This window comes from Schistocerca cancellata, chromosome 2 (assembly GCF_023864275.1).
Source record: "Schistocerca cancellata isolate TAMUIC-IGC-003103 chromosome 2, iqSchCanc2.1, whole genome shotgun sequence".
NCBI classification, from domain to species: Eukaryota; Metazoa; Arthropoda; class Insecta; order Orthoptera; family Acrididae; genus Schistocerca; species Schistocerca cancellata.
The window spans coordinates 924,881,456-924,953,544 of record NC_064627.1 but is presented as its reverse complement, the minus strand read 5'-3'; the positions used below and the strand labels follow the sequence as shown (position 1 = coordinate 924,953,544).

At 40.9% G+C, this 72,089-nt stretch overlaps 1 protein-coding gene across 1 annotated transcript; it reads left to right on the top strand.

Annotated features, from left to right (window-relative positions):
• Positions 1-16,644: 16,644 nt before the first annotated feature.
• On the top strand, positions 16,645-33,454 carry LOC126162869 (28S ribosomal protein S14, mitochondrial). Its single transcript, XM_049919647.1, has 3 exons — positions 16,645-16,800; positions 23,830-23,964; positions 33,184-33,454. The coding sequence occupies exons 1-3, from the start codon at positions 16,726-16,728 to the stop codon at positions 33,364-33,366; spliced, it is 393 nt and encodes a 130-aa protein (XP_049775604.1). The 5' UTR covers positions 16,645-16,725; the 3' UTR covers positions 33,367-33,454.
• The last annotated feature ends 38,635 nt before the right edge of the window (positions 33,455-72,089 follow it).

Genomic DNA, 72,089 nt, shown 5'->3' with positions numbered 1-72,089 from the left:
GATGCACGCAGGTCATCGTACGGGGAACTGGTGCTTTGTTTGGTTCATCCATTCCTTTCTTTTCCTTATGTTAGCATAAAGACTCCATTTCTCGTCACCAGTAATGACACAGGATATGAAAGGTCGGCGGTGTTAACGAGCCAATTGATGTCGAACAAGCAGAGATGAACATGTGTCACCCGCTGATTTTTGTGCTTTTGGCTTAGAACGTGCGATACCCATACATACGATTTTTGAACCTTCCGCATTACACACAAATGTCGCACGATGGTGAAATGATCACAGTTCATCACATTTCCCAGTTCTCGAGTAAACTGACGTGGATCATTGTGTATTAATGCGTTTAAACGATCTTCACCGAATCCCGAAGGTCTTCCTGAACATGGATAATCACTAATGTCAAAACCATCCTCCTTAAAACGAGAAAATCATGTTCTTGTCGTGCTCTGGCCGACAGCAATATCCCCATACACGGTGCAAATATTTCTGGCTGCCTCCGCTGCTGTCACCCCACAGTTGAACTCATACAGAAGAATATGTCGGAAATGTTCCGATTTCTCTACTTGGCACCCTCTTTTGTAGCATCCACAACTACATTTACTATCTCCAGATGACAAAATGGCAGTATGTAGACTCAAATAGCAACAGTGAACTACAAATAAAAAATGACAATCGCTAAATAAACTCATAGCAACGAAATACCGATGCAAAACAAAAGCGCTACGAACTTATTCACCAACCTAATGGTTCTGTGAATGCAAATGGTTTTTAATTGTTGTTTGTCTTCTGTCATTTGTTTTTCTTTGTCAGCATCAACTACATTTTAAATGTAAGTACAAAACGTGATATTTGAAATGTATCTGCAGTTCTAAGGACAAGAATACACGAAAATACAAGAAGTATAACGACAGTTCCTTGACTGTCGACTTTACATGTACAGTACTACTTTTGGAAATGAAGGACGACCACAGTGTTGACATTTGTTTCAAAGTCCTAGCAACTGAAAACATACTTTCCAATAAAATGAAACGACGTCTGCAGGCAAATCTAGTTTGGTAAACAAAACACTAGAATACTTTTCCCATGAGTTAAAAGAAATGACACAACAGACAAAAAACATTTTCTAAACAAGTTATCATTCCTACAAAACGCTAGGGTTACTGTATGACCCGTTTTTACCAGGGACTACACTTTTTGAGACCATTCCCTGACCCCCACTCAGTTTCGGAATTTTTTGCAAAATCACCCGTTTTTAGTATATAATTTAGAGGTATGTTGGATGAGGATGGACTGTCAGGATGCGCTGTATTAAAACTTGTCCCAGTTTCCCAAGTTATTTATTATTTCCAGCTACAGTGCCCTCATTCCTCTCAGTCTGTGTCACCAGGTCCCGCAATGCCGAGGACACCACTTTGCTGTCTGCGAAACGACTTGGCTCGGAATGGATGCCTCAGCGACCCTTGCAGCACACTGCTGTGTGTCGGCCTTGTATGGCCGTGGGGTTGTGAAGAAGTGAGGCCGCGCCGGCAGTCGACTCAGTGGTCTCCATCCCTGCCACCTCAGTGCCACCCGTTGGGAGATGCAAGGCGACCCACGGCGCGTTTCCTTGCCGGCGTGGCTAAGATCACGGTGACAACAAGTTCCCATGATCCGGCATCCGAATCCGTGGCCCTCGCCTCGGGATGCATCCGGCCTGTGTTGAGAGCCAACAAGACTGCCCGCAGTAGTGATCCATGGCATGGCCCACTGCTGGCTGGCTGCGGACCCCGCATTGGCCTCAGAGAGTCGAACCAGCAACCTGCCATGGACTGTAATGCTGGCAGCCCATCAGCTGCTGTGTGTAGCCAGTGGTGTGACACCCCTCGCTGTCCAGGAGAGCTGTCACTGAACGCCTTATTAGTGAACTGGCGCCTATTTATATGTGGCTGTGTGCCTCTGTTTTGCTAACGCGCTGCTCCGAGTCATGTACTGATAACACCTGGGTTGGGCAAGTGGGCCCCTTCTGCCTGTAACTTGCGACATGCCAACCGCTGAATTTCCTATTTTCAGCAGGTCTACAGACCTGTGGCCTCCATTCTACTTCACAATTGCTGGTAGCGTTGCGTAACTTACTGTCAACAGGCCCATGCCTGGCTATAACTTGTGCACTCCGAAATATTGCACCTAAGCTAACCTTTTCCCATCTTAAATGGTGGTGCCACTACAACAATAAATATATATATTATTTATTTATCAATTCAGTTTTTATTGAATCCTGGTTCTGGTAACAGTTACCCAGGAATTTTATCGCATTTATTTTGTAAATGTATGTTGCAAGGATTTTTTGCTCTCTGGTAGGCCTTTGCTGAACTCTGCTTAAAGTTCACAGCACCATGTGTGACAGTAACATTCAACGGAATTGATGAAAGTGGTACAGTACTATTTTACCATACCTGCTCTCAATGCAGCTGTAGAGAGAATATTTTCTCTGTTAAATATTCAGTGGATGGATGTGCAGAATAAGCTCACTGTCGAGAATATGAAGATGTTGATTGTATTGTACAACATGGAAAATGAACATGTATTCAGTACCATGACAGAATTATCTGTAAAAAAGATTTCCTAAGAAAGGTCCAAATAAATGAAAGATGCGTGAAATAAATCATGTTTCTGGTTTCCACCAGTTTTTGAACATTAAAATATGAAAACCCCAAAAAAATGCTTGTCTTTCATCTTACAAAGTTCGACATCGTGTAGCGAAGAGCAAGAAATCTCACACCATAGCGAAAAAAATTATTTGACCAGCTGCTGTGGACATGGTACCTATTAAGATAGGTGAGTCAGCTGCTAAGCAACAGGTAAGTGTGCATTTTCCAGAAAACACTACTAACCATCGAATACCCAATATGGCTGTCAGTATTAATGATCAGTTGGATGAAAAATTCAGATGTAACAGTGATTTCACTACCTAGTAGGATGAAGCTGCAGACAACCACCATGATGCGCCTCTAATTTGTTACGTAACATGAATATAGACCACAAATGAATGTGAAGAAACGGATGCAAGTCGGAATTTTCTTGTGCCGAGATTTGAAGAATGATGGTGAAAAAGCAACTCATCCTTCCCGTTGATTTCATTGTGGGAATAAGATGCAATAAAAATAACATTTGATGAAAATTTGTTGTATCAGCATTTAAAAAGGAAGTAAATACTCTTATTCACATTTTGCGGAATTTAAGATTATTTACCCCACGCTTCGAGTCAGAAGTCATGTGTGAAAGGAGCTGTGGGTGTTTGTGTTCAGGTCAATGGAGCTGTGGTTGCGAAATGTTTGAAAACCACTGGTCTAAAACATTACCATCCTTGTAATGATGATGAGAAGAGCACATTTGTAGTCTGGAACAATTCTCAATGTGAAGCTGATTAGAATGTCATAAACAAAAATATGAAGAAAAACTAAAGAAGTACAACACAATAAAACTTGATGACAGGTTAATGCTTTGGAATAAATTGGTAGACCTATTAGGAGTTCTTGTCTATAACGTACATCTAGGTTTACACTTTCATAAAGCTCAAAATAAATAAATAAAAATAAAAATAAAAGAATTAAGGGCACCCAAGTGACTTGAAGAGCTTCGCTTTGTCTGATCAGAAGCCTGCTTATCAAGATCCTTTTTATTACAGGAAACCGCCGTGAGCTACAACCTGTGTAAAGAAAGTAAAAGTGTGATTCAGTAGAGTGCACTGTGTCTCCAATAGTGAAATGACCAATGCTGCTTGTGCACAGCATTTAGCCTGACAGCATGTCTCGAATGGTCATTATTTCAAGCTTGGACCCTGTGCACATTGTCAGTTAACGATAAGAAGAGTTGTCAGCTTGAGTAGCCGCCCACAGAATTGATATGTACCATAATATCACCCAAACACTAAACCGCTATTGTGAAATACAAAACATTTAAAATTTGCCTTGTAGTTGTTGACCATGGTTAACAACTCCATCTGATGATAGCTATCTACAAATTACGGCTCACAGGTACTCCGAGGACAAATGCATCACAGCTGCGCACTGAAGTTTTTAAGGCACCTGGTAGGACTGTGTCGACCCAGAAAAAATGCAACTTTCCGTACTTTATCAGCTTGGGTTCTAGTCGTCCACAACGAAAACAAGTACAAACTATCGTAGTACGCTAAGAAAGTGTGCAGGGTAACACCTGGAACTGAGTTCTCTTCATATACAAGAGCCAATTTGACCTGACATCTGATAATCGTTATGGGACTGTGGATCCGGCGAGGTACCCACATGTTTCGCAGGAGTTGGCTGAGTCACGTTTTGGACTAATATCAGGTATGGATGTCGGAGCGTCTCTTCACTAGGGCAGGTAATTTAAAGACTAGGAGGTATTGATACAGAATCCTCCAAACTATTGTCCAGATATCTACTTCTATGTCTATACTCCGCAAGCCATCTTATGATATGTGGAGGAGAGTGTTTTGTGAACCAGTTGTTTTTTTCCCCTTTTCCTTTTCCAGTTGCGAATGGTTCTTGGGAAGAACGATTGCTGATAACCGTTTGTGTGGACTCGAATGTCTCTAATTTCGTCTTCATAGACTTTTCGCGATATATACGTAGGAGCAAGCAATATATTGGTTGGCTCTCCTAGGAACGAACTCTCTCGAAACTTAAACAATAGATCATACCATTATGCGAACTTCCCTGTTGCAACGTCTACCAGTGGAGTTGCTGAGCATTTTTGTGACTCTTTCGTGCTTACTAAATGAACCTGCAGGGAACCGTCTTGTTCTTCTTTGGATCTTCTCTATTTCCTCTGTCAATCCTGTCTGCTACGGATCCCACGCTGGGGAGCAGTATCCTAGTACTGATCGAAGGACGGTTTTCTAAGCTACCTCCTTTGTGGGTCGTCTGCACCTCCTGAGAATTTTTCCAGTGAATCTCAGTCTGGCGTCTGCCTTCCCTGCCATTAATTTTACGTGGTTGTTCCACTTCAGTTGCTCTGTACGCATACTCAGATATTTTGTGGTAGTACCTGCCTTTAGTGATTGTTGTACAGTACGAAAGTACACTCGCCAGCACAACGATGAGTTCTTTGGTTCGCTCTAGAGGTAGACGGTGTAGAAGTATAACATATAATAAAATATTAGTTCACTTTATTACAATAAGCTCTCTAAGACAGAAAAAAACAACGACGCACCATGAAGGAATTATCCAAATGGGATGGAAATGGCAGATGTGATGAATATGTACAGATAAACAAATTTTTACAATTTCAGAAATATTTGATGAGTAATTCAAGACAAACAGCTTCGCAAATTGAGCAAATTAATAACGATTGGTTCGCCTCTGTCCCTTATGCAAGCAGTTATTCGGCTTGGCATTGATTGTTGGATGTCCTCCTGAGAGACATAGTTCCACGTTCTGACCAAAATTGGCAACTTAGATCCTGGTGGGAGGGCCCTGCCCATAATGCTCCAAACGTTCTCATCTGGGGAGAGATGCGGCAACCTTGATGGCCCAGGTAGGGTTTGGCGAGTACGAAGACAAGTAGTAAAAGCTTTCACTGTATGTGGGAGGGCAATATCTTGCTCAGGTGTAAGGCTAGGATGGCTTACCATGGAGGTCAACAAAACGGTGCGTGTAGTATCATCGACATACCGCTGTGCTGTAAAGATGCCAAGATGCCACTCATGACAGCCGAAGGGGTTCCTGTGAAAAGAAATGGCACCCCTAGACCATCAGTCTTGGTTGTCGGGTCATATGGTGGGCGACAGTGGTAGGCGACAGTCAGATCGCTATCCCGCCGTTGTCTGGGGCATCTCCAGGCACGCCTTCGGCCTGGAATATCACTGACTGGAGCAGAATTTTCTTCAGTGATGAGTTCCCTTCGAACTTAGCCCCGATGACCGGCGAAGCTGTAACTGGAGACGCACCAGGCAATGGTGGGATACCAACCTGCAACCTGACTGTCGCTCGCCAAAACTTGCTCGCACGTGGTCAACAGTTTGCTCACTTAGTGCAGGCTGACCCGCTGATCATACTATCGATAATATGTGTAGGTGTGATGCTGAGTCAAATAAGCTTTCGAAGTCAACAAATACTGTATCTACCTTACTGCTGCCTTCAGGGTGTCGTAAGAGAAAACTGTGAGTTGAGTTTCACATTAGTTGTATTTATTTATTGATTTATCTTTTGATAGCTGTTTTAAGCGATATTGGATATGTTAGTATAGTCACACAGTTACATTTGCAGGGACAGGGTAACTTATAATTTGAGCACATACATTATTTTACAACATAAGCAAAACAAAAACTTTAATACTAATGTAATTTACTAGAGTTGGGCACCAAACTTCAATTTCTGCTGCAGTGCTAGAGTATTAATGAAGAATAAAAAAACATTTCATTTTACTTTCTCATTGACGAATTACATGTAGCATATTTCTCTGAATATTGCTTTAATACTTTCTATTTGTTATGGACTAATCTCGAAATATTCCTTAACACTGTACAAACATCTGTTTAAAAGTGCTCCCTTAGTTTCACTTTGAAAACTGGTAGTTCTTTATATTTTTTTAAACTGCTTGGTATCTGTTATATATATCTTGCACCCAGCTTTAGTAGGGTATTTAACAACCAGTTGCAGTTGGTCCGGAGTGGCCGAGCGGTTCTAGGCGCTACAGTCTGGAATCGCGCGACCGCTACGGTCACAGGTTCGAATCCTGCCTCGGGTATGGATGTGTGTGATGTCCTTAGGTTAGTTAGGTTTGAGTAGTTCTACGTTCTAGGGGACTGATGGCCTCAGAAGTTAAGTTTCATAGTGCTCAGAGCCATTTGAACCATTTTGTAATTGGGAACTTTTGATGTGATAGTCACCTTTGGTTCTTGTCTTGTAATTGTTCAGTTCTCTGTTTAGCATTGCTGTACAATTCAGTTTCAAATGTATATGATTGATGTTTCCAGAAACCATGGTGCTAAGATTGCTATCTGTCATTCTATTTGAGAAACCTCACATGTGTGAGCTCAGAGTAAGTTCAGGTTCTGCAATGAATAGTCATCAAATATATCAGATGGTAATTTTATGTATCAGTTTTGCTGCCCTTTTTGCAGTCAGGTTTGATCTGCGCTTTCTTCCAAATACTGGGCAAATTTTATTATTTGAGGGATCTACAGCATATTATGTTTAAAAGAGGGGCTAACTCAGCTTCAAATTCGATATAGAAGCTGATATGGATTTCATTGAGCCCTTGAGCTTTGTACAGCTTTAACTAATTCAATTGTTTCCCAGTTTCGTTGACACTAATATCTATTTCACACACCTTTGCAGTGGTACGAGAATTAATCTGTACAAATATTTCAGGTTTTACTTTACAAAGGAACATTTGAAAATGGAGTTTAGCCTTTTTGCTTTTGTTTCAGTGCGCACTGCATCAACATTGTGTGTCTGGACACTATCTTTGATGCCACTGTCAACATTTACAAATAATTAGTCTTTGGGTTTTGCAAGAGGCCTTTCAGTAAGATTCTGCTCCAGCAGCCATTGAAGGGTTAACATATTGCCCTTTTGACAGCTAAATGCATTTTGTTTCGAATTTCTCTGCTATTTTTTAAACATGTTGTGCATCTGTCTCCATTCCTTTAGAAATTTCTTTCCAGTGAATGTATACCAAGGATGGTATACAGTGTGGTTTGGCAGTAGAAGATAGCAAAACCAAGGCTAAAGTTTAAGAAATCGTTCATGCAGGAGAAGGAGAGCGGTGTGCTGACCACATGCCCCTCCTATCTGCATCCTCATCTGAGGATGACATGGCGGTCGGATGATCCCGATGAGCCACTTGTGGCCTGAAGACGGAGTGCTCATGCAGGAGAAGCGCACTACTGTACAGTCGTTTGACCATTGCACACAGTCCCATATGGATGACATAGTAACAAGCATCCCTTGTGTAGAAAAACAATTGAAAGAGTTGAAAACAAACAAGTTGCCAGGTCCAGATGAAATCCCAATTCTATTTTACAAATGTCTATGTCATTGTTCCCTTACTTAGTTTGCATATATCGCGAATTCTCGACCAGCGAAAGGGCCAAGCGACTGGAAAAAAGCGCAGGTGACTCCTGTATATAAGAAGGGAACAGAACAGATGCCCTGATTTAGGGACCAATATCCTTAACATTAGTTAGCTGCAAAATTCTAGAGCATATTCTGGGTTTCAATATGATAAATTGTGAGTAGGCTGTTTAGGTTTTTCTATTGGTAACGCCATGAAGCGCTCTGTATGAAAATCACTGGCTGTGCTGTGTGCAGTGTGTGGCTGGTTTTCATTGTTGTTTGCTATGGTAGTGTTGGGCAGCTGGATGTGAACAGCACGTAGCGTTGCGCAGTTGGAGGTGAGCCGCCAGCAGTGGTGGATGTGGGGAGAGAGATGGCGGAGTTTTGACAGCGGATGATCTGGACGTGTGTCCATCAGAGACAGTAAATTTGTAAGACTGGATGTCATGAACTGATATACATATATTATGACTTTTGAACACTGATAAGGTAAATACATTGTTTGCTCTCTATCAAAATCTTTCATTTGCTAACTATGCCTGTCAGTAGTTAGTGCCTTCAGTAGTTAGAATCTTTTATTTAGCTGGCAAATATTGGCGCTCACTGTATTGCAGTAGTTCGAGTAATGAAGATTTTTGTGAGGTAAGTGATTCATGAAAGTTATAGGTTATTGTTTTCAGGGCCATTCTTTTGTAGGGATTATTAAAAGTCAGATTGCGTTGCGCTAAAAATATTGTGTGTCAGTTTAGTGATGATCAGAATAAGTAAAGAGAGTAATGTCTGAGTACGTTCAGTTTGGCTCAGCTGTTTGAAAAGCAAATAACGTAAGCGGTTTTCCAGCACAGTAATTAATAAATTTTTCTAAGGGGACGTTTAAAAATTTCATAGAGACTGAAAAGCTCATATCTATGAGCCAGCACAGCTTCAGAATGCATCACTCATGCGAAACCCAGCTTGCTATATTCTCACATGAAATACTGCAAACCATGGATGAAGGGCAACAGGCTGAGTCCATATTTCTAGATTTCCGAAAAGCAGCAGGGTGCCCAGCCACAGACTGTTAACAAAGATACATGCATATGGAATAGGCTCCCAGATATGTTGCAGGCTCGAAGACTTGTTAAGTAATAGAAGCCAATATGTTGTCCTCGATGGCAGGGGTAACATCAGGTGCGCCCCAGGGAAGTGTGACAGGACCATTGCTATTTTCTGTATACATAAATGATGTGGCAGATAGGGTTGGCAGCAATCAGCAGATACGCTGATGATGCTGTGATGTACAGGAAGGTGTCGCTGACAAGTGACTGTAGGTTGATACAAGATGAACTACACAAAATTTCTAGTTGGTGTGATGAATGGCAGCTGACTCTTACTGTATAAAAATGTAAGTTAATGCAGATGAGTAGGAAAAACGAACACATAATCTTCAGATACAGCACTAGTAGTGTCCTGTTTGACACAGTCACATCCTTTAAATGTCTGGGCATAACGTTGCAAAGCGATATGAAATGGAACAAGCATGTGAGTATTGTGGTAGGGAACGCAAATGGTCGACTCAAGTTTGTTGAGAGTATTTTAGGAATGTGTGGTTCATCTGTAAGGGAGATGGCACGTAGGATGCTAGTGCGACCTGTTCTTGAATACTGCTCGAGTATTTGGGATCAGCACCAGATTAGATTGAAAGCAGACATCAAAGCAATTCAGAGGCGAGCTGCTAGATTTGTTACCGGTAGGTGTTAAAGTGGGAATCCCTGGACGGATGAAGATATTCATTTCGAAAAACACTATTGAGAAAGTTTAGAGAAGCTGCATTTGAAGCTGACTGCACAACGATCCTGCTGCCGCCAACAGACATTTTGCGTAGGGACCACGAAGATAAGATATGAAAAATTAGGGCTTGTACAGAGGAATATAAATAGTCGTTTTTCCCTCGCTCTATCTGCAAGTGGAATCGGAAAGGAAATGACTAGTGGTGGTATGGGGTACCCTCTGACGTGCACTGCACAGTGGCTTGTGGAGTATATATGTAGACAAAGATGTGTGGTCGCTCCCATATGGATTATTTTACTAAGTATGTGAGTGTGCTGAAAAATAATGTCTCCGAATATTTTGTTCCGCTCTCATTATCAGTTGAGGTATTATATGTCATGCACATTACTCAGTCGATTTCTTTGCTTCACTGACACAAGCTGCAACACTCTGCCACCAGAGAGCTCTGAATTGTAGCATGTAACGTATATAATGTGGCAGTCTCTAATGTAACTAAGTCAATGCGTGAGAGACCCTCAGAAAAATGAAAGCATAAATTCTAAGGGGTTGTCCGCACATGGAAAACCCTCTCTTTCAGGATGCCAATGCGAGACCATACACGAGTACTTTGACATCTGCAATAATCTGACTCCTTCAGTTCACTGTCATCGATCATCCTCCGTAGAGTCCCAACTTGCCAATCCAATTTTCATCTGTTCCCAAACCTTAAAGACCACCTTCCAAGATTTTGAAAGTGATAAAGCAGTACCAGCAGAAGAGAGGTTGTAGCACTGTTAACAGAGTCAAATATTCTACAATGACAGTATCAACAAACTTTCTTGGGAGAAATGTGTTCGTCGCCTGGTGACTATGTTAAGAAATAAACATGTACACATGAAGAGAAATATGTAGAATATTAATAAAGTTAGTTTTATTATAAAGCTTTCAGAGTTTCACACAAAAAATTTCAAGGCATTACTTTTCAGCATGCCCTCGTACAAATCTATTCAGCGTGTGGTAATCTATCCTTTTAAGCAAGAACCAATTCCAAATTTATGCTCACTCCTAATGCAGAGTTTTGCTCAAACAATCTTGCTTGCAGCTTCAGTTTCTATCTCAGTGGATTTAAGTTTCTTGCCTGCTGCTACAAATTTATCAATTCGTTTTTCCATTAGCCTATCCTTTCGATATACACTTAAATTTTCTCCAAAACTCTCACTGTAATCAATTTTGGATTTTAACCAGACTCTTGTACCTAGTATTACATGTGCACCACTGCTTTTAAGGATAACTCAAAACTCTGGCATCTTATTGCTATTGTTTCAGCAATTAACCACTAGGATTTAAATATTATCACATGTGGGAGGCATTTCTTTGGAACTTCCACTGATGCTTTTGGGTCTCCTGCTACTATCATCATCTGAAATGGATGGAGAGTCGCCTAATTTAAAATAACTTTGCATGCACTCTGCCCACAATCTGTTTTCTTTGATGTGCAGCCCACACTTCACCTATTTAGGAGAACCCTATGGTTCATGGCCTATGGCTCAAGTGTAGGAAGTCACATCCTAGCTTGTCACAGATGCTTTGAAGTCTCTAGTCCAAGCCTTTCATGCGACTCAGAAGAAAGGCACCATGATCAGCTTTGGGGACAATGCTGCAGATTGTGAGCTACATTCAAATTCCATGACCAACACTGAGTTTCGAAATCTTCTCTGTCAGTTATTGCAATTAACAAACTATGGAATCTGTTCCCTGACGAAAGGGATCTTTTGTTCCATTGTGTGCCACAATCTGCAGTTGATTGCACCCAGTTCATCAATGGCTGCCAAAGCAGCATCTTCACCATGTTCAATGAGACCCCCAAGCATTTAAACTGAGTGCATCTGGTGTTCCCTCCCATCAGCCAGCTGTTGTGGCTGAGCAGTTCTAGGGGCTTCAGTCCAGAAGCATGCTGCTGCTATGGTCGCAGGTTCGAATCCTGCCTCAGGCATGGATGTGTGTGATGTCCTTAGGTTAGTTAGGTTTAAGTAGTTCTGAGTTCTAGGGGACTGATGACCTCAGATGTTAAGTCCCATAGTGCTCAGAGCCATTTAAACCATTTTTTGTTCCCTCCCATCCCTTACTGCCACTTCCCTGAGGGGTACCATTGTTCACCAAAAATTTGAACCGCCAGCAATTAATAGAACCTACCCTTCTGCGTTTACCTCTCTGTAACACGGGACACAGCATGTTTCCGAACAGGTGAAATGACTCTCACTGGCTCAGTTTCTGTTTCAGTGGAGCACAGAACCTAGAACTTTTCTGTTAGTAGGGTGAGTGTAAGATCCCAATTTCTCCCTAGTCTCTGTTTGCCCCTACTGTTCACATGCCACTCGCAGTCTAGTCAACAACTAGTGACAGAGGTGCCTTTAGTACCTCTCATACATGACTATTGGTTGCCCTCACTACACAGCCATTCGCAGCAGCTTCCAATCGCTTGACAGTATTTAGGACAATTTCCAGCTGCTTCTGAACATCAACTGTTTCATCCCAAGCCCAAGAGCAACATATATAGGTGAACTGACTTTTGGCTATTCAGTATTTTACAGAACAGTAAACAAATAACTCTAAAATAAGCTTGCTGATTAGCCTTTAATTTATGTGCCTGATAGGCTGCAAGTATTCCTGAAATGTTTTTGAGATTACAGTAACCAAAAAATTGGAAAATAGTGTCTGTTTATGACAAATGCAGACAATATATATTACTGTTAAAAGAGAGATCTAAATGTGATACGATATATTAGTTATAATGCATGCTACGGTACATGTAAATCGCAAATTCCAATTTACTGTGAAATATATTGTGCACAATACTCGTAATTTCCGAAAATTCTCAGTTATATACCTTTTTCCAACAAGATATGTGCTGAAATTTCAGCTTAACAATTCTAGTTTTAATTAGGATACTACTGCGAAAATTGTATAAAGCACTAACACTCTCAAGTGCTCGAAAATTCGAAGAAAAATACTTTTTTTCACACTCCATAATCGTTTGGTGCAGTTAGTTAAGGATCGTTTTTGATTGAGCGTACTGTTGTCAAAAAATTTTTAAAAAGCACAAATTAAGTTTACAACTAACAATATATTATGAGCTTTTTGTGGCACTTGCAAACATTCAGAATTATGCAATACATCATGATACATACAAGTCTGAACACAATCAATGAAAGATTATGTGAAAACGACACAAACAATGAAATATTAGAATCTAGAATTTGACTTACATATCCAGTCAAGAGAAGGCAGTGCAGTTCAACCATTCTCGAGATAATTTATGTTATTTTTGAGAATTTGCCCATTTTCCTCAAGAATCTTGAATGAGACAAATGCTTATCCCTAATGCTTGCAGTGTTACCAAAAGCATAATCTTTAAGTTTTATGTGAAATGCTACCTGCTACTTATAATAGCTTGAGGGTATATGGGAAACTAAGGCTCTTACCTCAATAGTTCTCCTTTGTTTCGATTCTTACATGGTTCTGACAGGTTGCAGTGCTATAAATATAATGTTTCTGTTCTTGATTTTGTAACCAAAGTTTGTATCATAAAATTCATGGTGGGAACTTCAGCTGTCATTTATTTTGCACAGTTCGCTGCTATTTCCGATCAGTAACCATTACCAAGCTTAGCGGGCGTAAATGGCAGGAAAGTTATACCATAATTTAAACAAAAGTAGTTTGCTCTTTTAAGCCCGCCATAATATGTAAAAAATTTCTCTCTTGCTTCTTGACGAAAATTATTGTACACAGTTATTACTGTGAGAATTTTTATGTACTATTGTGCACTTAAAAGGGCAAATTACTTTTGTTTAGATCATGGTATAACTTTCCTATCGTTTATGCCAGATAAGCTTGATAATGGTCATTGATCGAAACTAGTAGCGCATTGTGCAAAATAAATGACATCTGAAGGTTTCACCATAAATTTTAACAATTATTTTTGTCAGATGAATATCCCCATCTGTAGACACACATAAATTTTGTATCATTTTGTTGAACCAGTCATCATTCAGTGACTGTACCAATAAGAAAATTATTGATTTTATGTATAATTTTATTTCAGAACAAGAGCACCTTTACTTCTCTGAAGGCACAAAAGAATTTTCTAATTCTTCTTCATTATAATTTTTACACTAGATGACTAAAGCAAACATTCATTATAGTTGTGCTGATATCAAAACACTTTCAAAATACTTACAACTCCTTAGTAACATGAACCTATTGTTCCTCATATATGTAAATAAACTTGTGTCTAATATACAACAAGCAAAATTATTTCTTTTTTCACGTGATACTACCATTGTAATCATTACATGTATACATAGAGAAACAGAAGATATGGGAAAACAATGTTCTGAAAAGTATCATTGACTGGCTTTCTGCAAATGGTCTCACCCTCAATTAAAAATAAAAATACAAAATATAATCAGTTCTGTGCCGCGAGGGATACTGCACCAACGATAAGTGTAACAGATGGTGAGGAAATAATAAATATGGTGGAACTTCAAAATACTTAGGTGTTCATATAGAAGAGAATTTAAACTGGAAAGGACACATTTTGGAACTCCTAAAACAACTTAGCTCAGCCACATTTGCCCATAGAATCATTGCAGATCTTGTGGAGAGACAAATCAGTAAGTTAATGTATTTACTACGTTTTTACTCAATAATGCCATGTGGAATATTGTTCAGGGGTAACTCAGCTTTCAGAAAGAAAGTCTTCATTGCTCAAAAACGTGCTTTAAGGTTGTCCTTAGCACAAAAGGGGTGCATAGTGTTGCTATAAAAAATTTTGATCACTTACCTAGTGTTATAAAATGTCTGACTGACTGCAAAGTAAAATTTGAAAACAAACTGAATACGTTTCCTCTGGAAAACTCTTTCTATTCTGTAAAAGAATTTCTATTATTGCAATATCTACAAGGTGGTGGAAATGAATTACTAACTCACACCTGTACATATTTAAAAAAAAGCCACTTAAAGGTGTTCAGTGTGTAGCCATGTTTACAAATTATTGTGCAGTGTTAATGTAAAATGACTCAATCCACATGATTAGAATCTATAGTGTGGAATGATCCACAGAACATGAAACTAACTATCTAATCTAATCAAATCTGTACACTAAATTACAAAAATCCTAGAATAAACTACATTACTTCAAATGATGCTATATTACTGCAAATCACAGACGAGTTTATCACAAGCCAGAGTCATGAGAACGCAATGTTGTCAAGATGGTCTACAGCTAATGCACTGCTATACTCAAGGAAATGCGAATTGTGAACATTATGACTTCGATTATTGTAAGATGTGCAACATAAAAGAGACTATTTCCCTAGATGTCCAATGACCGCTGTCTGTAAAGGCAATTTTTGTTACTGATCTATTGTTACATGAATGGTATTTAAAGACAGTGTAAAAATGTGAAGCCACACAAAAATTGCATTGGAATAACAAGTTAGTAAAATGTAATACATTATTTGTAGGAAATATGTAATATTGTTAATTAAAAAGTTTCAGATCACAGGTAAATACTGTCCCAGGATGTGCAAGCAGTTTTCGTCACAATCCTGCTAAGAGTTACACCACAGGATCCAAATTCACTACAGATAAGGACACACACAGAACAATTCCTAGGAAAGCCTGAATACTTTCCAAGAGATCCATGGTCAACGCAAAACATTTTGAAGAAGAGGACCTCGTAATAATTTAAACTTTTAAAGATCTGCAAGAAATTAAGGAGAGGTATCCATGAGCTCGACCAAAATTAAATGAAGATGCGATTCAAATAACTTTTCCGAATCCACCACATTATTTAACTAAATCTACTAAATCTGAATCTGGGAAAGACCCAGATGAGATAAAAATGAAGCAAAAGAAAGGTCTTCAGAGGAGAAATGAAGACTGGTTGTCAGAAAATGCAATCAAAAACTTTACAGATGTGGGTGTAAATGTTCGTAGGACCATAGGAAACAACTTGTGATACTATACTACAACAACCAGTTTATATGTTTACAAAGGTTATCAGTGGGAAAAATCGAAAAATGCGTCTAGGTTTAAGATTGACACTCATAAACTTAGTGTGCTCTTACACATTTCAATTTAAAATAAGTCATGTAAAACTATATCCAAGTAATCTCACATTTTGTTCTCATATATCTGAGTCCAGTTTTTATGTGTTGGTTTTTCTGATTAAGAAATTGTGGTGGTAAACAGCATCATGTAAAGAATATAACAATTTCAAACAATAATATGCAAAATGTTATCTTACCACAAAACTCTGAAAACCTTTGCTTAAAGGAAAGTTGTGTTCACGTTACGCATTTTATCCTGCAATCCCTATTTTTTGTTTATTTAAGTTTCCCGTTGCATAACTGATTCTGGACATACATACATTTATCAAAATAGCTCATGGGAAGTATGTTGTTCAATGTTCATCAAACCGGGATCTCACTATGACTTACTGTTTACACTAAGGAAACTGGTAACAGAATTCCTTTGAATTAAGAGAATATATAATAACATCTAAAAACACTTGATGCGTTTGCATTTAATTCATGATAGCAAGTTGCTATCATATTTTGAAGTTGATGTGGAAAAATTGTTTTTTTTTATCAGAATTATCATCATTTGTTGAAGTTCCATACTTGGTTGTTTGCATGGAAATAGTTATACTAATTCGTTCTTGTGTACGTATGTTAATCGTAGAATAGCGCTTATGTATGTGTATGTGGTACATCCTGCCATATACTTGCCTTCTGCACAATGTTGCGTTTTGATGATGTGATGATGCGCCAGTGCAATTTTCCGTTGACTGTGCAACTTTTCAGTGCCTGTGAAAGACTACAACAACATAGATGAAGTATCTTTGGACATCAGTGAGCGATGTGCGTGAAATATGGCTAATTTGAATAGAGTGGGAACCGCATTATTTCGAATTGCGAACAGTTTTTTTGACAGCTATAAATGTGGGGTAAATACATCAAGTTTAACATTCAGGAAATCATTTACACGTTAGCGAAAGTATTGAGGAGTATGACAATAATCCAGGTTATAATGGAAGTATAAGTAAGAAGTTTTCTCTGTTAGTCCATTGACAGAAAAAATTGGTGGCTAAAGTAAATTGAATCTGAAATGAATTCATTCTTATGTTATTGTGTGATAATGCCTCCTCGACATCTTGTTCATCGGGATACAGCAACATGTATCTATACGATCGCTGTTTGTTTTGGAAAGAGAAACCACCTTTGTTGCCGTAGTATTTTGTTACTCCCAAATGGGCTTCACCTTTTTCACTTAAAGGGCACGCAGACAAACTCGTTGTACCAACGCTATTTAACGCAGGTCATAACACACTATTACCTTTGCAATATCCCCCTACTTGTAACGTGCCGACCTAGGATGCATTTATCCAGTCACACATCCCTTCCTGTTATCCACTACATTTTAACTAAAATTAAGCACTATACAGTAACAAAAACTATTCAATCCGTAAGGAAAAGAAAACTCGTTCTTATTGAAGTTAAAATCGATAAAAAAAGTTTAACTTGTGCTATGTAAATGAAAAGCGCTTCAGAGTAACGTTGAAAAATGATAAAAACTTAACAGTTTTTGAATACACAAATGATTGACTTAAAGAAAGTAAAAATGCTTATTGTGCTTTTGATGCTGTAAATTGTTCACTCAAACCATCTAAATTATAGTTTTCTGCCTCCTATCACCACTAAGATCAAGTTTGTTGAACCAACTTTAGTGTGCCGAGGCCCTTGTCAAAATCATAGTGCCGCTCTCTTGTGTTGCAAAGAAATCTGAACTTTTTGTACATTTCATTGAATGAGAGAACCAGTTTATTTCAAACTTCTTCTTGGCCCTCTGTCTTCACTTTTCATTTACACTTCCTTATTTTCTTCACCCTTAACTAAACTTTGCACCTACAGAAACAGTAGGTAGTGCATTTGTCCCATGTGCCACACCCTCATTTTGCCACTGCACTGCATTACCAAATTGGTGCATCAGGTTGAGTTTATCCCTTCTTTTAGTCAGGTCATGATAAAAAGTTTTTTTTTCCAATTTGATGAATGATGAAGTACAATTACATTATCCAAATGATCTGCCCATCTGATCTTCAATATTCTTCTGTAGCTCCACAGTTCAAAACCTTCGATGCTCTTATTTGTCTGTACTGTTTGCCATCCACATTTAACTTCTTGTATAAGGCAGTGCTTCAGTCATACACTTCCAGAAGAGACTCCGTAAAACTTAAATTTATATTCAGTGTTAACAAGTTTCCCTTTTTCAGACACACATTTCTTGCCAGTCTAAATATGATATCCTCTCTACTTGAACCATTATCAGTTATTTTGTTGCCCACATAGCAAAACTCAGCTACTACTATAAGTCATTTTCTAATGTATTTCCCTCATCATTGCCTGGTTTAATTCAACACTATTTCATTACTCTTGTTTTGCTTTTGTTGATGTTTATCATATAACCTCATGTCACCTGTTCTTCCAGGTCCTTTTCCGACTCTGAAAAAATAAAAATTTCATTGGCAAACCTTAAATTTAACTCTCATTCGAGAAATGCTACTTGGTTTTCTGTACAGGTTGCTCAATATACGTATTGAATAAAATTGAGGAGATGCTACGCCCCTGTCTCATTTCCTCCTCAGGTGATATGTCCCTTTACATAACTGCAGTCTGATTTTTGTAAGAGTAGGGAATAACTTTTCGCTCACTGTAATTTATCCGTACTGCTGTCAGAATTTGAAAGACTGCAGTCGAGTCAGTATTGTTAAAAGAGTTATTCCATGTCAATTCAACCAGGGGCTCCAGCTTGTAGTCTCAGATTTTTCTGAAATTTAGCACACCAATGCTACCATGTGTGGAATGCTTATGCACAAAGTATTAGGTTCCCCTGAGAATTAGTTCCAGATTTATAGTTTGTGAAACAAGGCAGTGTGACCCAGAAAATGCAACACACTTTTGGCAATTAATCATCAAAGCCAACTTCAGGGCTTAATAACTTAGGAGCTATTCCTCACAGTGCAGTGAAATTTTTATCACTTAGTAACATCTACTTAGGGAACACAATGTATCAAAACACTGACAGGCTCCTGAGGGGAAAATAAAAAATGTCAAAATGTGATAAAAAATGCAACTTGTTAAAAGATACATATTGTAGGTTCCCTCTTCTTCTTATTCTTCTTCCTCCTAAGTAGTTCTACAGCCCTTGGTGAGCGTTGGCTTCAACAATCTTCCTCCACATTTCTCAGTTATTTGCTGTTCGTTTCCACCCATCAGATTCCCATATTGTGTCATCAGTCCATCTTCTTCCAGGTCTCCCTTTTTGCCTAGCTGAATGGATCACACCTTTCATCATTTTCTTTCGAATTCTATCCTCTGCCATTCTCTCCATGTGTCCTAGCCATCATATTCGGTGTGATTTCACAAATTTTACTATGACCCTACTTTGTATTTACACTTATAATTCGGCTTTGTAGTGTTTTCACCAGCCTTCTTCCTCCCTTCTTGGACCAAAGATTTTGCGCAGTATTTTCTGCTCAAAAGTTCTTGGTGCATTTTTATCACGTTCTGTCAACATCCATACCTCTGACCTGCATGTGATAACTGGGCAGATTAGGGAGTTATATATTAGCAGTTTTGTTTTTCTTGTAACAAGGATACTTCTGAAAAATTGCATATTTGCAAAGTAAGCTGTTTCCTCCTTGTATTCTTTCCCTTATAGCCTTTCCAATACCGTTATCATTTATGATTAGATCACCCAAATAATTAAAAGAGGACACCCCTTTGAAGCATTTCCCATTGGTGTTTAGGTCTTTAGTGGTTCTTCTGGGTCCGCCGCTCGCGGTAGCGTTCTCGCTTCCCGAGCACGGGGTCACGGGTTCGATTCCCGGCGGGGTCGGGGATTTTCACCTGCCTCGAGATGACTGGGTGTTTGTGTTGTCCTCATCATTTCATCATCATCCAGGAAAGTGGCGAAATTGGACTGAGCAAAGATTGGATAATTGTACGGGCGCTGATAACCACGCAGTTGAGTGCCCCACAAACCAAACATCATCATCATCATCATCATCATCATCATCATCATCATCATCATCATCGTCGTGGTTCTTCTGGTCTCAGATTGTGACATTACCATATATTTTGTTTTGTTTTCATTTACTATGAGGTCAACTTTTAAGGCTTCTGTGTCCATTGCCTGGTATGTTTTTTGCAGTGTATTGATATTTCTTCCCACTATAGCATGCCTCATTTGTTGATTTTATTTACTGCAGTATGCAGAGCTATATTGAATAGGACAGTGGAGAGACTATCACCTTGCTTCACGCCTTTATTAAAGTCAAACCGTTCGCTTTTTCTGTCAAGGACCTTTACTTTTGCTCTTCTCTCTGTCATTGTCATTCTGATTAGTCTTATTAGTTTAGCACTTTTTCCAGTACTCTGTATAATTCTTGTCGGTTTACGCTGTCAAAGGCTTGTTCGAAGTCAGTGAATAGGAAATGCAGAACTATATCATATTCATAGAACTTTTCCATCATTTGCTCTGTCTGGTCGAAAGCCACACTGATGTTCCCCTAGTATGTCTTCTGCATACTTCTGTATCCTTTTGTTTAATATACTTGTAGGGATTTTATAAGCTGTGCTTAGGAGTGTTATATATATTGACATTTTCGCATGCTGTTTTGTCCCGTTTCTTATAAATAGGGATTATTATTCCAGTTTCCCAATTATCTGGCCTAGGTGTGTTTCCCATTTATCTGTTATTAATGAGTGCAGTTCCTTTGTTACAGCCTCGCCACCAGCTTTTATTAATTCAGGAATTATGCTGTCTTCCCCAGGGGCTCGACTGTTTTTTGACTTATGCACAGCCTGGGAGACCTCTTACAGCACTGGCTTTCTTGCCTCATTGGCATCGTTGTCTATTTCCTGTGCAGCTCTCTCTTCATCTTCTAGGCTGGTACTTAATGTGTCTTTGAAAAACGCTGCCCATCTTCCCGCTATCTGTTCTTCCTCCCTTATCATTTTCTCAATTTTACTGGAACGTGCCATTATTTTTGGCTATAATATATTCTTTATTTTGCATACAGCATGATAGAAGTTTCTTATTTCACTATTTTCCTTTAACTCTTCTAGTTCTTGGGATTTCTTCTTAGTCCACTCTCTTTTCTTTCTCTTGCACAGTCTGTTAGCTCTTCTTCTTAATTCTCTATATTGTTCTTCATTATTTCTGGTTTCTCTCTGTAGCACTTTGTTCTTACCCTGTTATTTTTCCTCTATTGCTGACCTGCAATCCCCGTCAAACCATCCCTGGGTTCTCTGTTCCTTCTTATTTCTATTACTTCTTCTGCAGCATCTTTAATGGCTTTTTCAATCCTGCTCCACTTTTCATCTATTCCTACAGCTGTATCTTCGTTGCTCAGCTTTCTACTTAGTGTTACTCGGTATTTTTTTACTTCGTCAATGATTTTCAGTAACTCATTACATTTCATCACCTTTCCTATTGTGTTACCATTTGTTGGTGACAGTTTCTCTCTCAAGACTGATTTTATCACAAAGTGGTCTGAGTCACAGTTCGGTCGTCTACAGCTCTGTACATCCATAAATGATGTGAAGTGGCATGCAGTCCCTAAAATATGGTCAATCTGATTGACTACTCCATTGACTGCAGACTTCCAAATACCCAGATGGATCCTTATATGTGGGAAGCAGGTCCAAATAATAATCGTATTATTTCTTTCGAGTTGGCATAGTAAGTCTCTATTCTCACTGTTTTCTCTATGTATGGAATATTTCCCAGAAACTCCATATGGATGTTCATTCTTCCCTATTTTTGGATTAACATCTCCTATTATTAGCATCAGTTCATATTTAGGTACTGTGCAGCATACTTTCTCCAAGTCTTAATAGAACTGTTCTTTAATTATATCATCCTTTTCCTCTGTTGGTGCATGTGCATCCACTATTGATATATTCCTAAATTTCCCTCTTAGTCTGAGTCTGCACATTCTTTAATTTATGGGTTCAAATTCTAATAGGCTTTTCCTAACTTCTCTAGTTATTATAAATCCTGTTCCAGGTTGGCCTGTTCTTTCTTGTGTCCACTATACACCAATGAGTACTGCAGGTTTATCTATCTGCCCATTCCCTTGCCATTTTATTTCCTTTAGCTCTACAACATATTTGAAGCTTAAAATTTCATTGTCCTCACATTCCATGATGCTGCTGTCAGATCCTTTATCCGTTTCCTTTGCCGGAGTTGGGATGCATGTATTCCACGCAGTTTCCAAGGCTTCTGTTGAATTTCCGTAATAGTCTCTCTCTAAAGATGCCTGCAATAAGGCGGTGTCCCCTGGGAGGGGTTGTTGGTTCCCATCATGCTAAATATCACTCATTCAGGAAGGGGATAATATTTTTTGTAGTAAACCTGCTATGGACTAAAAAACACACACGCGCACGCACACACACAAAGTCTACATCTTTCACATGCACAGGAAAATACAGAAAACTGAAAGAAATTGCTGGAAAAACATGGATTTTCAAAGTATGGTAACACAAAATGGACAAGTGATATCCAAACCAAATTTCATACATTGCATAAGTGACCATTATGTAATATATCTCAGAATTTCATGTTATTGAATGCTATTTGCGTACACCGAAAGTTGACAGAGAAGTATTTGGTGATGTGACCATTGTTGCAGAACACGATTTTGGAAACTCATGGGATTCTTCCTATTCCTTCCCCCCCCCCCCCCCCCCTCCCCCTCCAGTTGTTTGACCAGAAAGCAACAACATACAGGTAAATTAACACAACCTATTGTTAATGCACCTTAACTGCTAAAAACCAGTTACTTGTGCTTAGAGCAGAAGTTTTCCCTTGTTGTAGGTACTGATTCTGTACATTGAGTGGCAAATTGTACTATATTCCTGACACAGTAGTAGGAACTGTAACTGTCGTAAGAATATGTTCAAAACACTTCTGTCAAGCAGGGCCAGTGAAATGATCTAGCTGTTCCTGCTAGTGCCATGAAGTTCACTAATACATCACCATTAGTACTGCACAACACATCCTAAGTACCTTCTGTCATCATAAGTAACAACAATGTGGCAACTTGGTTATATGTTGCTATTTTTGCTTCTGAATCCAGGGTCAGACTCACTGTGAAGACGCATTTTCTGCATGAACCTTTAATTATAACCAAACAGTCTGCTCATTGCACTTTGGAGCAGATAGTTATTCATCTTTCACCATTGGTCTCTTTGCCATTTTGTGTTTCGTTTTCATTTCAGCTTCTTCTAGTTTTCTTCTACCATAACTGAATCTGTCTCATTTTTCAACTCTCTGTGTCTTCATATAAGGCAAACCAAAAGCGGCTGCGGAAATATTTGATTGCTCAGCTGCTGTGGTGGAAAGCTGCTGACATTCTTTGTTACTAACATGTACATTATCAGAATATTCTTCAATTTTTAGTAGTGTCACACACTTGTACAATAACATTTGTCCTGGTTTCGTGTAAGTTCAACTTCTCGAAGGCTACATTTCACTGTCTTCTTATGTACCCAAAATGGGTCAAAACAACTTCTTTGTAGGAAAGAATACATATCCAGAAACACCTTCATATGATGATAACAAAACTCATGTTCCCTGAATCTGTACTTCTCGCACCCGTAGTGTGCGTCCCAGATCCCCGTAGCAGCAAATCTTGGTCTGATTCACCCAGATCATGTACAAAGCAAATGCCACATTTAGTTCCATATGCTGTTTTATGATATTCCGATTATTGTGCTTTACCAACACTGCAACATGTATGAACAAAAGCATCACCAGCATATTGTTTCGTTCCCACACACTTTAAGTTGGTTTACAGGTTTTTAAATTGTATATTAATCTGTTTTGTCAATACAGAAATTCCTATGTTTTAGTTTGGTAATGAAAAAAATGGTGCAGTACATTTCATTAAATTCTGATTCCTTTTCAGCCAAAACGAAATAAATACCAAAATTGCTGGATGATAAGAGATGTAAAAAGAAGGCAGTGTGTAAAGGAACATGCAGTTGAAAGGCTTAGGATAAACTCCTTGCGAAAGAATGATATACTTCCAGTTGAAATTAGGGTGAGTACTGCAACACAATTAAAGTGTCCTTAGTGGTCTGTGCGTCAGATATTCCACCATTGTGTGTCTCTCACTTCGAAACATTCCATCATTATTGTTTCTCAAGGTTCTGTGTTGATAATCTGGTATATCTAAATATTGGAAAACTCTTGATAACCTATTAACTTGTAGGAAGAAAGATATTTTTGAGTTATTAGTTTCATTTCAGTACACTAATTTACATAGTTTCTTACTTGTGTGTCTCCCAAATATTAATATATAATGTTCTAGTTTTCTATCCATTATTGATTATTGTGGGCAAAAATGAACAGTATCACTCTACTGGAAAATGTTCAAAAGAGTTAATGACATTTGAATGATGATGAATAAGCTAACTCTAGAGTGAAAGGCCATCACTTAAAAATATAATACAAGTTTTCTTTATGGGTAGAACGGTTGTGGATATCTTAGAATGGTAACAAAAAAGTAGCTACTAGTTCCACTGCTCTGACCTGTTCAATCATGAATGGCGTTTGCAGCAGTAATGACAGAAAAAGATCAGAGTTGAAATGAAATATCCAAAATCAAGTCAAAGATTTGGGATTTGCTGCTTGTCTAATCAGTTTAGTCTTATCAAGTTTCACTTTTAGGAGATCTTGGACAAAAGACACAGAGAACCAAAAGAGAAAAGATTGTAACCTCCTAACTATAAACATTATATAGTTACCACAATCCAACAGGTTATGTGGAGGAATGTTGTGACTGAATATTTATCAGAGCCAAGCATTCATTTCCTCCTAAGCCTTGGTCAGTGCTAGCTCACTCCAGGCATCTCAACTGTGCTGTTGATATCCCTACTGCAGTTCTCACAGATACTGTATCTGAAAAATATTTTTTCAGCTGAGAAGTACATGCCCACAAAAAGTACCGTGAGATGCCGATTAAAAACATTGTTTCATGAAGCATGCATACCAAATCACAATTCTATCCTATACATGAAAAGCCCTTTACTTAGGTCACAAAATGTGGCTGTTTGGAAGAATGAGAATAAAAAATAGAATATACTTCTTGAAAGAGTTACTGTTCAACAACTGATCAGATCTTGGATCCTCAAGTGCATTCCTACTTTTCAGAGGCAGCTGCACATAAAAAAGAAACATGTGGTACAAACATGACAGGGAGCAATCATAGGTTAAAAATACAAAACATAACTTGAAATCATACAAGAAAGAAGACCAGACAGTTGCTGTAACTGCAGAGGTACAGAATTGTGTGGTACCTCATACCATGCCACCAGTATTTTTAAGTCGAGTACGTCTCTGGTTACTTCACTCATCTTTTGAATTACTTGGATGGGGATGTAGAAGAAAGGGCTACAAATGGTCCCTGAGAATGTAGAATTAAACATCCTGGTTCATACTCCATTAAATTTCGGGCATGCAGCCGCACAAATAAAATTTCTTCTACTGATATTTCGGCCGCGTATCGTCCGATTTCTTCAGCATTTGAATTCTATCCATGCTAGCATTAAATTTACCATGGAAATAGAAAAAGACGGGTGCCTCCCCTTTCTGGATGTTGTCGTTCGCCGTAAAAGTGATGGCACATTAGGACATGCCGTACATCGGAAACCAACGCATACAAATCTATACCTTCATGCCAGTAGCTGCCATCACCCTTCTCAGAGCATGGGTGTCCTTAAGACCTTAGTGCATCGGGCGCACTGTGTATCCGATGAAGACAATTTACAAGGAGAGCTAACGTACCTCAAGAGTATTTTTAAATCGAATGGATATTCTCCGCAACAAATTCGTAGAGCATTCGATGTAAAACCTAAAACGAAGGTATACGATGCGGAAGAAGATAGTAATTTCTTCAGATCTAGGGCGTTTCTGCCTTATGTGGGTGCTCTTTCTTCAAAGATAGGCCGTATTCTAGAGAAACACTGTGTTAAGGTGATCTTCCGGCCCCCCACGAAGATTGCGGCTTTACTCGGCTCTGTAAAGGACGATTTATTGCTTCGTAAGGCGGGTGTGTACCAGATTCCTTGCGGAAATTGTGAGCAGTCATACATAGGTCAAACAACACGCACCGTTCATGAAAGGTGCGTGGAGCACCGAAGATACACACGCCTATTACAACCAGACAAGTCAGCTGTGGCCGAACACTGTATTGATACGGGTCATTCCATGAATTACAGTGATGTGAAGATTTTAACTTCCACCTCTTCTTTTTGGGATTCTGTATTCAAGGAAGCCATAGAAATTCGATTAGCCAACAATTTAATAAACAGAGATAAAGGTTTCAATTTGGACAAAGCATGGAATCCGGCTCTTGGACTAATTAAATTGCAGAGAAGTCGTCACCGTGTCATCGCCGCCGATCAAACATCATAAGCACATCGAACGTCCGTACGCTTTCGCCACAGGCGGCGCAGCATCTGTGACCCGCATGCGCAGTACCGCCGCGGTGGAGCATATAAGGCCGCGCTTGGCACCTTGTCATCAGTCTTGTGACTCGCTCTGAAGATGGCCGGACGATACGCGGCCGAAATATCAGTAGAAGAAATTTTATTTGTGCGGCTGCATGCCCGAAATTTAATGGAGTATTCATTACGCCGCGAGAAGTTGAAAATGCACATCCTGGTTCATGTTCAAAGTATTTTAATGAGTGGGCCCAAGTTATGGAATGAAAAACACTCTATGGACATCACAGAACCACTATCAGCCTGAACTACATCCTTCAGCTACTGCGGCTTAAATGCCTAATTGGGGCCATCAGTGCACTCGCCACTTTGTAGATTTTGAAAAGAGGTGAAATGGAGAGTTGGGCCACACTACATGCCTCCAGTCTGCTACTGTCGAGTTTCTGTTGTGTTTGGCCCATTCAAGACTGCAACTTTATGTGCTGCTGTGAGTAGTAACCTTTTGTGAAGTGCCTGACTCCAGATGGCCTGTGCATGCAGTTTCCTTCACAGTGTTTGCTTGGAAACTGGGTTGAGTTGTACCTGTGTTTATTGAGAGCAGCAGTTCTTGTGAAATTTCAAACCAATTGTCATTGAAAAGGGCTTACACAAGTCTCCTGTTTGTGTCAGTAAGGATTTTTTTACAACCATTGTTCTTACAACGTGTTACATAGCTGCAGGAAGCACCATTTGTTGTTGACATATTAGACTGTTTGCTTTCATACACCAACAGATTGGGCAACCCCATTGTCAATGTGATCATGGGCATGTCCCTGTCTGTGATTTTTGTCACGTCTCCACATTGACCTACCTTACTGTGCCAATTCCGTACAAGTGACTGGGACATACACATCACTTCATTGCCATGACTTACAGTGTGTAGAATCGCATGACTGTCTACCAGTTCTACACCACTCCAAAGTGCTCAATGTGCTCTTTGTAAGGAGGTGATGAATATTTTGTCAAGAGAGTTTATATTGGTTTGGGAGCTCAAAGATGAAATGAAATCATGTCAGAGATTAGGAAGTTGCTGTGTATTGTTGTTCTATTTGCTTACTTTCACGTCGTTCCACCTTCCTCTTGTCTTGTGCTTGGGGTCTGATCAACTCTCAAAATTTTGACATGATTTGGTATGTTTCATCTTAACTCCAAGCTCCAAAACCAATCAGGAGCAGCACAACTGCCCTTAGCTACTCATCAACATTTAAGAGCATCTACTAATACAGCCAAGTAACATCTGTTCATTTCAAGGGTATATTGCTTGCTGCATCCATAGTGTAACATACAGATGGCACACTTTATTATTATTATTATTATTATTTACTGGTTGTAAGCTGACTGCTCTGAGAGGAGGAGGTGGTCCTTGTTTCACCAGCCAATGTGCAATGAGCTGATCGCGGCATCCTCTCCTCAGGGTCCAAGTTGAAGTGTGCAGTTCATAAACTACTCTTGCCTCTTAAGGTTGCTAAATGGCAATCACCTTGTGGGGCTCAGTCTTTCTGGCTGAGTTCACTTTCACTGAATGTAGCATTCCAAAACTGTAGACTGGGAAGTACTGTCATTGTCTTTTGTTGCAGAGTGTACACATTTTAGCAATCATTTGTTACTCACAGTAACAAAATGTTCTGTGATTTGAAGAGCAGGGATCATGATGTAACTAAAAAACACCCGAACCTTGTAGTGTGCTGTGCCCCAATGAGACTGTGGTCACTGAGGTGTAAAATTAAACTGTTCACAATATCTGAGACACCTGCCATCATGAAATTGTTTTAGGATTTATGATATATGTGGTACTCTTTTGGTGTCAAATAATTAATTTTCTCATGGAGCCTTTAGAGAATCACACAGTCTCCCTTCAAGATTTCCAGTGGATTTTGTGGACCAGTAGGTACTATTAAAACTGACCCAACAAAGGCTTCTCAGGTATCTACATCTGCATATATACACCAAAAAAGCCATTATACAGTGCACGGCAGAGGGCATTTGTATCTAAAACAGCAGTTTTCTGTCACATTCTGTTTGCGTATCGTGTAAAAGAAAAAAAAAACTATCTTATACATATACAGGGTGCTCCATTGATTGTGACCGGGCCAAATATCTCACGAAATAAGTGTCAAGCGAAAAAACTACAAAGAACGAAACTTGTCTAGCTTGAAGGGGGAAACCAGATGGTGCTATGGTTGGCCCGCTAGATGGCACTGCCATAGGTCAAACGGATATCAATTGCATTTTTTAAAATAGGAACCCCCATTTTTTATTACATATTCATGTACTACAAAAAGAAATATGAATGTTTTAGTTGGACCACTTTTTTCCCTTTGTGGTGGATGGCACTGTAATAGTCACAAACATATGGCTCAATTGTAGATTGAACAGTTGGTAACAGGTAGGTTTTTTAAATTAAAATACAGAACGTAGGTACGTTTGCACATTTTATTTCGGTTGTTCCAATGTGATACATGTACCTTTGTGAACTTGTCATTTCTGAGAACGCATGCTGTTACAGCATGATTACCTGTAAATACCACATTAGTGCAATAAATGCTCAAAATGATGTCCGTCAACCTCAATGCATTTGGCAATACGTGTAACGACATTCCTCTCAACATGCATTGACAATGTGCGGACGCATGTTGTCAGGTGTTGTCGGTGGATCACGATAGCAAATATCCTTCAACTTTTCCCACAGAAAGAAATCCGGGGATGTCAGATCCGGTGAACGTACAGGCCATGGTATGGTGCATCAACGACCAATCCACTTGTCATGACATATGCTATTCAATACTGCTTCAACCGCATGCGAGCTATGTGCCGGACATCTATCGTGTTGGAGTGACATTGCTATTCTGTCATGCAGTGAAACATCTTGTAGTAACATCGGTAGAACATTACATAGGAAATCAGCATACATTGTACCATTTAGATTGCCATTGATACAATGGGGGTCAATTATCCCTTGTCCCATAATGCCGCACCATACATTAACCCGCCAAGGTCGCTGATGTTCCACTTGTCGCAGCTATCGTGGATTTTCCGTTGCCCAATAGTGCATATTATGCCAGTTTACATTACCACTGTTGGCGAATGACGCTTCATCGCTAAATAGAATGCGTGCAAAAAATCTGTCATAGTCCCATAATTTCTCTTGTGCCCAGTGGCAGAACTGTACACGACGTTCAAAGTCATCGCCATGCAATTCGTGGTGCATAGAAATATGGTACGGGTGCAATCGATGTTGCTGTAGCATTCTCAACACCGACGTTTTTGAGATTACCGATTCTAGCGCAATTTGTGTGCTCCTGATGTGCGGATTAGCCACGACAGCAGCTAAAACACCTACTTAGGCATCATCATTTGTTGCAGGTTGTGGTTGACGTTTCACATGTGGCTGAACACTTCCTGTTCCCTTAAATAACGTAACTATCCGGCAAACGGTCCAGACACTTGGATGATGTCGTCCAGGATACCAAGCAGCATAAGTAGCACACGCTTGTTGGGCATTTGGTCACAATAGCCATACATCGACACGATATTGACCTTTTCCGCAATTGGTAAACGGTCCTTTTTAACACGGGTAATGAATCACGAAGCAAATACCGTCCGCACTGGCGGAATATTACGTGGTACCACGTACTTATACATTTGTGACTATTACAGCGCCATCTATCACAAGGCGCAAAAAGTGGTCCAACTAAAACATTCATATTTCTTTACGTACTACACGAATATGTAATACAAAATTTGGGTTCCTATTTTTAAAAAAAACTGTTGATATGCATTTGACCTATGGCAGCGCCATCTAGCGGGACAACCATAGCGCCATCTGGTTTCCCCCTTCAAGCTAGACGAGTTTCGTTCTTTGTAGTTTTTTCGTTTGATGCTTATTTCGTGAGATATTTGGCCTGGTCACTATCAATGGACCACCCTGTCTATGCAACCTAAAATCTCTTTATCTTCTTCTCATGACCCCTATGCGAGATGTAAAATGATGGAATCAAATTGGTCCTAATCATCATCATTTCATCTCCATCGACGCGCAGGTCGCCGAAGTGGCATCAAATTGAAAGACCTGCACCAGGCGAACGGTCTACCCAACGGGGGGCCTTAGCCACACGACATTTCATTTCATTGGTGACATAATATTCTATTAGAGAAACTCAAATATTATGCAGATGTCTTGCTGGTAACTGGTTTTTATATTAACTAACTAAAAGGATGCACAGTATTGCATTAAGATGCTCAGAAAGTCTACAAAATGAAACAACATCTTAAGAAAGGGGATAATCACTACTGGTGTATGACAGGGATTGATGCTGGATTCGCTCTTGTTCGTTTTGTAAATTTTCCATCATATATCCAAGAAGCAGAAATAGTTTACTTTGCTGATGATGATTCGAGTGTTATAATCAGGCCTAATGGAGGACCTTCAACACTTACAAATATAAATGATATTTTCTAAACAAGTAAACTTTGCAACTTTTGCATTGCAGGTAATAGCAGATTGGAAATGAGAAAATCAAAAGTTGATATTGCTATTTTTGTTCACTATTTCCTTATTGCAGTCGGGTAATGTAGTATGTCTGTATTTCTGGAAAGCATTTGACTGATTACTACACACATTCTTATTATCAAAAGTATGATTGCATGGGAGATGTGAAATTTGTGGCTGGATTGAGAATTTCTTGTTGGGGTGTACAAAGCACATTATCAGGGATTGAAAGTTATTGACTGATGTTGAACTGACTTCAGGTGTGTGCCTCAGGGAACTGTTTTCGGACATCTGCTGTCCGTTTTGTATAGTAGTGTGTGGCGGTTGCATCTGATTTTTATTTATTTCATTTGTTGTTCTCGGTGTCAACTTACTGCATTGCTACACTGGCTGAAAAAAATGGGTTGTGGATTCGGACGCTGACTACTGTAAATCATATAGCCGACAGGTGCACAGTTGTGTTTAACAGTACCTTAATTTTCACTTTGCACAACCCCCAACATTACACTATTGTTTAACCTTCGATAAGCCTCATAATTAGTTTGCAGCAAAACTCCACACACTGCTACGATAGTTTCTTGTTGAACATCTACGAGCAGTGAAACCTAACCACAAAGTTCACAGTTCCTAATCGGGTACGTATGGAAACAGTCATTGTCATTGTTTTTACACACAGCCTCTTGGTGTAACACCTATTTCACTGTTAAGTTGATCATTGTTGTCGTTCTAACAAACACAGGTTCCTCGTCTGAAACTCGGCTGTGGTCTGACTGACTATCTTGTGACCAAAAATCAGGCCGTTATATATCATCACACTAATAGCTGCTGAAACTACACATTGTTTAAAGTTAAATATACAGAAATTACAATTAAAACTTAACTCATTAAATTAACTGAATACATCGAAACATTGGTTCTTTTAACAGTTTCTTCTACTGCAAGAGTTAGGCAAAGTTATTTGTTTAAGCCGTGAAATTAACAAATATAGTTACGCAAACAATACTTTTGACAAAACTGTTAATTACTTTGGAATTAATGAAGGGCTTGTTTTGCTAACGTGTTTTTAAATGGATGCAAATACATACTTTAAGAATACTGTTAGTTCGTCTTCCAAATGTTTGTAATTAGTATAGAATTTGTATTTGTTTATATGTCAAAAATCGAATTTAAGTCACAAAACAATCACCAATTTCACCCTATACTGAAAGATACTAACTAGGAATAATCAGAATAAATTAGAAAATCAATTACATACAGAATGGTGCTTCTCATAATAAAGCCAGAAGATGGAACATTTGAGAAGTTTACCTTATTTAGAGACACAGTATCCCCGGGCAACTTCACGCATGCTATATTTTTACTGTTCTTTCTCACTACATTAGCCGAGGCATCATTGAGGGAAAAACTTTCTCATAGCTCCGCTTCCCTGAGTGCCCCACAAATGCAAAGTACTCACCAGAAAAAATTGCCCAGAGTGTACAAGGGCTCCTTTCTGCACCAGAATGAAAAATATATAAAATTCTGTTTGGAAACTGACCAGGAAACATGGGAGTTTCAGGAAATTCACAAGTAAGTGTAACAGCCATGAAGGCTACAAGGAATGTAACCATCTTGCCGATTGTTGACTGGATCTAGATTGGTGGTAAGGAAGAACAAACTGTGCTCAGTGACACATGGGTAGTTGATGTCACCCACGTGCGGCATACCTCATTTTAGTTATTCTGACAGGACATTGTCAGTTAATTCACAGCTTCATATCCAGGAAAGAGGAACTCCAACTGTTTTGTGCTTGCCAGCATTTAAATCACTATAATCACATTTTAACAGTGTGACTTTGTGCTTTGACAAAAGGGCAAAACCAAATTCAAATGGCAACCTGTCTTCTGTTTCAGGTAACAAATTTTTGTGTGTTTTCCAGACCCCCAGCTTAAGCTTTTAGGCTGGAGATTTTAATGTGTTGCAGAGCAGTTGGTTATCCTTTTTTAGCCCAGTGATCAGCAGTCATCTCCTTGTTATTTCACATCCTCCATTAATTTTCTCTTTTGCTATTGCAGGTGTGTGTGTTAATGTTAGCAAAATATTATGATTTATTTCTAATTGACAATTTAATCATTTAACAAACAAAACCACACTCACGTCATACAATTATACTGTGGGAGTTAAAGACAAAACACTTGACCCCCATATGTTTCAGTGTGGAATAATACTTTTAAGGTAAATTTTGTCAACTTTCTTTTCCAAGGAATAAATTTTCAGAGAGTAAATAACATTCTTTTTTTCCCTGCAGGAAATTGCAGACAAAGAAATTGCAGCATTTCCACGAGACTCTAGTAAAGTTCGGTTGGTGAATCGGTGTGCTGTTACTTCCCGGCCACGTGGTGTCGTACAGAGATGGCGCTTAAGCAGAATTGTCTGGCGACATCTTGCAGACTATAATAAGTTATCTGGAGTACAGAGAGCTATGTGGTGAAGCTTGTCAGTAATTTTTGTATGTAGTGTACTGTTGTTAGTGTGATTAATTATGATAAAAGTTCAATAAATGAGAATGTGTTTTCCCAGATTGGATGTTTGTTCTTTTTTAATATTTATATTGGATTAATGCCATTGTCAGAAATTACAGTAACCTTGTTTGTGATGGACTTAGTCAGTATGAGCTGCAGGAAGTCACAACAATGTGATATATCTAACCTCTGAACTAAATTGCATTGAATACATAGATGCTTTTGCTTTCTTTACTTTATTGACTCTCTGATTTCATCATGTTACTTAATACTGAAGAAATGAGTTTTAAAAAGGCTAGTTTCTTGGAGTAGGAAAGAATATTTTGTAAATGATCAAGAACTGAAACATTGACCATTTGTTTCTCCAGTGATATCCATATAATATATACCCTGGATCATAACACGTCAAAATTTTATCTCAGTCATCTAATGCATATTACATCTTCCTTTGTCTCAAAATTCTTCTGATTCATGTTCAGTCATGTAAAATTAATAAACGTGTTCATAAACTAAGAACATTCAGTTCCAAAGTATTTTTCTTCAAATAACTTGTATCAAAATTTATTAATGTAGGAAATCGAAGACCTGACTTCATTGGCTGGGTATGTGTTTAATGAATCCGAAGTTCCTAAACTGAAGACAGATGAGTGTTACCAGTCCGATGTAGCCATAAACTCTGTGTGTGCTTCAGTCCGTGTTGTACAGTGGTGGAATGTTACATGTCACAAGGGGCAGGGACCTTGGCGTAACAGCCCAGATCCTTAGGAAGGTACAAATCTCAATTTTGTTCAAATATATTTAACAAAACCCCAGTCTAAGTTGTGCTGTGTGCCAATGACATGGATGGCTGGTCTGGTAAAACAGTCAGTGATGAGCAAGCTGTGGGATACCTGCCTATCTCAGTTGCACACTGCCTGACAAAAAAAGTGGAGTACCCTGAAGACGTGGTCAGATGTCAGTGTTACTTCATACATGTCCACACCATTGATGATTGTGTAAATGATTTGCAGTTCTCTGTGACTGGTAGAACGGCTACCTGAGTGCATTTAGTGTTGCTTGTGTTCAGTGTTGTTACCAGGCCTGTTAGGGCATATAAAGGGCATGAAAAGTGTCTTAATTGATCACTGTGGAGAACAGGGAGATGCTGCATGCTCATGTTAGACACTGTTATCAGCAGCTGAAAGAGTTTGTATTCTGCACAAGCATGTTGTAACTCTCTCACATCTGTGAATGAATGCCATCTTAGGACAAGAAATCGACTCCATGCAACATTTTATGTCATCCAATACTATTTGTTAGAGGCTAGCAGCATCCAGGCTAATGAATTATTGTCCCCTGTGTAGGCTGCTTTAACACCATAGCACAAACAGCTATGTTTGGAAGTTGCCATTTGGATTGTTGACATGACCAGGAAGCATGAGCTACTGTATGTTTAGTGATGACTTGCAGTTCTGAACTGTCGTGGATGACCATTGTCAGGTAGTATGGAAGCAACTTTGGGGGAGGTCTCATTCTTCCGATGTTTTGGAGAGCCACAGCAGTGTAACTCCTGGCATGATGTGGAGAACCATCATGTATGGCTTCAAGTCACAGCTGGTAATGATACAGGAATCTCTTGACACCACAACAGTACATCACGGACATCCTGCATTCTCATTAGTGCGATAGTATTGTGGTACTATTTTTCAACTGGGCAGTGCTCGTCCACACATGGCACATCTCAGTCAACTCTGTGTGACATTGAAATACTCCCACTGGCAGCAAGACCCCCAAATCTGTCCCAACAGAGCATGTGTGGAACTAGTTCAGGTGTCAACTCTGTCCCTGTGTCAGAATTCAGGATACTGAGGACCAGTTGCAATAATTGTGAGACAGCTTGTCTCAGGAGAGCATACAAAAGCCTTATGACATCCTTCCCAACATAATCAGTGCGTGCATGCAGGCCATAGGAGGTAAAACATCGTACTGATATGTGGACTCATACTGCCAAGTTCTTTGTTATTTTGACTCAATTATGTAATCACTGAAATAATACATACTCTTCCACACTGTGAAGTTTCATTCACTATTCTCCACCCCTACTTGGTGCTTCACTTTTTATGTAAGACACTGTGTAAAGCTATGTCCACAGCAGACATGTCACACCATTCCATGCACAGTGCAGAATGTTCATAGGTGTGCAGCATGGTTCCATTTTGTGTGCACATATGACTGTAAAAACGGAAGATGAAACTTGATAATTGCAATTGTTGCTTTTATAGTTATCTATCATCAGCTGAAGCTGGAGGAACGTGAAAACTTTGTATGTTCATCTTTTCAGATATGGTTGTGGGACTTGGCTGTTCGATACAGGGTGTCAAATCAAATACCTTTCAGCTGTCTAGTATCCAAACTTATTTTATTTGGCTACCAGTTTCAGTGATTTACTTCTTGGTCTTCAGGCCCCTGACTGACATGTAGGAAGATTTCACTTTGGTTTTGGACAAAACAGGGGCCAGCATTCGAATACTAGTATCTGTAGACTTCTGCATGCTATATCGATCACTCCAACCATCATCTGCTGGCTATTAGATCTAACAGTCGGCAGATGATGGTTGAAGTGATCGGTATAGTATGCAGAACTCTACAGATACCAATATTCGAATGCTGGCCCCTGTTTTGGCCAGAACTGAGGTGAAATTTTCCTACACATCAGTCTAGGGCCTCTGGCATAGTAAATCACCAAAACTGGTAACCAAATAAAATAAGTTTGGAAACAAGATGGCTGAAAGGTGTTTGATTTGACATCCTGTAAATGTAAAAATGGTCATCAGTGCTTGACACATCTGCTGAAAAGTCTAAAGATAAATTTCAGAAATACTCTTTTAATGGCTATACATATCAGTGGGATATCAATGATACGATTCACTGATGACATTGCCATCCTCTATTAAAGTGAGGCAGACGTACTGGACTTGCTGAAAGGAATGAACAATCAGTCTACTGAATACAGTATAAGGACTGGATTAAACTGAAGAAAGATGAAAGTAATGACTTAACAAAAACTGGGGACCCCAAAGTAGATGAAGATAAGGAATTCCGCTGCTTTGGAAGCAAAATAACATGACATACAAAGCAAGGAGGGCATAAAAAGCAGACTAGCACAGCCAGAGAAGGCATTCTAGGTGATAAGAAGTGTATCAGTATCAAACATAAACCTTAATTTGAGAAAGAAATTTTTGAATGATGATTTACATTTGGAGCACATCATTGTATGGAAGTGGATCATAACCTGTAGGGAAACCAGAAAACGAGAATCCATGTTTTTGGGATGTGTGCTATAGAATAATATTCAAAATTAGGTTCACTGATAAGAAAGAAGTCTTCCGCAGGATTGTTGATGTAATGCTAATTGGCCCTACTAATTACAAAAAACCTCATTGTCCTTTTCCGTTAACTCATTGGCTTTCTCTAGGGACAATTTCACTTAGCATATTGCCAGTACTAGCATATTAGTTTTTTCATATAATGGAGCTAGTTGAGTTAGGTGAAAAATCGCTGTTTTAAAACATATTACTTTATTTCAGTTAAGTGGGCACATTCACACTCCAGCACTGCTTCAATGGTAAAGACCCCAAGCAACAAGCATCTGGGCCCCTCACCACTTGTGCTGCTTCTGCCACATTACGACACCCAAAGCAGTCCGTCCAAAAGAACAAAGATTTCTACAACTTTCCCACATTCTGGCATTCTAAAACTATTTTGTATGACTGAATGTCACTGTTCTTGGAAAAATATAACTATTATATTTTAATTGTACGGAAAATTCTTCTAAGACATGTGGTGCATGGATACACTACGTAAGCATACTGACTTCCTGCAGAAATAACCAACATGTGGAAACAATATCTGTGCATTATTTCAAAGAACCTCAATGATGTCATCTGCCACTGACCATTGATGTTATTGTAACGTTATAGTGAGGAGATAAATGTGGAAAATATTGACAAGAAGAGACAGGATGATAGGACATGTGTTAAGATGTCGGGGAATAACTTCCCAGTATTAGAGGGAGCTGTAGAGGCTAAAAACTGTAGGGGAAGACAGAAATTGGAATATGTGCAACAAATAATTGAGAACATTGGGTTGTAACAAGTGTTACACTGAGATGAAGAGGTTAGTTGCAGGGTAGGAAATTGTAGCAGGGCACATCAAACCACTCAGAAGTCGAAGGATGCCGACACCCTCCACTCACTTCACCCCAAAAAAATGGGGGAGAGGAGGATGGAAAGTGTTTGAACCTTTTTAATGCAGGCTTCAAACACGTGATGAGTTAGATTGGATCAGTAATAAAGAAACAAGACACTAATTGTAGAAATTCGGTATATTGTCACAGAAAAAGCTGAGTAGCACCATGGTGTAGTGGTTATGATACTAAACTGTTGCATGGAGGGTTGTGACTTAGAATAATGTCACGTAGAAGATGATGTAATTAGATGAATGACGAACACTAACTTCATGTAACGAAGGTTTATTCAGCACTTGCACATACAAGAGTGCGGAGTGAACTGCCTCTGGCCAGAACACATACAGTATATATACAGCTACAGAACATTCCAGCACAATGATTCTTTTCATTTCTGGATACTTCTAGAATGTACTCGAACTGAATACAGAAATTAAAATTGTACAGTCCAGGTGAGTTTTGAACTTGTGACTCTCCATGCAACAATCTAGTATCATAATCACTACACCGTGGTGACTGTGCTACTCAGCTTCTTCTGCGACATTGCTCCCTTCTTAAGAGAACAGCGTCTCGCTGTTACGTCATCCTAGTCCGGGAATGAGTCATCGGTCCTGCATACTCTGACTCCCGATGACTGATGTTCACCCTGGCAGCGATATTCTTAGAACTTCCTTTGCCGCTAAGCTCTTTGTCACCTTTCCACTTGTTGCCTGTCACTGGAGCTTTGAATTTACCCTGGGTTTGCAGGATCCTTATAGGACTTCATTCGAAGGACGTGGACCGTATCTCTGATCTTTCGTCGTCTCGTGTTGGGGTCAAAATCTTCTACTTCGTAAGTAACATCAGACAACTGTCGTACAACCTTATAAGGTCCAAAGTAGCGCCTGAGGAGCTTCTCAGAGAGACCAACCTTCCGAACAGGAGTGAAGATCCAGACAAGGTCACCAGGCTGGTAGACAACAGGGCGGTGGTTCATGTCATACCTTCGGTGATCATTTTCTTGAGTCTGCAGCGTGTTGAGTCGAGCTAACTGCCAAGCTTCCTCAGTTCTGGTTAACACCTGACCGATGTAGTCATCGTCCACATCATCAAGATGTAACGGAAACACAGTGTCCATCATCATAGTCGCCTCAGGCCCATGCACCAGGAAAAATGGGGTAAATCCTGTGGTGTCTTGTTTGGCGTTGTAGGCAAACGTTATGAAAGGTAGCACCTCATCCCAGTTGCTCTGCTCAACATTGATGAACATTGATAGCATATCGGCTAAGGTCTTATTAACGCGTTCAGTAAGCCCATTAGTTTGCGGATGGTAGGCAGTCGTCATGTGATGAGTAATGTTGCTCAATCCGTAATTAACGACCTTGGGGCACCGCGTTTTAATACAATGTCTTCCATGATGAATTTGGCTATCTTGAATGCTTCAGCTGTTTTCATGGCTTTTGTAATGGCATAGCGCGTCAGATAATCAGTACAAACAATAACCCATCTATTGCCACTAGCAGACATTGGAAATTGTCCGAGGAGGTCAATCCCAACGTGCTGGAAAGACGTTTCGGCTGGTGGAATTGGTATGAGTCAGCCAGGTGGTTTCTGAGAAACTGCCTTTCTCCTCTGGCACTCTCGACAGTGCAACATATAGTGACGGACACTCTTAAATAAACCTGGTGAGAAAAATCTATTGCGGATCCTAGTGTATGCCTTAATAAATCCTAAACATCCGGCCTCAGGTGTGTCATGGAATTTCTGTATAACATCTAAGTGCATGTGTTTAGGAATCATGGGTAGCCACCTCTTTCCAAACTGATCAAAGTTTTTCTTGCAAAGTAATCCATTAACTACCTTAAATTGTCCTTTCACATCCTCTGACCGATTTAAGGCAAGCATAATTTGAGATATCTTTGTGTCCTCCTCCTGCTCAGCAGAGATATCCTGGAGTGAAGCGAGACAGTCACTATCTTCATCAAAGTCTTGATGGTCTTGCACAGGGTTTCTCGATAGACAGTCATCTTGGTGTTTTCTTCCACTTTTGTACACTATGGTAATGTCATACTCTTGAAGACATAGTGTTCACCTGGTAAGTCGTCCTGTTGGATCTTTAAGACCTGTCAACCAACAAAGTGAATGATGGTCTACAACGACTGTGAATGGACTTCCATAGAGATACTGTCAAAATTTGCATGTGGCCAGGATCACAGCAAGACATTCTCTTTCTGTATTTGAGTAGTTCCTCTCAGCTTTTGTAAGTATCCTAGAAGCATCCAAAATTTGCACCAGAACAGCACCGATCCCATACTCACTGGCATCTGTGTGTAGTTCTGTTGGTGCTCTCTCATCATACAGACCAAGTACAGGGTCAGTCGTCAGAGCTTTTCGCAGCACATCGAAAGAATCTTGTTGAGCACCACCCCAGATAGATTTAGCATCGGCTTTTAACAACTCTTGGAGTGGCCTGGATTTGATACAAAAGTCTTTGATAAAATGATGGTAATAAAATATAATCCGAGGAAGCTTCTCACATCTCTACTACTTTTAAGAATAGGAAGTTCCATTATAGATCTAACCTTTTTTGTGTCTGGCCGCACACCTTCGTTTGACACACGGTGTCCAAGTATTTTCATTTCTTTTGCTCCAAGGAGAGACTTTCTTGAATTAAGTTTCAGTCCACATCGTTGGAGACAATCAAGAATGGCCCTCAGCCTTTTTGTGTGTTCATCAAATGTCTCTGAGAACACTATAATGTCATCTAAATAATAAAGACACATGGTCCACTTCAGGTGACAGAATATTATCCATCATCCGTTCAAAAGTTGTTGGTGCATTACACAAACCAAACAGCATTACTTTAAACTCGTACAGGCCCTCAGGGGTGATGAATGCAGTTTTCTCACAATCAGCCTCATCTACTTTGATTTGCCAGTATCCCGAGTACATGTCCATGGTTGAGGAAAACTTAGCCCCCTTAAGACAATCTAGTGTATCGTCAATTTGTGGAAGAGGTTAAACGTCCATTTTAGTTATCTTATTAAGCTTCCTGTAATCAACACAAAAGCTCCAACTGCCGTCCTCCTTCCTGACGAGAACCACTGGTGATGACCATGGGCTCTGCGAAGGCTGAATGATGTCATTCTTCATCATTTTCTCTACTTCGTCACAAATTATTCAACGTTCCATTGCTGACACACTGTATGCTCTATGGCTTATTGGTTGATGGTCTCCAGTGTTAATCCAGTGCTTCACCGTCGATTTTTCTAATTTGCTCTTCACCTGTGGACTGAAGCATTCAGAGAACTCTTGAAGAATGACAAGTAGCTTCTTCTATTGTTCCTTAGTGAGATCTGGTGGTAGTCGAGCTAGAAGATATCTTGTCTCGTAGTGGTAGCACCACAGACTCGGCATGGGAGGTTTCTATGACATTCAGCTGTTCGGCGATTAACTGTTCCGCATTTGCTACACACATTTGTCTTGGAAGGATCTGCGGTTCTCGGTGACAGTTAACTATCCACAATTCACCGAATCCGTTCTTAGACGAGACAACAGAGGCTGGGATGATCAAGTTATTCTTCAGTGATATGCTTCTCTTACATTCCACTAGAAGATCCATGGGTTGATGCAAGGCATGATGCACGACAGTTACCTTTCTAGTGCTGACTGCAGGAATGATCACTTCATCCATCACACGTAGTCTCCACACACTCAGATGTACATCTTCTTGTACACAGTATCTCATCTCATCTAGCATAATCTTCGAGCAACCACAATCTATAATTGCCTGAGAAGCTTTCAAAAAGTTCCATCCAAGAATGACGTCAGGACTACACTCTTGTAAGACAATGAATTCTAAGGGCTATGTATGGCTACTTACACCCACACGAATAACACATCTTCCTGTAGGTTTTACATATTTCTCATCAGCCACCTTCAGCAGAAATGTTTTGGTGTCGACAAATACGGTTTTCTACAACTGGCGATGGTACTCGAAATGACTGAATATGATGCTCCAGAGTCCACAAGAGCTTGGGCTGGTCGGCCATCCACGAGGATATTCACGTAGTTTCCTATCATTTTTGTAGTGATCGACGGTGGAGGGTTTTTCTCTTTGGTGGCCTCACCTCCCAGGAAGGCACACGCTTTAATTTTCCAGGTTGTGGCGGCTAGGTGATCGGCTGGAGCTTCTAAACTGCAATGCAGACCTCGATCGGCGTGTTGGGCAGGGTTCTCTCCAGCGGCTAGCTTGCAGTAATGGTGACCTACGTTGTCCTGCACCCACATCATCTTGTTCATCTTTGGCGTTGGCTAAGATCAGTCTGCTCTCTTCTGGCGTGGGCGTCATCAAACATCTGCTGCCCTTCTCGACAATAGTGCACCACATGTCCCGGTCGTCCGCAGTGGGAACATACTGGTTGGTTATCCTGGATCCTCCAGGCGTCAGTCTTCCTTGGTGCCCAAACAGGTTTCTCATGCGGCATTGTAGGAACATAACTCCACCTGGGTCTCGACATTTCACCATTTTAAAGGGAAATGAAGGACGAGAGATTGGGTTCAGTGTCTGTTACTTCCTTTATCACAGACATCGATATGACATTTGGAAGCCATTCAAACTTCTTGCGTGTAATTCTTTTTTGATGCATTGTCTTGATATACTGGCACCATTTTATGAAGTCATCTGCTGTCGAAACCTCCTTGAGGAGTAGGGCTTGATACATGTCCTCAGCAATACCCTTCATGAGATGTGCAACCTTATCTTCCTCCTTCATTCTAGGATCCACCATTTTACACAGCTCCAAGACATCTTGAATGTAGGATGCTGTTGTTTCTCCTGGACACTGTGCCCTGCACTTTAATTTATTTTCAGCCTTGCACTTCTGTTGTTGTGTGTCGCTGAAATACTTGTACAGTTCTGCCTGGAATACTTCCCAGCTTGTGAACTTCTCCTCATTGTTCTCATACCATTGCTTGGCAGTGCCCTCCAAGTAGAAAAATACACTCCTGGAAATGGAAAAAAGAACACATTGACACCGGTGTGTCAGACCCACCATACTTGCTCCGGACACTGCGAGAGGGCTGTACAAGCAATGATCACACGCACGGCACAGTGGACACACCAGGAACCGCGGTGTTGGCCGTCGAATGGCGCTAGCTGCGCAGCATTTGTGCACCGCCGCTGTCAGTGTCAGCCAGTTTGCCGTGGCATACGGAGCTCCATCGCAGTCTTTAACACTGGTAGCATGCCGCGGCAGCGTGGACGTGAACCGTATGTGCAGTTGACGGACTTTGAGCGAGGGCGTATAGTGGGCATGCTGGAGGCCGGGTGGACGTACCGCCGAATTGCTCAACACGTGGGGCGTGAGGTCTCCACAGTACATCAATGTTGTCGCCAGTGGTCGGCGGAAGGTGCACGTGCCCGTCGACCTGGGACCGGACCGCAGCGACGCACGGATGCACGCCAAGACCGTAGGATCCTACGCAGTGCCGTAGGGGACCGCACCACCACTTCCCAGCAAATTAGGGACACTGTTGCTCCTGGGGTATCGGCGAGGACCATTCGCAACCGTCTCCATGAAGCTGGGCTACGGTCCCGCACACCATTAGGCCGTCTTCCGCTCACGCCCCAACATCGTGCAGCCCGCCTCCAGTGGTGTCGCGACAGGCGTGAATGGAGGGACGAATGGAGACGTGTCGTCTTCAGCGATGAGAGTCGCTTCTGCCTTGGTGCCAATGATGGTCGTATGCGTGTTTGGCGCCGTGCAGGTGAGCGCCACAATCAGGACTGCATACGACCGAGGCACACAGGGCCAACACCCGGCATCATGGTGTGGGGAGCGATCTCCTACACTGGCCGTACACCACTGGTGATCGTCGAGGGGACACTGAATAGTGCACGGTACATCCAAACCGTCATCGAACCCATCGTTCTACCATTCCTAGACCGGCAAGGGAACTTGCTGTTCCAACAGGACAATGCACGTCCGCATGTATCCCGTGCCACGCAACGTGCTCTAGAAGGTGTAAGTCAACTACCCTGGCCAGCAAGATCTCCGGATCTGTCCCCCATTGAGCATGTTTGGGACTGGATGAAGCGTCGTCTCACGCGGTCTGCACGTCCAGCACGAACGCTGGTCCAACTGAGGCGCCAGGTGGAAATGGCATGGCAAGCCGTTCCACAGGACTACATCCAGCATCTCTACGATCGTCTCCATGGGAGAATAGCAGCCTGCAATGCTGCGAAATGTGGATATACACTGTACTAGTGCCGACATTGTGCATGCTCTGTTGCCTGTGTCTATGTGCCTGTGGTTCTGTCAGTGTGATCATGTGATGTATCTGACCCCAGGAATGTGTCAATAAAGTTTCCCCTTCCTGGGACAATGAATTCACGGTGTTCTTATTTCAATTTCCAGGAGTGTACATTAGCCAAACACACGGTGTCATCCCATTTATTAAATTTGGCTGTATGCTCATATACCTTCAGCCACTTGTTTAGATCTTGGCCATCGTCACCAGGGAACCTGGAAGGATGTCTCATGTAGTGGCACACAAGTTCCAATACCCAGTGCCTCCACCAGAATAATGTCACATAGAAGAAGGTGTAATTAGATGAATGACAAACACTAACTTCACTTAACAAAAGTTTATTCAGCACTTGCACATACAAGAGTGCAGAGCGAACTGCCTCCAGCCAGAACACATACGGTATATATACAGTTACAGAACATTCCAGTACAATGATTCTTGACATTTGTGGATACTGCTAGAATGTACTCAAACCGAATATAGAAATTAAAATTTTACAATTCAGGTGAATGTTGAACTCATGACCCTCCATGCAACAGTCTAGTATCATAACCATTACACTGTGGTGACTGTGCTACTCAGCTTCTTCTGAGAATGGCTATAACACTTAAGTTTTTTTGGATTTATTTTAAAGTGTGGTGTATGTCTTAAGAGTTTCCTAGTGAAAAACCTCTTAATCATTATATTTTGGATAGTTCTTGGTACAGGTCTGTTTAAGTTTTCACTCAAAACTCATTTTGAGGTAGAATTCTCTGTGCCCTTCTTCCTCATTGTGGCATGGTAGTGATACAGCCTGTCCTTATAGAGTGCACACAAAATTCTTTTGACATACCAATTCTGTGCAGAACTTGTTTGTTGTTGCTTGACAATGCACAGAGCATTGTGGTTTCCTGCCCGCACTGGATGGTGTGACTCTTCTGGGTAAACCAATGGTTCCATAGTGGAAATGGGTCCAAAAGTGTTCACACCAACAAAAACAGTGTTCTCCAGTGGAAGGGTGGACCACCAGAGGATTTCCATATCCACTCCACAAAGAGATCTTGGGCAGCCAGCCCTCCTGAAACATCTAAAATGCATTGTAGTAGCATAACAATGTCACTGAATAATAATGTATCTGATGTTATGAAGAGAGCAGAGAACACATTCTAGAGGATACTCCTGTTCTATGTACATAAAGGTATAGAGAGAATTGCTGGGGCTCCTAAATTTACTGAAAGGTTGCAAAATGGTACTCTGCTGATAGGGAAAATGGCATTCTGTCAAGAGCATAAATCTCTGCAATGCAAAACTTTGGGGAATATCCTACTATTACTGAAATGCGCACTTCGGTTACCTTATAGGCATTGTATCAAGTCGTGACCTTATGGATATGGACCCCAAATAACTTATACAGGGGCACACTGAAAGTAAATGCCTCCAAATTTTGTGTATGAAAGCTCTTTGAATGAAATGTTGTTAACACTCTACATCTTTGTTCTCCTTGTATAGATATTTGCAAACCTTTACTGCTGGAAGGCTCTGAATTATAGTGTGTAACATGGCAGTGTTTAATGTTAACTGTAGCTGCATGAGAAACTGACTGCTATAATCAAATTCCAAATTCTTCTGCATGTGAAGCACCCTCTCCTTTGGCATGACAATGACAGACCACACACAAGTGCTGTGACATATGCAACAATCTGATGCCTTGGATTTGCTATCATCAATCATCACCCATACAGTCCAACTTCACTGCATCCAACTTTCTTCTGTTTCCAAAACTTACAACACAATTTCAAGGACGTCACTTTGGTAGTGATGAAGCGGTGCAAGCAGAGGTGAGATTGTGGCTCTGTCAACAATGTCAAATATTCTGCAGTGATGATATCAACGAACTGATCTCTGGGTGGGAAAAATGTGTTTGTTGCCAGGCTGCTTGTGCAAATAAATATGTAGACAAGAAGAATAAAGATGGAGAATGTTAATAATGTTGGTGTAACTGAGCTGAAAAACATGCTGAAATGTGTGAACAATGAACTGGATATCTTTAGCTCACCCACATTATCTAAATGTATAAAGGCTAGCTTGTTACATTTCAAGAGCCCATCAATGTGTCCTAAACTGGATACACCGCTTTCGATATCAGTCCCAACTTGTAAGGAGAAGCCAACCTGTGGGAGATGTGGTTTGGATACTCGTGAAACAGGCTGTCCATGCACTTTGCTACCTTGTTTTAATTGCTCAGGCAAATGTCTTGTACTCTCAAACGGATCCCCTGTCTATTTGCAGTGACAGAAGATTCAGGAACATTAGGTCATAAGATAGCTGCCATGCGTGTCGGAATAACATGTTAAAAGCTATGAAACCTCCAGAGTTTGCAACTTTATTTTCTAGCTTTATAAAGAAACCATTTACCAAGTCAGATGCCTGAACACAAATACCCTGTGCAGATACTAGCATGTCCACTTGCGCTTGAAGCTGACTCTATATGGACACTGCTGCAGTTGTTATAATATGACTGACAAACAAGTGTGGAGTACAAATCAAAAGTAGGTGAATTTTGCTCAGAAAATGAAGTCTGGAAATAAGAAATCTCAGTGTACCTCCTTACCACACTCCCCTCAGGAAAGAAAAACAATGAGTTGAAGGGTCAGGCCCAAAATGCAAGATAGCAATTCCTCTAACTGTAGAGTTTCAGTAAAGTCTGATGAGGAAGTGTATCAGGTGGACCTACAAATATGTTTGGACAATCCATAAAGTCCATCTGCCATTCTCATCACCAGTTTGAACTCCCCACATCTATTGCAGAAATCGGCAGTGGCTAAACCCAGTTGTTAAAATTGTGCCATTGCTTATAAGGTACATCTAGAGTAGTTAAAACTGCAAAAGCGGGAAATGCCTGTGTAGATAAGCCTTCAAGAGTTTTGTTTAAAGACAACAGATAATCTGTGCTACCAAGAGTTTACAGGCACAGGAAGGATGGTCTAAGTGGTGAATGGCCAAAGGGCAATGTGGCTGTGAGTTAGGACCACTTCATCGCTCTTTTGAGATTGGAAGAAATGGCACCATGGTTATTTTGACTGCACCAGCTTATTGCTTGTAACTTTCTACCACTGTCTCTCCCACTTCCATATCGAGCTGCCGGGGATGGCGGTGTGTGTTTCCTTTTCTGAAGAAGGTGTAAAGCTAATGTATTCAAATTGTTCAAATGGCTCTGAGCACTATGCGACTTAACTTCTGAGGTCATCAGTCGCCTAGAACTGAGAACTAATTAAACCTAACTAACCTAAGGACATCACACACATCCACGCCTGAGGCAGGATTCGAACCTGCGACCGTAGCAGGCGCCCGGTTCCAGACTGTAGCTCCTAGGACCGCACGGCCATTCCGGCCGGCAAGCTGATGTGTAAGTGTCATTTCATTGAGCCTGTCTGCAACTCAACATGTCAATGAGCAGCAGCCTATCTTTTACTGTATTACTGATGCTCAACCCTCTTTGTTACTCATGAAACTACAGCCTGTGTGGTGATTTCATAGTGAACCATGCTGTTTTCTTGGTATGCTGATTTTGCTGCTCCATCAGCTATCTAGTTTCTCTTGACTCCAATGTGTACAGGAGCTATGCAGAATTACACCTATTTTTTCTGCCTTTGTATGAGAAGGATTACATCCTAAGCTACTGGCTCGAGCAGAAGAAGCATATAGTTTTTGCTACTGAATAACTTCTGCTATTTTACACTCCTGGAAATGGAAAAAAGAACACATTGACACCGGTGTGTCAGACCCACCATACTTGCTCCGGACACTGCGAGAGGGCTGTACAAGCAATGATCACACGCACGGCACAGCGGACACACCAGGAACCGCGGTGTTGGCCGTCGAATGGCGCTAGCTGCGCAGCATTTGTGCACCGCCGCCGTCAGTGTCAGCCAGTTTGCCGTGGCATACGGAGCTCCATCGCAGTCTTTAACACTGGTAGCATGCCGCGACAGCGTGGACGTGAACCGTATGTGCAGTTGACGGACTTTGAGCGAGGGCGTATAGTGGGTATGCGGGAGGCCGGGTGGACGTACCGCCGAATTGCTCAACACGTGGGGCGTGAGGTCTCCACAGTACATTGATGTTGTCGCCAGTGGTCGGCGGAAGGTGCACGCGCCCGTCGACCTGGTACCGGACCGCAGCGACGCACGGATGCACGCCAAGACCGTAGGATCCTACGCAGTGCCGTAGGGGACTGCACCGCCACTTCCCAGCAAATTAGGGACACTGTTGCTCCTGGGGTATCGGCGAGAACCATTCGCAACCGTCTCCATGAAGCTGGGCTACGGTCCCGCACACCGTTAGGCCGTCTTCCGCTCACGCCCCAACATCGTGCAAGCCCGCCTTCAGTGGTGGCACGACAGGCGTGAATGGAGGGACGAATGGAGACGTGTCGTCTTCAGCGATGAGAGTCGCTTCTGCCTTGGTGCCAATGATGGTCGTATGCGTGTTTGGCGCCGTGCAGGTGAGCGCCACAATCAGGACTGCATACGACCGAGGCACACAGGGCCAACACCCGGCATCATGGTGTGGGGAGCGATCTCCTACACTGGCCGTACACCACTGGTGATCGTCGAGGGGACACTGAATAGTGCACGGTACATCCAAACCGTCATCGAACCCATCGTTCTACCATTCCTAGACCGGCAAGGGAACTTGCTGTTCCAACAGGACAATGCACGTCCGCATGTATCCCGTGCCACGCAACGTGCTCTAGAAGGTGTAAGTCAACTACCCTGGCCAGCAAGATCTCCGGATCTGTCCCCCATTGAGCATGTTTGGGACTGGATGAAGCGTCGTCTCACGCGGTCTGCACGTCCAGCACGAACGCTGGTCCAACTGAGGCGACAGGTGGAAATGGCATGGCAAGCCGTTCCACAGGACTACATCCAGCATCTCTACGATCGTCTCCATGGGAGAATAGCAGCCTGCAATGCTGCGAAAGGTGGATATACACTGTACTAGTGCCGACATTGTGCATGCTCTGTTGCCTGTGTCTATGTGCCTGTGGTTCTGTCAGTGTGATCATGTGATGTATCTGACCCCAGGAATGTGTCAATAAAGTTTCCCCTTCCTGGGACAATGAATTCACGGTGTTCTTATTTCAATTTCCAGGAGTGTATTTAAAGAAACAAGCTTTACATTAAATATTAATATTTTTATTGAAATCTACATACATTACTTAGGTTTGAAAAATAATGTCATAGTTTCATTAGGATGACGCCCTTTATGTCAGATGCAAATTTACAGCCTCTTGACAAAGCTCTGCATGGCTTTCTTTCAGTCAACACGGCTTCAATTTCCTGACAGACAGAAATTTTCAGTTCATCAATTATCCACGGCCTGTTCACGTACACTCTTTATTTCAGAAAACTCCAAAAGAAGAAGTCACAGATTGACAGATTTGAGTAGTGGCACCATCCTGTTGGAACCACATTTCTCTCATGTTCACCAAAGCATTTACAGTTCTGAATGCAGGAAGTTGTTTAATATAAGGGTGGCTTGAAAAGTTCTCGGAATGGAATTAAAAAAAAGTACTTACATCACTGAAACTTTTTATATTTTTCAATGAAGTCTCCTTGTAGGTTAATACACTTGGTCCATCGATGTTCCAGCGCCTTGATCCCATCTCAAAAATGAGTTTACTCCAGGCCTGCTAAATAATTGTCAACTCTGGCAATCAATTCTTTGTTTGAAGTGAATCTTCGTCAACCAAAAAAAATTTTCGGGTTTTGGGAAGAGATGGAAGTCTGATGGAGCCATATCAGGTGAATAAGGTGGGTGTGGCAACAATTCATACCTTAGTTCGTGTAATTTTGGCATGGCGACGGCACACGTTTTTGATCCAGCATCAAGAGTCATGGCACCCATCTTACAGATAATTTTTTATTTCTAATTCTTGAGTTAGAATGTGATATACTCTTTCAGATGACATCTGGCAAGTGTGAGCAATTTCACGCACTTCCAATCGGCGATCCTCTATGACTGTTTTGTGCACTTTTGCAATGATTTCTGGAGTAGTGACACATCTTGGCCGATCACTGTGCGTATCATCATCTAAGCTCTCCTGACCAAATTTAAATTCATTTTTCCACTTGGCAACAGTTGACTGTGAAGAAGCAGAGTCCCCCAGTGTACTCTGGAAATCGACATGAATGTCCTTTGCTTTCACATTAAGTACTTAATCACTGCTCGAATCTCGATTTTTTCCATCTTCGCAAATCACTACATGGGAACAACAACAGAGCCATGTCACCACCACAGCTCTCGTCCAAGAGCACTGATGTGGCATGTGTTTACAGACAGCAGTCCAAACAAATCACTTGAACAGATCGTTGAACTAGAGTTGACCTCTCATGGTGATTCCGAGAACTTTTCAAACCACCCTTGTAGTTTGATGTATCATGCTGTTGTCACACTATCTGTGGTTCCTGCACCACTCAGATACCTTTGAGCTGTGGAGGGGTTTTTAGTGTAGTTCATATGTATTTTCCAATGCCCACTACCAACAACTCTGTACATTAACATGGCAGATTATCATTATTTTGTATGGGTGACATCTGAGATGTAGGGTGGAAGATGTGATGCAACAAACGACGTGACATGCACAGCACTACAGCCCATCATGTAGTGGATCATTTCGAATTAGCAAGAACTGTCCTCCCCACTCTGTCTGTGTTTCCTGGATTTTGAACTGAATGCAGAAGACCAGGTAATTTTTCATTTAGCACAAATTTATTACTTCTAAACACTTTAACCCATTGGAATAGTGTGTTTTGATCTTGGACTGCACCATCTTCATGTTCGACATTAAAATTTCAAGAGAAAAGACGTTGAACTGTGACATACAATCATTGTCTTCAGAAAAACTGCTTGACAGCACGGCTTTGTTTAGCACAAGAGTCCTGTGAGCAACACAGCAGACAGACATCACAACACAGTGGTGGAAAAAGGTTCAGTCCAGGTGTTCTTAAACAAGAAGCCATATTCATACAATGCGGAAGTTGACATCTTGGCTTGTCAGGTGTTCTGCCGGATATCAGCGTCGTACTTGCACAATATTTCGGTCACATAGCTCGTGACCTTCATCAGTTGCGACCTGAGACCGCTCCTCGAGTGGACCTGGTCCAGTATTTATGCCTATGGCCCTCCCCCTCCACCAACGGCTGCAGGCGCTTCCTCTGTGGTCCGCGCCCACTCCCAGCGACCTGCTGGAGCGTTGCTGCTCCGTTTTCCGTCCGCTGCGGTTATTGGTGTTCCCTCTGCGGTCCGCACCCACCAAACCCGCTCCTGGGGGTTTCATCTACGGTCTGGGGTACCAAGCGTTCCCGCTGCGGTCCGCGCCCGCTCACCACCACCTGTTGGAGCGTTGCTGCTCCGTTTTTCGTCCGCTATGGCTCTGGATGTTCCCTCCGTCAGGGGCTCCTGACGGACTGCCAGGCGCACCAGACTGAAGATGGAACACCCAGAAGTGGGACTGGTGGGTGCGGACCGCAGAGGGAACATCCAGAGCCGCAGCGGACGAAAAACGGAGCGACAACGCTCCAACAGGTCGTGGTGAGCGGGCGCGGACTGCAGGGGGAACGCTTGGTACCCCAGACCATAGATGAAACCCCCAGGAGCGGGTTTGGTGGGCGCGGACCGCAGAGGGAACACCTAGAACCGCAGCGGATGGAAAACGGAGCAGCAACGCTCCAGCAGGTCGCAGGGAATGGGCGCGGACCACAGAGGAAGTGCCTGCAGCCGTTGGTGGAGGGGGAAGGCCATAGGCATAAATACTGGACCAGGTCCACTCGAGGAGCAGTCTCTGGTCGCACCTGATGAAGGTCACGAGCTACGTGACCGAAATATCGTGCAAGTATGGCGCTGATATCCGGCAGAACACCCGACAACCCAAGATGTCATTAGATCGCCGGGAAAGCCTGAAGAGTTACAATGCGGAAGTTTTCACCTGGGTTTCCTGAAAAGTGAAGGTACAAGATCACAGCACACCAGTGCTGCAGTAGTTCTGATACAGCAGAAGAATTGTGCTTCTGAAGTGGTAATGTCATTTTTGTCCAATGTTACGTCTCATATCCATTTCTGCTGGCAGCACAGTGTTGTCATTTCAGAAACAGTGGCAGACCAAGCTCACATAAATACTGCTCATTGTGCCCAAGCAGTAACAGTCAGCATTTGCAGCCAGTTATGAGGGGAATTCCACAGTGATCAATGTCCCGAAATAGATCGTCAAGCTGATGTCACTAGATGCTGTATTCCTAGCTGTGAGTCTGCTATCCATGCCTAAGTCTCTAAGTCTGAATGCTGGTGACGTGGTGTCTCCCAGCTTGTGGGTCACCTGCGGTTAATATCCATCCATTGCCAGCCACCTATCCTGGGGGTCTGAGATTTGTGCCTGAGACAATTACAAAATTGCACTCCTGTTCATTGTCCTGTGTAGGCACACCTCACCGCAGTAAACTGTTGCTGTCCATGTTGGGGACCACTATATGGCTCTGCATGCTCTGCTGGAACCTACACTAAGCAATGTATCACTTCGAATCAGTGCATCTACCTTCTCCAGCTGCTGCATACCACCCTGACCATGTAGCCTCAGTGCATTTTGGCTGTGATGAGGAACTGTTAGCTGATCTAAGCACACTTCACTGACCTAGACCAGCCTTCACTTTGGGGGTGCTAACTGTGGCCTAACATTACCGACTGATGTATTCCGACACAAAGTAAAGAAATTTGTGGATTTGCTATATCTATGAGTGGGCATTGGGCATCCACCAATACCCACCCACCAAACAGCTGCACCCGTGTCCAGGGTGGAGAGTTGAAGGCTTTTCTGACCACTAGCAGCCCAGCTCCACCACAAAGGTCATTCACCCCTAGCTCTACATTTGGTATCAGAAATGGCCACTGTAATGTTGACAACTGCTGCCTGTGGGATGGAGAAATGGTAGGTGCCACATTGGTAGGTGCCACAATGGTAGGTGCCACAATAGTTGGTGACACAAATGACCAACTGAGTTTGGGATGATGTGATGTATACTATAATCATCATAGCAGGGTGAGTACCTTCCTTTTTTTTCCAGTGAGTATAATGTGAGTCAGTTGGTCTTCTACCAAACGTTCTATTCTGTTTTTATACGCAGGTTGCGGCAAGTAAACTGAGACTATGTTCTGAGGGCATGTAAAAATGTGTAGTAATTTGCAACATAGGTGCAAGATGGCGACGTGTGTAGATGTAATAGAAAATTGTTCCATAAATTGCAAGTATTTAATGTCCATAAATTGTGTATTATTCAATAAAATTGTATTATGCAATAAAATTGTAATTTTATGCAATAAAATTGTACTAAGTGATGTTAGAAATTACTCAAAGATGCATAAGTGGTACCATACCCATAGTTTCTCGAAAGTAAATCAAGAAAACATATCGTGTGCATATGGAACAACGTGTAACAGCTGTATGAATGCAGTTGATATGTACCATTCTAAACATCAACTAAAAGTGCAAGAAGCATTGCAGAAAGACCTGAAAGACACAAAAGAACATGTTAAGCTGCTGGAAAATACAGTGAAATACCTATATACACCATCACAAAAAGAACTTGGAAATTACCAAACCTACAACAAACCAAAGGTAAGTGCAAAACCCAAACTTAATTCAGACAGATTCCAGTTACCCTTAAGAAACTGTTTTCAGTATCTACCCTCAGACTGTGAACTTGAAACAAAAGAGGTTGGCCATCCAGATAAATCATTTCGATCTGTAGTGGCAGCAAAGAAATGTACAATGCATTCATTATGTTGAAATACAGCTTCAGGAACCAACTGCCACAAAATGAAGGTAAACAAGCAGTGCAACAACATAAACAAAGGGTTACCAAAACATCTTAGTATAGTGTTGCTTCCTGACAGCCACGATAGAGGAATAGCAGAAATTCTTCATTACCACCAAGACCTCAATGCGACAAATGTGGTGAAACCTGGAGCAGGATTACAGGAAATACTGAAGGACCATAAAAACAGTAATTGTGTGTCGCAAAGCAGTGTATTGTGATAGTAGGCAGTGCAAATAATGTATATAGAAATGAAATGAAAGTAGCAACAAGAGTTTTATGAGAGACACTTTGTACATTTGGGGATCAGAAAATAATTGTGCTAGGCATACCATATAGGATTGACCTTATTGAATCATCACGTGTAAACAAAAAGATCCACAAAGAAAACAAGGCTTACAAAAAGATATGTCAATCCACTTTAAGTGCTGTTTTTCTCACCCTAAATGACCTGGAAAGAAAGCACTTTACAAGACACAGAATGCACCTAAATAAGTGGGTTAAATCATTAATTTGCCAGAGGATCAAAATGTTCATGACACACATTTTTTTCTAGAAGTGATAAATATGACACGATTGCACTGCCAACAGCAAAAGAGATCTGCAAAGTATCTTGCACAAGCAAGACTGTTAATGACATGGAAAGCCCTGCCTGCCTAATGAATCCAGCTGTAGCAGTGCTAGAACATAGAGGGGGATCAGATATAGAAGTAAGTGTCAACAGGAAAGTATTTGTAACAATACCAGCCACAACAGTAATAAAAGACCTAGAACCAATGTCTACAGAGGCAAAGGAAATGGCCACTACATTTACATCTGCACAACCAACAACAACAGGAGCAACAGATGACTCAGGAGCAACTCCACCAGAAGAAAAGGAAATAACAGCAAGTAAAATGCACAGTGCAGCAAGCAGGCAGAAAACAGTGCCTCCATACCATCTGAAAGATTTTTTAACATCAAGCACAAAGAGGCTACCACAATAAGTACAACTCAATGTTTAACAGTACTTCACCAGAATATACAATCCACAAAAAACACAGTTCAGCAACTAGAAGTAAATTTACAAACATTAGACAGTTCAGTTGTGTGTCTTACTGAACACTGGTGCAAAGGGAATGAAATCTCATGTTTAGCCTTAGCCTCATATGAACTTGCTTGTTTCTACAGCAGACTCTCGATGAAAAGTGGGGGTTCATGTATTTACGTGAAGAGAGGAGGTATTTCATTTAAAGACAGAAATGACCTTACTGCATTAAGAGTTGATAAACATTTTGAACTCTCAGCTATTGAAGTAACAGAACACAACATGTCAAAAACATTAATGGTAATTTGTGCATACTGATCACCAAGTGGTGATGCGGATATTTTTTTCTCAAAACTATATCAGACACTAGCTAAGGTATCTTGTTCAAAAACAAGCATAATCGTCTGTGGGGATTTCAATATCAATACAATGAAGACAGCCACACATATTTAAATGTTTTGTACAGTTATGGCATGACTTCACTTGTAAGTTGTCCCTCTAGAGTACTGAACAACGTTCAACATTGACAGACCATGTAGCGACAAATATACACAGAAAAAAGTGCTATATAAAATTTCAAGATCTAGGCTTTCAGACCATTTGTGTCAGATATTAAAAGTAAATTTTTGTGTAGAAAAGTCCCCTAAATTAAAAGCATACAAAAAGCTCTTCTAGAATTTTCATCCCAGATACAACATGAAGGGTGGGAGGAAATCTATTTGGAAACAAATGTGAGCAAAATGTTTAATAGTTTCATGTCAATTTTTAAACTAAAATTTAAGGAAGCATTCCCCAAAATTTTGTATATCAGAAAAAAATATATGGATAACCAAAGGGATCAAAAAATCCTCTGAAACTCTTAGGTATCTCACTTCAATCAAAAACTGACAGACTAACCCAGCCTTTTTCCAATTTTATAAAAACTACAAGAGAATCTACAAAAAGGTACTACTAGCTACTAAAAAACTCACAAACCATAAAATACTATTGCAGACAGAAAATGAAAGCAAAGCAGCCTGGAATATTATCAAATGGAAAACAGCAAACACATGGCAAAAACTTTTGAATTCACAAATTAAGAACAAAAATAGACAAATGAACCACCCCCCAAAAGAAATAGCTAACTTTGTAAATGTGTACTTCAACAGCATAACTAAGAAATTACAACAGAACTTCCCAGACACGTATGTCTTACCCACCCAGAACCATCCACCAAAATCAATGGCACTCTGTCTGGCAACTGAGAAAGAGGTCGTACAAGTTATACATCAATTAAAAAAATTAAAAATCAACTGGTCTAGATGAAATACCAGCTTGTGATCTAAAAGAATGTACAAGTTCCATAAAAGCTCCATTAAATTAACAAAAAATTATCATCGAATCATTTAAATCTGGCCGTTTTCCCAAGCACCTAAAACAAGCAAAAGTAATACCCATACTCAGGAATGGTGATGCGTAAAATGCAGAAAACTACAGACCAATCTCCCTACTGTCCACCATTTCCAAAATTAATGAAAAAGTAATGAAAAATAGGTTAATACAGTATCTACATAAGTTTAACCTTCTTTGCAAGAAACAATATGGTTTCAGGCCCAAAAGAGGTACAGAATCAGCTATTGCACAGCTTACAAAGGTCATTCTTGAGGCACTGGACAAAGGTGACCATGTGAATCAAATTTTCTTGGACTTATCAAAGGCATTTGATACAGTGGACCACATAATTTTATTACATAAATTAAAGTTACTAGGAATAGGAAACAATAGACTGGCTGGGTGAGATTAAGATATGTGAACACAAAATAAGCAGTCTTGCATATGCGGATGACTTAGTTGTGATGGCAGATTCGATTGAAAGTTTGCAAAGTAATATTTCAGAGCTAGATCAGAAATGTAAGGACTATGGTATGAAGATTAGCATCTCCAAAACGAAAGTAATGTCAGTGGGAAAGAAATATAAACGGATTGAGTGCCAAATAGGAGGAACAAAGTTAGAACAGGTGGACGGTTTCAAGTACTTAGGATGCATATTCTCACAGGATGGCAACATAGTGAAAGAACTGGAAGCGAGGTGTAGCAAAGCTAATGCAGTGAGTGCTCAGCTACGATCTACTCTCTTCTGCAAGAAGGAAGTCAGTACCAAGACTAAGTTATCTGTGCACCGTTCAATCTTTCGACCAACTTTGTTGTATGGGAGCGAAAGCTGGGTGGATTCAGGTTACCTTATCAGCAAGGTTGAGGTTACGGATATGAAAGTAGCTAGGATGATTGCAGGTACTAGTAGATGGGAACAATGGCAGGAGGGTGTCCACAATGAGGAAATCAAAGAAAAACTTGGAATGAACTCTATAGATGTAGCAGTCAGGGCGAACAAGCTTAGATGGTGGGGTCATGTTACATGCATGGGAGAAGCAAGGTTACCCAAGAGACTCATGGATTCAGCGGTAGAGGGTAGGAGGAGTTGGGGCAGACCGAGGAGAAGGTACCTGGATTCGGTTAAGAATGATTTTGAAGTAATAGGTTTAACATCAGAAGAGGCACCAATGTTAGCACTGAATAGGGGATCATGGAGGAACTACACTCCTGGAAATGGAAAAAAGAACACATTGACACCGGTGTGTCAGACCCACCATACTTGCTCCGGACACTGCGAGAGGGCTGTACAAGCAATGATCACACGCACGGCACAGCGGACACACCAGGAACCGCGGTGTTGGCCGTCGAATGGCGCTAGCTGCGCAGCATTTGTGCACCGCCGCCATCAGTGTCAGCCAGTTTGCCGTGGCATACGGAGCTCCATCGCAGTCTTTAACACTGGTAGCATGCCGCGACAGCGTGGACGTGAACCGTATGTGCAGTTGACGGACTTTGAGCGAGGGCGTATAGTGGGCATGCGGGAGGCCGGGTGGACGTACCGCCGAATTGCTCAACACGTGGGGCGTGAGGTCTCCACAGTACATCGATGTTGTCGCCAGTGGTCGGCGGAAGGTGCACGTGCCCGTCGACCTGGGACCGGACCGCAGCGACGCACGGATGCACGCCAAGACCGTAGGATCCTACGCAGTGCCGTAGGGGACCGCACCGCCACTTCCCAGCAAATTAGGGACACTGTTGCTCCTGGGGTATCGGCGAGGACCATTCGCAACCGTCTCCATGAAGCTGGGCTACGGTCCCGCACACCGTTAGGCCGTCTTCCGCTCACGCCCCAACATCGTGCAGCCCGCCTCTAGTGGTGTCGCGACAGGCGTGAATGGAGGGACGAATGGAGACGTGTCGTCTTCAGCGATGAGAGTCGCTTCTGCCTTGGTGCCAAAGATGGTCGTATGCGTGTTTGGCGCCGTGCAGGTGAGCGCCACAATCAGGACTGCATACGACCGAGGCACACAGGGCCAACACCCGGCATCATGGTGTGGGGAGCGATCTCCTACACTGGCCGTACACCACTGGTGATCGTCGAGGGGACACTGAATAGTGCACGGTACATCCAAACCGTCATCGAACCCATCGTTCTACCATTCCTAGACCGGCAAGGGAACTTGCTGTTCCAACAGGACAATGCACGTCCGCATGTATCCCGTGCCACGCAACGTGCTCTAGAAGGTGTAAGTCAACTACCCTGGCCAGCAAGATCTCCGGATCTGTCCCCCATTGAGCATGTTTGGGACTGGATGAAGCGTCGTCTCACGCGGTCTGCACGTCCAGCACGAACGCTGGTCCAACTGAGGCGCCAGGTGGAAATGGCATGGCAAGCCGTTCCACAGGACTACATCCAGCATCTCTACGATCGTCTCCATGGGAGAATAGCAGCCTGCATTGGTGCGAAAGGTGGATATACACTGTACTAGTGCCGACATTGTGCATGCTCTGTTGCCTGTGTCTATGTGCCTGTGGTTCTGTCAGTGTGATCATGTGAGGTATCTGACCCCAGGAATGTGTCAATAAAGTTTCCCCTTCCTGGGACAATGAATTCACGGTGTTCTTATTTCAATTTCCAGGAGTGTATATCAGGGGGGCTATGCTCCAGACTGAACGCTGAAAGGCATAATCAGTCTTAAATGATGATGATGATGATGATGATGATGAGGAATAGGAGGTGTGGTTAAGAAGTGGTTTATGTCCTATCTAGAAAATCGGATGCAGCATGTTGAGATTTCACATACTTCAGAAGGATTTCTAGTAAAATACTTATTAGATCCTGCAAGGTAGTATATTAGGTCCAATCCTTTTTCTTATTTACATTAATGATTTTCTGCAGAGTATCAGATGTGGGGGGAAAAGTACTATCTGCTGATGACATCAACATACTGATCACAGCCAAAACTCCAACACAGTTGACAGAAGAGGCTAAAGCAGTCCTCAAAGATGTTCACAAGCGACCACTGAAAAATAAAGAAACTTTTAACATAAAGAAAGCTAATTGTATGTACTTCTGGTTGAATAAAAGACACAATGATGATAAATTAACAATTAATGATGATGTAATAGAATGTGTAATGGATACCAAATTTTTGGTGTTGAAGGTAGATTATCAGTTAAAGTGGAAAGAATATGTAAAAGCTTTAAATAAAGAGACTATCCACAGCATGTTATGCTCTATGAATACTTGCACCAGTGTGCAATATTTCATTCCTCAAAATGGCATATTTTGGATACATACACTCAAATCCTTAGTTATGCAATCATGTTTTGGGGAACAAGTGATGGGAATATTCAGTCTGTCTTCATGGTACAGAAAAGAGCTGTTCAGATAATGACAAATAGCAGCAATAGGGACCATCATACTGATTTATTCAAAAAACTAGAAATTTTGATTGTCCCATGTGAATACATTTTCCAGACACTACTGTATGTAAGGAAAAATATTGATCTGTATGCTACAAACAGCTCAATACATGACCATAAAACTAGATCCAGCCACTACTTATACCTAAACAGGAAAAACAAGTCCAAAACACAGAACAGTATGCTATATAATGGCCTGAAACTGTGCCACAGGAAATAAAAGGTGTACATGAACTTCATAACTTTAGCCAAAAGCTAAAAACATATTTACTAAGCAAAAGTTGTTATACAAGGTAAATGTACTTAGAATAATTGTAGATAGCTATTTAGTAGACACAAAGACTACATAGGCCTATAAAAAGCAACAGCATAAGCCATAATTATAAATATTGTAAGAATTTACCTGTAAAAATTGTAAGAATTGAATTGTAAACATTGTAAGAACCTATGTATGTTTTAGTTCATAATATACAATTGACGACACCCATACAATTTGTATTGTTACATGGATGAATAAACATATCAATCAATCCAAATAAATCATTATGGGCAACATCTTGTTGTGAGCATCCCAGTGTGCCCCATAGAGCTAAAACACCAAGAAGAATCGCTTCTCGGCTTTTGGCAAGATCAATGTGTAGTAGTAACTATTAAATCATAAAATACAAAAATTTTTAATGTGTAAAGTAGTAACCACAAGCAGCCACTTAAGCAGAGAAATTAGGTTACAGCAGGAAGTGTTATGACAGTGTTAGATTGAAGTGCCTTTTCATCACCCTGTCTGGTTGTCCTATTGTGCTAGGGTAGTTTGAAAAGTTTTCAGAACAAAATAGAAAAAAAGTACTTACATCACTGATTTTTTTTTATATTTTTCAATGCAGTCTCCTTGTAGATTAATGCACTTGGTCCAACAATGTTCCAGTGCCTTGATCCAAGCTCAAAAATGAACTTCCTCCAGGCCTGCAGACTTGTTGTCAGCTCCGGCTATCAATTCTTCATTTGAAGTGAATCTTCATCCACCAAGAAAAATTTTCAATTTTGGGAAGAGATGGAGGTCTCACGGAGGCATATGAGGTGAATAAGGTGGGTGTGGCAACAATTCATACCTTAGTTCATGTAATTTTGCCATGGCGACAGCATGCATTTTTGATCCAGCATCAAGGGTTGCGGCACCCATCTTGCAAAATTTTTTTCATTTCTAATTCTTCCGTTAAAATGTGATACACCCTTTCAGATGACATCTGGCAAGCATGAGCAATTTCACGCACTTTCAATCGACGATCTGTCATGACCATTTTGTGTACTTGTACTTTTGCAATGATTTCTGGAGTAGTGACACATCTTGGCTGACCACTGTGTGGATCATCACTGAATTTAAATTCATTTGTCCACTTCACAACAGTTGAATATGAAGGAGCATAGTCCCCCAGTGTATTCTGGAAATTGGCATGAATGCCCTTTGCTTTCATACCTTTCTTTATGAAGTACTTAATCGCTGCTCGAATCTAGATTTTTTCCATCTTCACAAATCACTACGTGAGAACAACAGAACCGCATCACCACCACAGCTCTCTTCCAAGAGGTTTGACATGACGTGTGTTAACAGGCAACAGTCCAATAAATATCACGTGAACAACACATTGCGCTAGTGCTGACCTCTTGTGGTGATACCAAGAACTTTTCAAACCACTCTTGTATTATTTTTGTTTTGGATACAGTTTCCACAAAGTCTGTGTTGGACACCTAGGGAGTTACCCTTGAGGAGACATTGCAAACCTTGACAGTTCAATTATCTCAGTTGAAAGCAGGGACAGGGCTTCATCTAGTTTAACTGCTCCCACAACAGCATCAACTACCTTTGGCTAAGTTAATCCTGCTGACAGTTTTATCAAGATATGACAGAAATGGAAGGAGAGAGGTGGGCTAGACACAGGGAGCAGATTGTTGACCCATGAGTAAACTACCATAGACATAAGGAGATATAAAGTAAGGGTAGCATGTGTCTGAAAGCAGATAGTCCGGTGAAAGGAATTAACACTTGAAATCTAACTGATGCAGAAGGTAGTAAGGTTGTGGAAATTATGGATGTCTGATCACCAGTTCCAATATCTAGCAAAACATCGTAGTCTTAATCTGCTGTAATGCCAGTTGAATTAATGTGTTCTGTACTGAAATAAAAGGAGTGTGTGAATAGCCACAAGGGTTACATAGATTTAGGTGCAGAGAAACCTACCACACTGGAGGCTGGTGGGTGTAGCCTTGGTCAGGTGTAATCCTGCATGGACATGTTCAGGGAAGTACATGTACCAATGATTTTTGTGTTGTGCAGTGTATCTGTAGATGGTAATTTCACTGCAGATACTGCAAATGACACAGTGGAAGCTATTGGCAATGTTAATTATTTAATTATGTTGGGGATAAATAAGTGCTACAGATATATTTCTTTCTAAAGGACACAGATTCATTGCCAATGGTGATGGCAGCTCTCCATCAGGAGGGGGGAGAGGGTGAAAAAAAGAAAAAGTGCTTTAATACTAGTGATCAAGCCAACAAGGGTAAATGCTTTCAGGGATGACACTTCTGGATTGGGAAGGAGGTTCATAAAATTGACGACACTCTCAGCGCAATACATACTGGGAGTAAGACAAAACATCATGCAAGATTGGATCTTTGACAGTGTGTTGTAGAAGCTGGTTGGACATTGTTCCAACAGGGTGAAGCTGTAGAAGGACAAACCAACTGAACTGTATGCAAAGTCATTTTGTAAGACCCACTTCACATGATGTAGAACAACGTACAAGCCACTACAGTATTTGTAGGTTACATGCGAGTTAAATGATAAATTTCCTGAAAAAGTAAACCACTGTTACAAAGTCAAGGTACTGAAGAATGTACCAGAACAGTGAATGAATAAACCACTGTATAGATGGGAAGAAATGCCAAGCATAAGAAATCAATTGAGTAGGCCAATTTGCTGTTAACATACAATTTGTTTAGGAGAATCAGATACAAATCAGATACACAGTATTATGTTTAGATTGTCCTGTACTTGTTATGTAGTGATATTTATGGCTGATAAAAAGGGAAGTACAGTAAGCTACTAGCAACTCAGGGCGTTATTATTGCAAAGCAGATGCTCCAGCACATACAGGAATATTGTAGTGATTAGCATGACAGAGTCGTCATGTTGAGTGTTTCAATTTCTGATATCATTGTGATATTGAATTTACTTTGTACAGCCTGTATCTATTTAAGCAAAAAACCACAGACACCTGAGCTCCCTTCTCTACTGACAGTTAGGAAGTAAGAATTAACAATGAATATTGTGGTTAAAGCTAAATTAGAATAAGGAAAAGCTAAATGTGATATACATATATGTAATGTGTAAGAGATGTGTCACGACATTTTCCAGCAGCTTCAACTGCCAGAGTGTGCAGCCATGTGTGTGCAAGTTGTGATTGCATTGTGTGTGTGTGTGTGTGTGTGTGTGTGTGTGTGTGTGTGATCTGTTTTTGACAAAGGCCTTGTTGGCCGAAAGCCTATTTTGTGACAGTCTTTTTGTTGTGCCTATCTGTGACTCAGCAACTCTGCTATATGATGGGTAGATACTACCCTTTTCATAAAATTGTTACATTCCATCCTGGATTTTCCATTTTTTTATTCCTAAAGGTTAACTGTAGTTGACAAATTTCATTTGAGAGATTGCAGGAAGAAGAGAATACTAAAACATTGTTCACAAATAATAAGGATTTGACTCTGCTCCTTATTGAGGAAGAGAAACTGTTGACTGCTATAATAAAAAGAACAATGCTCAGAATGTTACCTTGGGGAACACAATTCTGTTTAGGATATTGGTCCAAGTATGGATGTATTACTGATTTGACACTGGAAGTACCATTCAGTGAGGGAGGACTGCAGTAATATGGCAGGATACTCACAAAATCATTTTTCACAACTTTGATGGATGATTTTATGTGTCTATGTGGTACCATATGCTTTCTCGAGATCGAAGAAGGTACCAATAAATTGCCATTTGCATAGGAATTACTTTCCCTTCTAGTTGGAGTATATTGTCAAGTATGGAATGGTATCTTCCAAAACCAGATGGGAAATGGCTGAATAATTCTCTGGAATGGAGAGACCACATCAGGTGTTGATTTGTCATCTGCTCAAGAGTCTTTCCTGTATGCTAGACAGTGGAACACTTTTTTAGATACCTGGAACAAATCTGTCCTTCTCTACCTGTATCCAGGTAGCAGCCTTCTGCCCATATTTTCTTGCAGAGGTACAGAAGTACTTCTTTCACACCCGTGTTTGCTGTAGCATACCATATTGAATCTTGTTGGGTCCTGAACTGTTATGTGCAGATGTTAGTGCACACTGTAGTTTCCACATGAAGCAGCAGTGGTGAGTTGTTAGACAAGATGTCAAATCTGTTTTTCTCCACACACTTCCTATGTTGATGCTTTGTCATTGTTTGCACTATACTACTAGTTTCTGGACTACTATTTGTAGGACACCTTTGTTTAATACGGTAGATACTGTTTGTGGGCTTTTATACCCCGATATTCTCCTAATTGCTCCTCATTGCTAGTATGAATGGTTAAGAGATGTTAAAAATCTCTCCGTGCTCTCCTTGACTACATCTCTTGCATCACAAAGATCAGAATGAAGTTTATGGAGTAATATTTGTGGTGCATCATGTTTTAACATTTTATCTTTTATGTCTTTGGCTTATTTGGAAAATAATGTCATTAAGATGATGTCCTCTATGTCAAATGCAATCTTCAATTGTAGATGACAACAAGAAAATTGTTGAAACTTTGTGTGGCATCAGAATTCCTGCACAATTTGACTAAATGGAGATTTGAATGCATTTCTGGCTGGCTTATTCACCCCATTAATTGCATGATCAACCATCCATTTTTGCAGTAAACTGTATTATCTTTAAATGTGAACATTTTTGTGTGACTATTATTGATATCAAATTAAACCAAAAGTTTAATGTTACCAGTCCATGTTTATTCCACAATGCATTTCAAATGTTTAAACCTCCATCATAAGGTAGATTTATGTGGATTAATATGGTCATGTACATATTGGTGTATGACCCTGGGGTAACACGTGGCACTGTCTTACAGTGCAACAGGTTACCCCAGAGTCGTAACACAATACATACATGCCATATTATTCAAAATAAATCATCCAGTGATGGAGATTTAAACCTTCAAAATGCGTTGTCGAAATAAATAAATAGTGATTGGTAGGGAGAGACCTTCAAAATGTTTTGTCGAAATAAATAAACAGTGATTGGTAGGGGTAGAGAGAGAGAGAGAGAGAGAGAGAGAGAGAGAGAGAGAGAGAGAGAGAGAGAAACGAATACAAACAAATATGCAGAATGTTTCAAAATGAACATACCAGTTTTCAGGTGTTGTAGCATTTATTGCATTCAACTTAGAATTGTAAATAATACACCAAATGAAAGTGGATTACCTGTGCGCAATGGGAAGAGTATGGAATGAAAAAGAGTGACTGAAAAATGTGTTGAATGAGTGCGATTCTTTCATGCTTAGCCCCAAGAAATATCCCTGTGGAAATTTTATGGACCTTTCTTTTTTAGTGAATCAACTGTAACTGATGTTTCTTATCTTGATGTGTTACAGCTATGGTCCATGCCTCAATGAGAAGAAGCTGAATAAAACATCTTTATTTGGGAGCAAGATGGTGTGCCGCCTCACTAGTCTAATTCAGTATGTGACTGGTTAGATGACTTTGTATCCAACCGGTGGATTGGGCACAATAGGCCAGTTGACTCAGCATTTTATGCATGACCTCCATGTTCACACACGATCTGACACGATCATGTGTATGTGCCCCAGATATCAGCTGATCTATCTGACTTTAGAAACAGTGTTATTGCAACAGTTATTCTTGACACATTGATGAAGGTTTTAGAACAACTCACCTATCAACTCATTGTGTGATCGATGTTCACACTGAATAATTGTAAGAAAAACTGTTTGTGTTTCTCTTTCATTTGGTGTATTGTTTATAATTGTAAGGTTAATGTAATATGTGCTACAAAGCCTTAAAACCCATATATTCATTTTAAAACACCCTGTATTTCAATCAACATTCAAGTATAAGGAAAAATTAAGTCAGTTTCCTGTATACCTTTAGCAAAGAGTCTATGTAAATTCTCTCCAGTTAAATCCTGTACGCCATTAAGGATAAATTAAAAATTATCAGGTATTATTTTCTGATGTGATTGTAGTGTTACTTGTATATCTTGAAGTGTTCCCAGTGTAATGAGCATTCCATGACTTTTCATGATTACAGTTGAATGACATCATCCAGACACAGTCCCAAGACTCCATGGAATAATAATATTTGTTCAAAATTTAGCTGGATTAGTATTTTCATTGGAACCATTTCATCTGTTATATTAATAAAAGTTTCATCTTCCTCATTTAATCAGCAGTTTGCTCTTGATATTTGAATGGGATTTGGGTTATCGTACAAGGTGGACAAGAAATCCCCGTACCCTTTAGCATCGAGTGCCAATTGATTTGATTTGTTTTAGCTCAAGTACTTACTTACATATTAAGCATCCAGTGTATTGGTAGGTTTCCCATCATGCTGTAAATACATTTCCATTTGCCTCCATGTTCTTCTTAACATTTTTTGAGCATGTGTGATGTTATAGTGCAAAATGCATCCTCAACAGCATTGTGCAGATCTCCATTTTTAACATAATGATGTGCTGATACATGCACCTTAATGACTCCTCATAATGAGTTATCAGGTCTAGTGAGGTCAGGACATCTTGAAGGGCACTTCAAGGGAGCTGGTGTTGCTGATGAACCATGACCTATCCACCAACCTTGAAAAGTATTCATTTAAGCAACTCACACACTGCACGCTGCAAGAGGTGCTCTGTCTTCTGCAACTGTATGTTTTCTGTAAGGCCCCTTTCCTCAAGCAGAGATATTAACCATGTTTGTAACATGTGTGAATAATTTGGGCTATTCCCTGTCTCTTCAAAAAAAGAAAAAAAAAGCACAGTCCAAGCAGATGTGGCGTCATCACTGCCCACATCACTGCATGAGATGGGTTCCTTTCTAGCTCGACTGTGTAATGAGGCTCAAATGACAGTATTTCTAGCATGTGAGCTGCAATAAATGACACATTCTTCTGAAAACATAACCTCAGCACAGTTCACTGCATTTGGAAATTTACTTAACAAAGCACATCATGATAAAACATGCTCATTCCGGTCTGTATCGAATAGCATATTTACAAACTTCAGTCAAAAAGACATTACCTTAAAGTCTTTTTTCTTATGATCTCACATTTTTGTCCTCAGTATACCATGTTCCGGAGCACAATTACCTGTCAACTTCCTAGGAGATTGTTTAATTGAAGCAGAGACTGCAGCACGCGTTTCTTCTCGTGTCTTCTTCCTTCCACTCTGCAGCCTGTCTTTAACACTGTCAAAAGCAAAAGCACATCTTTTCCAGTCCAGAAGTGTTGCGTTTCACAATGGACCCTTCTTAAATCTTTCCTGGAATGCTCTCAATAATCTGTCTCATTGTCCACCCTGTGTGTTGTCACTCTTGCACCCACACACTTGTCACTAAACTCCCCTCAGTAGTATAATTATGAACACTCACATCTACCATGGCTACAAATTAATATTTGACTGTGACTGCAAAAATGTGTAAATGTGAATTCCAATAATTGAGTCCAACAACTGATAAAAAGTAACATGGTTACCAATCTGCATAATAACATTAGATACTAAACAGGGGTACAGGGACTTCTTGCCCACCCTGTACATAAAGCAATATAGGAAGAAATGTAACACATACAGCTGTGTATTCACAATGACATTTTATATGACACAAATGACTATTTTGTTGACACTTTTCTTCTGCTGGGTGCCCCTTTCTCTTCAAACATAAACTCTGCTTGGTCTTAGTTGCTCTTTCCTTGCTGTATCTAAAATGTCAAGTGCACTAAGTAACTGAGAACACAACTAACATTAGACATTCTCTACCGATCTTTTTGACTAACACTTTCGTTTAGGCATCTTTCATGTATGGGATAATCCAAACACAAAACCCATGTGAGATACCACTCAGAATACTTCCTATAGACTCATCAATTCTCAATTGTTGCTCCCCTCCAATCAATACTTTTCTTTAAATTATCTATAAAACTCCTTCCAAATTTGAAACTCTCTGGGATTTAATACATGCGAGGTAGCTTCTACTCTCACTAAATGACTAATAACAAATTTTCTTTTGATGAACCCAGGAGATGGGTAGTGAATCTTTTAATGTTCTCTAAATCCTGGATCATCACTCTCTATGCAATACTCATACCATCAATCCCAGGCATTCTTAGCAAGAATTACTTCCAATTGAGTGGAAAAGCTTCCATCCGCTATCCCCTTCTACATATCAATCCTTAGTCTTTTCACCATTGACCCATGTATGCAAGCCTTTTTTACATCTGGATTCAGTGGCTGATCACTTTGTACTGTATGGTAGAACATCTTCATTGGCCCCTCCAACTGTCCCTTCAACCACAGACCTTGCTGAGATGGGGTGGCAGAAAGTAGGTGCAACCATTTTGGAGATAGAAGGGTATCTGTGGAGAGACTAGGCTAACCCATGGTTCCTGAAGAGGGGCAGCAGCCTTTTCAGTAGTTGCAGAGACAACAGTCTAGATGGTTGACTTTATTTTTTCCATGAGGGCATACAGCTCTACTGTATGACTTAATGATGATGTCGTCTTTTTGGATAAAATATTCTGGACATTATATTGTCCCCTGTTCTGATCTCCAGGCAGAGACAACTCAGGAGGATATTGTCATTGGAGTAATCAAAATTTGCATTTTATGGATCAGAGTGTGGAATGTTAGATCCTTTAATCAGCTAGGTAGGTTGCAGAGTTTGAAAAGGGCAATGGACAGACTGAAGTTGGATGTAGTGGGAACTAGTAAAGCACTGTGGCAGGAAGAACAGGAGTTCTGGTCAGGTGAGTACATGATTATCAATGCAAATTCAAGTAAGGGTAGTGCAAAGTAGGCTTAATAATGAATAAGAAAATAAGATTGTGGGTAAGCTGCTATGAACAGCATAGTGCACACATTATCATAGCCAAGATAAACATGAAGCCAACATCCACCACAGTAGTTAAAAGTCATATGCCAACTAGCTATGCAGACAAGAGATTGAAAGAATGTGTGATGAAATAAAGGAAATTATTTAGATAGTTAAAGGAGATGAAAATTTAATTGTGAAAGAAGATAGCATACATGGAAGAGACCTGGGGACACTGAAAGTTCTCAGGATGTTCGTATAATGGTAAGACAAAGATTTCAAAACCAGATTTTAAACTGTAAGACATTTCCTGGGGCAAATGTGGATTCTGACCATATTATATAGGTTACAAACCATATATTGAAACTTAAGAAACTGAAAGAGGTAGGAAATTAGATAAATGAGACCTGGATAACTTGAAGGAACCAGAGGTGGTCGAGAGTTTCAGAGGGAGTATTAGGCAACATTGGACTGGAACAGAAGAAAGAAGACAATAGAAGACAAATGGGTAGTTTTGAGAGATGACATAGGGAGAGCAGCAGAGGATCACGTAGGTAAAAAGGCAAGGCCTAGTAAACTTCCCTGTATAAATGGAAGATATTGAATTTAAATGATGAAATGAGAAATTATAAAAATGCAGTAAATGAAGCAAGCAAAAGAGAATACAAGTGTTTTCAAATGAGACAGATAGAAAGTGCAAAATGACTAAGGACTGGCTAGAGGACAAATACAAGGATGAAGAAGCATGCAAAAATAGGTGAAAGATAGATGCCCCCTATAAGAAAGTTAGAGAGATCTTAGGAGAAAGTAAAAGCAGCTGTGAGAATTTCAAGAGCTTAGAAACCAGCAAATGCTAAGCAAAGAAATGAAAGCTAAAAGATGGGAGGAATATGTAGAAAGGCTATACAAGTGAAATGAACTTGAAAACAATGTTCTAGAAACATAAGAGGCAGTAAATGATAATGAGATGGGAGATGTGACACTGTGAGAAGAATTTGACAGAGCACTGAAAGACGTAATTGAAAATAAGACCCCCGGAATAGATGACATTTCCTCAAAATAACTGAAATCCATGGGAGAGCCACCCATGACTAAATTATTCCACCTGGTGTGCAAGATAATATGAGACAATCAAAATACTCTCAGACTTCAGAAAGAATGTAATAACCCCAGTTCCAAATTAGGCAGGTGCTGACAGGTGTGAATACTACCAAACGATCAGTTTAAGTTTAATAAGTCATGGTTACAAAATATTGACATGAATCATTTACAGATGAATGGAAAAACTGGTAAAAGCTGACCTCGGTAAAGATCAGTTTGGGTTCCAGAGATATGTAGTCTATTATTATTATTATATTAGTATATATATATATATATATATATATATATATATATATATATATATATATATATATATATATATATATATATATATATAAAAAGAAAGATGATGAGACTTACCAAACAAAAGCGCTGGCAGGTCGATAGACACACAAACAAACACAAACATACACACAAAATCTAGCTTTCGCAACCAACGGTTGCCTCGTCAGGAAAGAGGGAAGGAGAAGGAAAGACAAAAGGATATGGGTTTTAAGGGAGAGGGTAAGGATTCATTCCAATCCCGGGAGCGGAAAGACTTACCTTAGGGGGAAAAAAGGACAGGTATACACTCGCACACACACACATATCCATCCACACATACAAGACACAAGCAGACATTTGTAAAGGCAAAGAGTTTGAGCAGAGATGTCAGTCGGGACGGAAGTACAGAGGCAAAGATGATGTTGAAAGACAGGTGAGGTATGAGCGGCGGCAGATTGAAATTAGGAATTAGCGGAGATTGAGGCCTGGCGGATAGCGAGAAGAGAGGATATGCTGAAGGGCAAGTTCCCATCTCCGGAGTTCTGACAGGTTGGTGTTAGTGGGAAGTATCCAGATAACCCGGACGGTGTAACACTGTGCCAAGATGTGCTGGCCGTGCACCAAGGCATGTTTAGCCACAGGGTGATCCTCATTACCAACAAACACTGTCTGCCTGTGTCCATTCATGCGAATGGACAGTTTGTTGCTGGTCATTCCCACATAGAACGCTTCACAGTGTAGGCAGGTCAGTTGGTAAATCACGTGGGTGCTTTCACACGTGGCTCTGCCTTTGATCGTGTACACCTTCCGGGTTACAGGACTGGAATAGGTGGTGGTGGGAGGGTGCGTGGGACAGGTTTTACACCGGGGGCGGTTACAGGGGTAGGAGCCAGAGGGTAGGGAAGGTGGTCTGGGGATTTCATAGGGATGAACTAAGAGGTTGCGAAGGTTAGGTGGACGGTGGAAAGACACTCTTGGTGGAGTGGGGAGGATTTCATGAAGGATGGATCTCATTTCAGGGCAGGATTTGAGGAAGTCGTATCCCTGCTGGAGAGCCACATTCAGAATCTGATCCAGTCCCGGAAAGTATCCTGTCACAAGTGGGGCACTTTTGGGGTTCTTCTGTGGAAGGTTCCGGGTTTGAGGAGATGAGGAAGTGGCTCTGGTTATTTGCTTCTGTACCAGGTCGGGAGGGTAGTTACGGGATGCAAAAGCTGTTTTCAGGTTGTTGGTGTAATGGTTCAAGGATTCCGGACTGGAGCAGATTCGTTTGCCACGAAGACCTAGGCTGTAGGGAAGGGACCGTTTGATGTGGAATGGGTGGCAGCTGTCATAATGGAGGTACTGTTGCTTGTTGGTGGGTTTGATGTGGACGGACGTGTGAAGCTGGCCATTGGACAGGTGGAGGTCAACGTCAAGGAAAGTGGCATGGGATTTGGAGTAGGACCAGGTGAATCTGATGGAACCAAAGGAGTTGAGGTTGGAGAGGAAATTCTGGAGATCTTCTTCACTGTGAGTCCAGATCATGAAAATGTCATCAATAAATCTGTACCAAACTTCGGGTTGGCAGGCCTGGGTAACCAAGAAGGCTTCCTCTAAGCGACCCATGAATAGGTTGGCATACGAGGGGGCCATCCTGGTACCCATGGCTGTTCCCTTTAATTGTTGGTATGTCTGGCCTTCAAAAGTGAAGAAGTTGTGGGTCAGGATGAAGCTGGCTAAGGTAATGAGGAAAGAGGTTTTAGGTAGGGCGGCAGGTGATCGGCGTGAAAGGAAGTGCTCCATCGCAGCGAGGCCCTGGACATGCGGAATATTTGTGTATAAGGAAGTGGCATCAATGGTTACAAGGATGGTTTCCGGGGGTAACAGACTGGGTAGGGATTCCAGGCGTTCAAGAAAGTGGTTGGTGTCTTTGATGAAGGATGGGAGACTGCATGTAATGGGTTGAAGGTGTTGATCTACGTAGGCAGAGATGCGTTCGGTGGGGGCTTGGTAACCAGCTACAATGGGACGGCTGGGATGATTGGGTTTGTGAATTTTGGGAAGA

What these genes read in the sequence shown, in the direction of transcription:
- LOC126162869 (XM_049919647.1), top strand. Translation starts at nt 16,726, where the DNA reads ATGGCTAATTTGAATAGAGTGGGAACCGCATTATTTCGAATTGCGAAC. An exon ending in TTGACAGCTATAAATGTGGG is followed by an intron (nt 16,801 to 23,829) that starts GTAAATACATCA and finishes ATTCCTTTTCAG; the next exon opens with CCAAAACGAAATAAATACCA. An exon ending in TACTTCCAGTTGAAATTAGG is followed by an intron (nt 23,965 to 33,183) that starts GTGAGTACTGCA and finishes TTTTCCCTGCAG; the next exon opens with GAAATTGCAGACAAAGAAAT.